Here is a 72,089-nt window from a genome sequence, read left to right as displayed (position 1 = left end):
AAACAATAAGCAGTCCATGGGTCTTGGCAGTTGAGCGTGAGCTCCCTCCACACCTTTATGTAGATGCCTCCATTCCACCATGGCATTTGAACCTTCTTCTTTGAGACAAAAATAATAAGACTTGGGGTTTTAGGACTTATATCCTCATTACCCCAATTCGAATAGAAATGTGGCTGGTTTTACTTGGAGAAAAAGAATTATCTGTAGCTGCAAAGGGATATTCTAAGATTTCACAAGATAGAGCACTAGATGCCTAATGGCACCATTTTCAATGCAAATATTTGAAGAAAATAGATGCCCCTCCCCTTATGACCTTTGTTAGAATATTAGAGTAGTAGCATGGGAAATTGTGCACAAGCGAGCAGTGTCTAATCCTTTACACAATTGCCAATAAGTGTGGAAGTAAATGAAATGATGTTTACGCTAATAGGCAGCAGGCTCAAATGTGATGTTCTACAAGATGAGATAAGAGATGATGACAATGGTCTATGTGTTTATAACTAGCACATAGCCTTACAGTGGTCAATTGGATGGTGATACGTAAGCACTTACAAAATCATGCTTAAGGTCCAAAACTTTTCAAATTTCTAAAAATAATCAGCAAAAGTAGTGATAAACAAATCTATTATTAGTGCTAAGAAGCACTCATTGCCAAGCATATGTGAAGCACTTGACATTAACCTGATTGTAACCGGCTTGAGGAGTCACCTTTGGTTGAAGACACTCTGAGTTTAGAGCTTTCAAGTTTGTAATAAAATCCAGAGAATATTAATCGGTGATTAGAATCACTGTTGATGAATTCAATGTGAGTAGAAAAACTCAAAAAACCAAGCTTTGAAGCTTTGGCTATGGCTGCCATAAAAAAGTATAGTTAGGGTTTTGCTTGGTATGACCAATAGAGAAGAAATTTTTGGGAGCCCTCTTGGGTGAGGATAGCCCACTTGGGGGGCTACAAATATCCTATGGTGGCCACCTTGATTATGTTGTCTACTGGTCATGCCAATTATCCAAACTCCATGCTATAAAATCTATGCCAGATTCACGAATTTCAGCAATACTAACCTCCTACTGCGAGCATAATGTCAAGCTTGGTCATGCCATGCTACTACACCCTGAGCAAATGAAGAGATCTCCAAAAGAAACCAAGGCCTGATATGCTCTCTTTTGCTCTCCCCACGTCCTCTAATAGAGGTAGATATGGCTAGTAGCTATGGAGGTGAAGAGGTATGATGATGAAGAAATGACACACTCATGTACACTTAGTGTGAGATGGAGTCAAAGAAAGCTTGTTGGATCAAAGATGGCTTTGATACCATGTTAGAATATCAAAGTAGTAGCATGGGAAAGTGTGCACAAGAGGGAGAGGAGAGCTCAAAGTACAAGAACAAAATCTTGCTTAGTAAGTTGCTCACAAGTACAATTGAAATACTCTCTCACACATTGAGAGTGAACCTTAGGGCTATTTAAATAGCCTCTGGATGGCTAGAGTTAGGGTAGCTGTTGAAGTAGATGGCTGACTAGTGTTGCCTTCTTTCTGATTTCTTTTCTCCTCATCCAAACAAGATTGGATGTGCTTTCCAAGGTTGGATTAGGGATATTTGTAAGAGTAGTTACAATGGTTGGAAAGACCTTTTTGACAACTTTCAAAAGAATGGCAACAGCATCTTCTCCTCATGAATTGGAGCTTGAACTGAGGATAGATAAGACAACAAATATGGAAATCCTAAAATGGTTCTCACATTATTTTCATCTCCTCATCAATGTCCTAAACCCTTTGATCTTCTCAATACCACGATTAATGACAAGGAGTCCATATTTTATATCTACCCAAAAGACTTCATAAATCTTGATTATTTAGATAATCGATGTCCTATGTCGGGTTACAACAACTACATCTCTAGCTATACAATGTTTCTCAATATGGGAATCATAGTCTCCAAAGCTAGGCATCTACTATGACAAAGATTTAGCCAAAAAAAAGGCTCCCCTTTGAACCAATAATGTTCATTCATAGGGGTAGTAATAGACCTTCAAATTGGGCACACAAGATCATTATTTTGCAAATTGACTCTTTTTTGTACACCAACAATGACTTAATATGGGAAGCAACATCTTCCATTAAATTGACAATCAAATAATAATGGTTTTGAAAAAGCTAAAACTTGGAGATTAGTTACATTGGTTATAAAGAAATACTTCCCAAGACTGAGATTTGAAATCTTTGATTTGGGAACACTCCTTCATGGTGTGCATGAGAGGAACCCTACCAATGGTATGCATAAGAGGGACCTTGGAAATGGGGGTTCTATGTGATACCTATCCATTCCTAGGCCTCCCTTTACATGCAGGTCAAGGTGGGTAATTTTTGCTCTCTCTCTCTCTCTCTCTCTCTCTCTCTCTCTCTCTCTCTCTCTCTCTCTCTCTCTCTCTCTCTCTCTCTCTCTCTCTCTCTCTCTCTCTCTCTCTCTCTCTCTCTCTCTCTCTCTCTCTCTCTCTCTCTCTCTCTCTCTCTCTCTCTCTCTCTCTCTCTCATAAGTAATGTAATGTATCTCACACAATTGATCATAGTATTCTCTTGAGAAATTGGATTGATTGCCATGAGAAAAACTATCATATCATCCAATTTTAAATTTCAAAGTTTGGGAAGGACATATTCCTTATCCCTAGTATATATTGTTTGCTATGGAGGAAGAAATTTGGAACCCATTTAATCATGGTACTCTCATTATTTCATGAGTCAACTAGTTATCCAAGACAAAAGGAAATACCTCACATTTTATAGCCTTGCAAAGCAAGACTAAGTGGCAAATCCCCTCACTCCCATCCTTCCTCTTATGTGAAATGGCCTATGTGTAATCTCTTGAGACATTGCGATACTCCTGAACATTATAAGTAAGTTACCTCACTTTGCATTGTTCTCTAATCAACATTTACACTCAATAGTCACATCTTTAGACTTGAATAATTGTGTATAAGAAGGTCCGAAAGTTGTCAACAAAGCTACTTTAGTAAACTAAAACTTTTTCCATTTTTTTCTATTGAAAAGCCTTTCTCACTTTTCTATTAGCAAAACACATGTTTCTAATTGTGTATAAGAAGGTATGAAACCTACTTTACTAAATTAAAACTTTCACAGTTTAACATGTTGTGACACGGTATATACTTTATTCAACTAATTCTATCCATGCAACTTTCTTAACTTGACTTATTGCAATGCCACCTTACATAGGTCATTTCACTCGAACAATATTGCATCAATTTCTCTTTTCTCTCATTTATGTTATGTAGAATATACTACACATATAGAAAATGCACATGCACTATTAAATGCAATTTTTTATATTATCTAAACTGTGGCACACTATTTTGATGCCATACCTCTCCCGCTTGTGCAACATCATGATTCCACCACACAATCAATCCCATCTGCTCGAATGAGCATTGGAAGCTTGCATATTGTAACCTCATATTATGAAACAACAAACATGCATCGCATCTTCTTGAGGAGATACACCAATATAAATTGAGGTTCATGCTCAATAATACTCCATGGGATGGTCCTTGTCTCCTTCACGCATATCTTTCCTTGCATCTACATAGGATGCACCTCCCCCAAAAGAAGAAAACCGTTGTCTATCATCACACTTCTTTGAGATTTATCCTCATACATGATAATCTTATCTTTTCATACATCCTTGTATTCGGCCTATTTTTCTCCATATACACAGGCATATGCTATCACTCCCCACAACATTTCTCCAATTATGGTGGCAATTTGATCAAGTCACATCCAATTCTAAGTCTACTACAACTATTCACAATAAACTATGTCTACCATGACTTCATTAACTCAAGTACCACCCACATGGTGCAAAGGGGATAACAACGGAGGTGGTCCCTTGACACTTGCAACTCGTCAACGCTTTCTAATTTTCAATAATAGTCTTTTTGGTTGGTTTTGTAGGTAACATGACCAGCTCTTCACCGTGTATTTGGTATTCGTTGTTTTAATGAATACTACCTTTGCAAAATCTTATATAATATGATATTTATCTTGCTACATGGCTCCGATTCATTTTTGACCATTAATGCATGATGGTTCGTACTTATCTACATACAATCTTTATCAAATTGTACTCTCCAAATTTTTTTGCTACATGATGTGGTAACAACTCGCGCATGTTGCTTAATTCAAGAAGCTAACAATCTAACTTGTGAGTAGCTCATTGATATTGCACGTGCGTGTGCACATGCACACATGCACATGCGCGCGTGCTTGCGCGCGCACACACACACACACGCGCGCGCACGTGCGCGCGCGTGCGCAGTAGTCTCTTTATCACTATGGTCTTCTAAAGACAAAAAATGGAGAGCAATGTAATTGGGTGTGCAATGGGAGACTTTCTTGTTTTCAGCTCAATCAATTTTCCCTATTAAATGAGTTACACATTCCATTCCCCCAAATAGGGCCTAGAAAATAGAGCCAAGAAAAAAAAGGGGTGGCTTTTCCCTCTTTCCTTCAGGGGTTGTCGCTATGATTCTTCATGACTCCACTTTGCTTGCCAATCTTCCTCATGATATCATAATATTGCAAGAGACTTAATAGCCCAAAAGGGAAATGATCAACACCCTCAAGCCAATCTCAACATCCAGCCGAATCCATTTACAACAAGGCCAACAAAAGGGTGAAGGTGGAGCATCAGAGGGGCGAAGGTGCTCAACATAAGACCTATTGAAAATCAATCAAGAACTAAGGCAACTAGAGGAGGAGACCAAGAAACTCCATCTCTATACAAGGGCTTGGTGGCTTGATGAAATTGTTCTCCATCATTAAAATTAAAAAGGAAAAAGACCTAGTTGCAAGTGTTATAGAAAAAGGTGTCTCCAAGGTAGCATTAGACATCCTAGATTATGAAATTGTAGTAAAGTGATACAATAGATGACTTGGACATGAGTAACTCTTTATAGAGCTCAAAGACCTCCTCATCCATTCACTTCTAATGGTTTGGAAGGAGGCCATGAGGTTTGAAGCCCTACTAGTGCAAATAAAAAGGGGGTAATTAGACTCATCCATAAGAGTGATGAGAAACCTAGCCCCTCTAATTGGGGACCTATTAATTGTCCCACATTAGTCTAGAAAATATATGCTAAGACATTGGGAAGGAGACTCTCCCCTCATTTAGATGAGTGGATAAGAAGAGAACAAAAACAATGTATCAAGTATAGATTTGTCCTAAACTCCACCACTGCATTATGGGAAGGTCTCAAATATGAAAAATCCAAACATCACTTCCATTTCTTTTAAATCGATTTTGACAAGGTTTATGATAGACTTGAGCAACTACTTATTGCTAGTAGATCTACATATTATTTCAAAGATCGCGGGGGGGGGGGGGGGGGGGGGGTGTGGGGGAGAAGAGTTGAACTAAATGGATAGTTAATTATCCACTAGCCCTCATCTTGAGGAGCCTACCCCTTTAAGAAAGCCTCACCTAGGGATGTCACATCATCCCCCTCTACTAAAATGAGGCAACCTAATGGGTTTGTTGAACAAGCAAGTAACGACAAATTTTTCCCCATTGGATTTGAGTCTGGGGGATAGTGGCTTATTACATGCTCCTAATGGAGGCTCACTCCTTGAGTTTGGCTCCTTCTTTGCTTTTATCCATGAGCCAAGATGGTGCATTCCTTGCTGCAGCACAAGATCCTATTCTACATGCAAAAAAACTACATGCGACATAGGGCTCCATTGTGAAGAATCCTCTTTACAACATGAACAACTTTACGGGCCTTCAATATCTTTTGACAATAAGCACCATGGAAAACCTTCACAATGAGAATAACCAATACCACTAGGCTCCACAAAATGGACGAGAATGGAATACTTACCAATCAGGGTCTTTTTCAGAAAGGAATAGAAGAATGAAGGAAAGCTATCTTACCAGACAAGAAAGTGCCACTCCTCTTAGCACCACTAGACAATAAATTAGGTAGTGGGGGTTCTACTATAAGAATCAATAGTAGGATCCAAAGCCTATGTTTTGGCATCTCAAAAGATATATGGGTGGCCCTTCATTTGACTAACAATGAGGAGTTTGCAATAGTATCTATGTATGCCCCTACAAATTTAAATGAAAGAAATGTTATGTGGCTCTCCTCAAATTTTTGTCTAGTTGTCTTTGTCATCTCAACAAAACTTCACCCTCCCATCATGTTGGCTTGACTCTATATGGTTCAGCTACTTCCTCCCATATGTAGAACCAAATGTAGACAGTGTTCAAGTTGTTTAAAAAAGGTATTTAGAAATGGGAAGATATATGGAACATAGAAACAAGGGATTGGATGGACACTGTACTACTCAAGAATAGATATAATCTCAACACCATGTGTAATGAGTGGGATACATATGAACTAGGGGTTAGACACCCAGTCACATTGACCAGGGTATATAAAGTGCAAGAGTCCCAGTTTAGAGAAACCAGTTATTATCAAGAACATACTCTTCACTTTCATCTCTAGCTTCCATGGCTTCCTCCTCCTTTCTTCCCACTTTTCTACATTTCTCTCTCTTCTTCTAGTCTTTCCTTCTCTTCTTCTTTCTCTCTTTCTCTCTCTTCAGCTCATTCTCCTCTCTTCTCTTAGCTTCATTCATTACAAGTGGTATCAAAGCATCAAGCTTTAGTCCTTTTCTCCTTTCCTCTTTTTCCATTTTCAAATCCCAAAAGCCTAGTTACTTAGGTTACAAGTACAAGTACAACAGGAAGGATCATAGTTAGTCTCGATTTTTTGGAGCAAGCAAGAGCTATGGCTAGAGACTCAGATATATCTGAAGGTAAAATGGCTAACTTAGCACATCACTTCTTTTCATGTAAATTTTAGGGGTTCGAGGGCAAGTTGGAGATTCAAGAGTTTAGAGGAGGGAAAATTCACAATTACTTTTTGCTATAGACTTCTCTCTCTTCCCCAACAAGCTTTTTCCTCAAGCTCCCATGGTGGACTACCCCCAAATCCCTTCCTCCTGCTTCCACCAACCTTTAGCCCCAACATCCAGTTGCTCCACAAGCTTCCTGGAGTGATTCTTCACCCCTTGTGCCGCCTAGATTACAAGCCATGTGGATAGCAAGCAGTAGCCCGCAAAATGCGACACATTTTGCGCTGAGTTGCCTACTTCCTACTCCTCAGTCTCTACTCCTTCCCTGCTAGTCCTAGTGCAAGGATCCTTGGGGCATGCAAAACTCCCCCCCTCCCCCTCTTGATAAACTTGATCTCCTCCTGCCCCTCTTGCTGGCCTTCTTCTTGGTGAAGCACCTTGTTGTACACTATTGGAGGATAGCCAACATTAAAGCTCAGCCCAAGCTCTCAACTCAGCCCACAACCTCGAGAAGCTTAGTCCTCAAGAGATCCTTCAGCCCCTTTTGCCTCTTCTACCCGAATTGAAGACATGGAGCCCAACATGCAAAGAAATTTCGTGGATAGCCATGAAAGCTCTCCTTGAAGCTCTCCATCACTGAAGGATATGCTTGGTACAAGCCCGGAGCCCCCATCATCAGTGGAAGCATTCAAATGCCTGAAGTCTTCATCCATTGGAGTGCTCCAACCAATTGGGCTTGCTTAATGGAGCAATTGGCATCATGGTCGATCATGCTCCAACTATCTTCCCCAAACACTAAAGAGGTATATCAATCTAATCTTAATCTCTCATCTTAATCCACTTGCTGAGCTTGATTCCTCTTGTTGGAGAGATTAAGGTTGCAAAGGTTTTATTAGTTCACTCCTTCCTTGTATGCATTTGCTTATTGAAATTAATATTCCGATTGCTTTTCGATGAATCATGATTAACCTTAGCTCAATTGCATTTGCTAACATTAACCCCCTCTTACTCTTGTGTGCTTGGATTAATCCCAAGTGAGTAATAAGCCTTTGTAAATGGGTAAGTAGTAGCCAGTGAGTCATTGGACTGCCAAGGTAATCCCTACCCTAGCTCTTGTTCATCCTTGCTGCATCTCATGAAAAGATCCAATGTCTCCTTATCAATGCATCTCATGCTGATTACTTAATAAAAATGTCTGGGGCTGAGGAAAAAGGTTGATGCCAAGTGAGGTGGTAAGCCAAAAGAGAGGTGACCCTCCCTTAACACTTAAGACCGTGAAGGGGTGTACAACTCGGGCCGCAGCGAAAACTTTCCCCATCTCCTGGGGTGATCTAGAGCCTGATACTTGTATGTAGGTGCAGATACTCTCCTATGGTCACCACCACTCCTGATGAAATAATCCCCTTTCGACACCCTTTCAATGCTTATAATACCCATGTATGACACTTGAGGTGTACGCAGTCAGAAGTGATATATGGCATTAAGCTCTACTTATGCAGTGGATGACAGAGCAAATGGACATGTAAATATGCTTGGTATTGTGATCAATATTTATGATCTTAGTGAGGCCCCTCAGCCTATGAACCATTCATGTAGCACATTTTCATCAAAGGGCAGACAATGTTTTTAGTCACAGTGAATCAGGACAATCATAAATATTGAATTACAAAAAAAAATTAATACAGTTGTTGGGAGTGAAACCCATAGCTTATCTCAAAGAGGACTTCATACCCTCCAACTTGAATAAAAAATCTCCCCAATAGGAGCTACGGTCTGAAAGTTATGGCCATTTTTGTGCACCGAGGTCAATGTGGACAGGGTGCATACCACTCTAGGTTAGACACAGAAATCCAATTGTATAACATTTTGATCATTTGCTATCACAAAGATTAATGGCTTATCACAAAGAAGGCTTCATCCCCTTTGATTTGAATTAAAAAATCCCATCGATCGGAGTTTCCCACCAAAAGTTACACCCCATTTACTGACAATAGGTCCTATGGACTGCATCCAGATGACTGGCCACCAAAAAGGAAAAAGTAAGGCCCATGAAGAATTACAGAGGGAGATTAGAGTCTCCAGGACCTCCATGAATGATGAACCTATCTTATCACAAGATTACCATGGTGATATACATGGTCACCAACCACTACCAAATAATGTCCAAGTTTGATGAAGAAATAAAAAAAATGGCCCTCTCGAATAGGGCTTAGCAAACCCTGGAGCAGCTCACCACTCTTGTAGCTTAGCTAGCTACAACTTCATCCCAAAAGAAGGCAAATGAATCCAAGCGCAACTCTCGATGCCCTCCACCACTAGAGTCACTGCATAGTCTACATGGCATTCTTGGATCTAAGGGTATTCTCCCTTCTACATATGAAGTTGGTGAACCCTCTAATGCTCTTGACGAGCCTCTATTGAACTCCCTCGTCAACCATGTAGCCAACCCTCCAGTGAGGCCCTCTCCCACCATTGGTCGAAGCTCCCCCACTTTTCCTCAAACTCCCAATGGAACTTATATGAATCAGCCCCATCATGGATAGTATGGTATTAATGGCCACCATAGCAATCCAGCATGGGATAAATGAACAACACGGTATGTATGGGCAGCAAGGTATGTATGGACATCATGGGATGTATGGACAATAAGGGTTTCCTGGGCAGCAAGGCCCTCGTGATCTACGTGACAAGATTCTTCTCACTAAGTACAATGGGCAATCTCTCTCACCATCAGACTTGGAGGAATGGACATCTAAGTTAGAGTCCGACTTCATTGATCTACCACGGCACTGATGATGAAAAAATTATCATTGCTTCTCTCCACTTGGAAGGATTTTCCCACACATGGTGGCACTATATCAATCGAGAGAATCATCAGTTCATTGATTTGAAGGACTTTAAAATGCATATGGTTCAAGTATTTGTATCCCCCGTGGAAAAAGAGTGGTTGGCAAGATGATGGTACACTCTTGACCAATGTAATCTCATTATGTGCAAGTACACAAATCGGTTTATGAACTTGACTATGTATGTGGAGAGCATTAGCGATGATGCTGAATTGCATAAGTATATCTATGGGTTGGGACCGAGCCTATAAGCAAATGTCATGGCTCAAAAGCCTACCACACTACTTGATGCAATTGAATTGGCTGAAGGATATGTAAGGAAGTACCGTAAGAATGAAAATTTTTTGCAAGGTTATGGACAGCCCCGTATCCCTTTAAGATTAGCCTCATGTGGAGGTGGTTTTAGAGGCAATTCCATGCTAAATGACAACCCCAAAATACCCACTTATCGCCCCTTCCATACTGAAAGAAAATAAGGCACTTTTGGAACAATATTTGGCTCTAAATAGACAATCCATTGGATCATCCTCCAAATGGCTCCAGTGGCCAACGGTTCCTCTCATTGAATGTTGTGAAGGAATGGAAGGGAAAAGACCTGTGTTTTAAATGTGGGATAAGTACACTGCCGACCATGCCTCCAAGTGCCCTTACAAGACAGCCAAGGTCAAGGTTCATAGCATGTATGTCATGGAAGATTGGCACAATGATGAGGATGACTTACCTATTGAGCATGTTGAGGATGTGGATCACGAATAGCTCTATGATCTAGAGGATGGGTTCCCTTTTGACCCAAGTGGTTGTCCATCCCAGGCACTTGATCTAACATCCCAACCTGACTACCACCTCCCTTTGCTCCATCTCCTTGGATGCTTGGATGGGTTCTCGATGCCCCAACACCCTGCACATTCAAGGAAGTATTCATGGGAGGCATGTCTTTATCCTTGTGGACAGTGGTAGTACTCACAGTTTTGTCAATAAATCAGTCATTGAGCAATTGAAATGCACCACTACATAATTACAACACCCCCTGAAGGTTCAAGTAGCAAATGGAGAGGAAGAAATCAACACACATGTATGTCCCATAGTCCCCTATGCTTGGCTGAAAATTACATGGCATTGGTTGATCTAATTGCCTTAGATATGGGCCCCATTGATGTTGCTTGTGTTGTGATTGGCTGAAACAATTAGAAAAAATTGCTATGGAATTCTCTTAGCTTTACATGGAGTTTATGAATGCATAGATAGCTCATCCTCTTAGAGGAAATTCAAGATAATGCTGATTTTTAGCTCATTCCAACAAAGAAACTCAAATGGGAATTTAAGAAATGCTTGTTAGATATGATCAATGCCCCACCCTCATTAGGTACTACCAATGATCCATGGTGCTCAAAGTTGTAAGGCCCCCATTATGAGGAGAAGCCAAGTGTGAGCCCGGACATTGGTGGAGTCCTGACTTGTATATCAGATGAGGTCTATGTGACCGGATGGCAAAAAGGTGACCATTGTGGGTCTAATCTTTGGGTTAGACGGAGTGGTTAAGCTGGTAGCAACTCGAGGCACATTGCATTGAGTTGCGTGGTAAGGGAGTTAAAAGGGGCCCCTATTGTGGGGTCCGGGGGCCGCGGAAGCGGCCCCTGGCTGGGGGGTCCCAGGGGGGCCAGCGGCCCCCCTGGCGGGGGTCCGGGGGCAGCGCCCCCGGCCCGATGGTAAAGGGAATATTCCCTGGAATATTCCCTGGCCGACTAGTGGAGGCTCATATGGTAGGTCGGTCAGCAGGCCGACCTAACGACCTTCGCGGGCTATAAAAGCTAAACCCCTTCGCAGCCATCTTACACTCATCTTTCACCCAGTCAGAGTTGTTGTTCCAGCTAGCCTTAAGCTCTTCACCTATCTTCTGTCTAGATCGCCATCTAAGCTTCACACAGTGGAAGCGCACGGGTGGACAGAGCCATCTTTGTATCAGTTGTTTGGAGTTAAAGAATTTTACTGATTCTCCTCTTATCTGTTGTGTACTCTCTATCTCTTTCTCAGATTCTGTTCGCTGCGCCGTGTAATATTTTACATGGTATCAGAGCCCAGGGGGCTCTAGAGATCGGAGAGAGTGCAAGAGGCAAAGGCTTCAACAGCAAAGAGAAACGATGTCGACTCCGGGAAGCAGTTCTGGCGCATCAGGAAGCGGTGCAGGAGGTGGTGCTGCTGTACCGGCTATTCAAACACTGAGGATTCGTCCACCAACCTTCAGCGAAGGCAAGTTAGATGGTACAAACTACACCTTGTGGAAGTTCAAAATTACTACTATCCTTGATTCTTATGAGCTTCTGGAGACTGTGCTGGGGACTGACGCAGAACCACAGCCTACCCCCGACCCATCAAATCCTAGTGTGATGATTCCTCCGAATGCAGATCTTCTACGAGCTTGGAAACGAAGGAATGCAGATGCATTGTGTGCCTTAGTTACAAGCTGTTCTGACAGTGTTTTGACTCTGATTCAGCATACAACCAAAGCGTCAGAGGCTTGGAATGTACTAAGGAGTCAGTATGAAACACGAAACCAAACAAGGATTCAAAACTTGGAGAATCAACTAGCAGCGGAGAAGTTTGCTGAAGGAGAGACGGTTGAAGCATTCATCACTCGGATTAAGAATCTGCGCGACCAGATGGCTGGCGCTGGGATACAAAAGACTAGCGAAGAGCTAGCTCGGAGGTGTCTTCGGATTTGTCCACAAAAGTTTGATGGACTAGTAACTGCCCTTAATACTCAGGTGAGACCTCAAGCTTTGACTTTTGAGGAGTTTTGTGCATTATTAATGGAGGAGGAGTTGAGGCTGAAAGCCCGAGAAGGAAGCAACAATGGAGATGCTGCATTCTCTGCCAATGCAAAAGGCAAAGGTGTTTCCTCCACCAAAAATGATGGTGACAAAAAGAAAAAGGGCGGCAAGAAGAAGTTTCAAGGAGAGTGCTTCTACTGTAAGAAGAAAGGACATGCAATTGCAGATTGTCGTGTCAAGAAGGCAGATGAAAAGAATGGTACCCTTAAAACTAAAGGGAAAGAGACAGCCAATACGGCTGAAGCAGAGTTGGAATTATTCATGGCGACCATTGAGGAAGTGTGCTCCTCGGCGCAAGAAGAATCTACCACTGACTCTTGGGTGTTGGATAGTGGGGCCTCCCGTCACATGACCAACAAGAAAGGTCTATACAGTTCTATGCAGCCTCTACAAGAATCCATCACGGTGACGGTTGGAAATGATGCTAAATGCCCTGCTGCGGGCACAGGTACTATTTCTTTTGTTGCTGCAAATGGTGAAGTCAAAAAGCTTTCAAATGTGTTGTATGTTCCCGAAATCAGAAGAAATCTCTTATCAGTTGCTGCCATAACTGATCTTGGTCATGAAGTGAGGTTCAAGAAGACAGGTGCAGAAATTATTGATAGTGCTGGCACAATTGTTGGCAAAGGAGAAAGGAGGAACAACCTGTATGAGCTAAGTGCTCTTACAGCCACCGCTGGAGTGGGCACAAGTAAGCTTTGGCATGAAAGGTTTGGACACATCGGATTTGCAGTATTGAAGGAGATGCAAAAGCAAGGTATGGTTGCTCACCTACCTACAATAACTGAATTGAAGGAACCATGTGAAGCTTGTATGATGGGCAAGCAACAGAGAAAGGCATTTCCACAAGAAAGCAAGAATAGAGCACATGCTCCTCTAGAGTTGGTGCATGCTGACTTGTGTGGTAAGATGCCTACACAGGCCTTGGGGGGATCTTCTTATTTTATGTTGATTGTCGACGACTACAGTAGGAAGATGTGGGTGTACTTCCTTCGTGATAAGGCTCAAGCTTTTGGTAAGTTTAAAGAATGGCTAATACTTGTTGAGAATGAAACAGGGAAAAGTGTGAAGAAATTTAGAACAGATGGTGGTGGTGAGTTCAACTCAAAGGAGTTTGAAGGCTTTTGCAAGAGCAAAGGGATCAAGCGTCAATTGACGACGCCTCACACACCTCAGCAGAATGGTGTTGTGGAACGCAGGAATCGTACCATTGTGGAGATGGCAAGATGCATGCTAAAGGGCAAGGGATTGCCTAACCATTTTTGGGCTGAAGCTGTTAATACTGCAGTCTACATTCTAAATCGGAGCTACACAAAGGCTCTCAAGGGAAAAACACCTCATGAGGCTTACACTGGTAAGAAACCATCTGTTTCACATTTCAGAATTTTTGGATGTGAATGTTATGCACATGTTCCAGATGAGAAGAGAAACAAGTTACAACCAAAAAGCAGAAAATGTATCTTCTTGGGTTATAGTGATGAGCAGAAGGCTTACAAGTTATATGACCAAGAGGCAAAGAAGATCATCGCGAGCCGTGATGTGGTGTTCAAGGAGGAGCCGCATACAGTGGAGGAGGAGAAGGCAAGGTCTTCCACTTTATCATCAAGCGAAGAAGTAGTCCACTATGAACCTGTCCCGAGAGCTATCCCTATCCTTAAGGAGGAGGAAGCATCATCTTCAGATGATGAGGAAAAAGTTCACCAAACTGACATCACCCCACCGGAAAAGCCATTGCCGCGCTGGGTGAAGCAGCTCTATGACCACAATAATCCTATGCCTGCATCTGTTGAGGAGAAGGCAGACGGACCAAGGAGGTCTCAGAGAATAGAGGAGCAAAGGAGGGCTTCTGCTCACATAGTCAACATGGCCTTGATGGTTGAGATTATGAGAGAAGTAAAGGAGCCAACTGACTTAGAAGAAGCACTTGCAGATCCATCATGGAAGGCTGCTATGCAGGCGGAGTATGACAGCATAATGAAGAATGACACTTGGGTGCTAGTGGATCGGCCAGCAAAGCGGAAGATTATTGGCACCAAGTGGATCTGGAAGGTAAAGTACAAGGCTGATGGTACCTTAGAAAAGTACAAAGCTAGACTGGTTGCCCAAGGATTTTCACAAGTTGAAGGGTTTGATTTTCAAGAGTCATTTGCCCCAACTGCCAGAATGACCACTATTCGCACGGTACTTGCAGTGGCTGCCCACAAGAAGTGGCCAGTGTACCAAATGGATGTTAAGTCAGCGTTCTTAAATGGTGACCTCAAGGAGGAGGTGTACGTGGCTCAGCCACCAGGGTTTGAGGCCCCCCATTCTGAGAACAAAGTGTGTAAACTGAAGAAGGCATTGTATGGGCTGAAACAAGCCCCCAGAGCATGGTACCAGCGGATAGATAGGTTCTTTTTAAACCTAAACTTCAAAAGATGTGCCTCAGATGCTAACTTGTATGTTTACAGGGATGGTAAAAAGTCTGTAGTGATTGTCCTATATGTGGACGACCTTCTTATTACAGGTGACTATGAAGATATGATCAACCAAACTCGAAAGGCTTTGAGTTTTGAGTTTGAAATGACAGACTTGGGCTTGCTGCACTATTGTTTGGGGATTGAAGTCTGGCAAGAGCCAGGAAAGATCTTCATCTCTCAGAAGAAGTATGCATGGGAGATCTTGAAGGCATTTGGTATGACCGAGTGCAAGGAGATAGCTACACCTATGGAGGTGAATGTAAAGTTATCCGTTGAGGATACATCAGCACTAGCAGACATTGGGAGGTATAGGAGGTTGGTCGGCAGTCTAATCTACTTGTGTAACACCAGACCAGATATCAGTTTTGCTGTTGGTGTTTTGAGCAGGTTCTCAAACAAACCTCATGAGAGTCATTGGAAGGCTGGGATGCGGGTGCTCAGATACTTGAAGAAAACTCTTGACTATGGTATCACATACAGTTTCGGAACTTCTCTTGTGGGGAACTGTGACTCAGATTGGGCAGGAGACATTGATTCCAGGAAGTCAGTTTCTGGTTATTGTTTCTCTTTGGGTTCAGGAATTTTCTCTTGGATTAGTAAGAAGCAACCAACAGTGGCATTGTCTTCTACCGAAGCAGAGTACAAGGCAGCTTGTTTTGCTGCATGTGAGGCCGTATGGTTGAGAAGGATTCTATGGCATATGGGAGTGCAGGATGAAGAACCAACTGTGCTGAGATGTGACAATCAGAGTTGCATCGCCATTGCCAAAAATCCAGTGTTTCATGCACGCACCAAACATATAGAGATCCAGTATCACTATGTGCGTGATTTGATGGAGGATGGGATAGTGGAATTGGTCTACTGTCCAACAGAGGAGAATGGAGCAGATATCTTCACCAAAGCACTTACGAAGGATCTGCTTCAAGTTCATCTTCAGAGACTCGGCATTGGGCCGAGGAGATAGTTCACCTATGGGTGGACATTGAGGGGGGGTGTTAGATATGATCAATGCCCCACCCTCATTAGGTACTACCAATGATCCATGGTGCTCAAAGTTGTAAGGCCCCCATTATGAGGAGAAGCCAAGTGTGAGCCCGGACATTGGTGGAGTCCTGACTTGTATATCAGATGAGGTCTATGTGACCGGATGGCAAAAAGGTGACCATTGTGGGTCTAATCTTTGGGTTAGACGGAGTGGTTAAGCTGGTAGCAACTCGAGGCACATTGCATTGAGTTGCGTGGTAAGGGAGTTAAAAGGGGCCCCTATTGTGGGGTCCGGGGGCCGCGGAAGCGGCCCCTGGCTGGGGGGTCCCAGGGGGGCCAGCGGCCCCCCTGGCGGGGGTCCGGGGGCAGCGCCCCCGGCCCGATGGTAAAGGGAATATTCCCTGGAATATTCCCTGGCCGACTAGTGGAGGCTCATATGGTAGGTCGGTCAGCAGGCCGACCTAACGACCTTCGCGGGCTATAAAAGCTAAACCCCTTCGCAGCCATCTTACACTCATCTTTCACCCAGTCAGAGTTGTTGTTCCAGCTAGCCTTAAGCTCTTCACCTATCTTCTGTCTAGATCGCCATCTAAGCTTCACACAGTGGAAGCGCACGGGTGGACAGAGCCATCTTTGTATCAGTTGTTTGGAGTTAAAGAATTTTACTGATTCTCCTCTTATCTGTTGTGTACTCTCTATCTCTTTCTCAGATTCTGTTCGCTGCGCCGTGTAATATTTTACAATGCTCACAAATCGTTGTCTTGTAATTGAATAAGGAAAATTTAGGTCAGCCCTCTAAAGTATTGAATGGTTCAGCCTTGCAAGCGCCCTACTAAAGGAGTATAGTGATTTATTCCAGATGCTTACAACCCTTCCCCCTAAGAGGCAAGTGGACCACCCACTTGATATAGAGCCCCATTCCAAGCTAGTGAACAAGCCACCTTATAGACTCTCCAAGTATAAATGTGAAGAGGTTGCAAAGTAAGTCAAGGAGTTGCTAGAGATGGGTTTCATTGAATCAAGTTCTTCCCCTTATGCATTCATTGTCATGTTAGTCAAAAAGAAAGATCGCTCTTTCAACATGTGCATCAACTACAGTGACTTGAACAAAATCACAGTGAAGAATTGCTACCCCATCCCACAGATTGATGACTTGCTGAATGAGTTAAAAGGGGCATGCTTTCACTAAGATTGATCTGTACTCTACTACCATCAGATCCGTATGAGGGAGGGTGATGAGGTCAAAACGGCTTTCAGAAGTGATCGTGGGCTTTATCATTTTCTAGTGATGTCTTTTGGGTTGACTAATGCCCCTACCACGTTTCAGAGCCTCATGAATAAAATTCGTCAACCCTTCCTGTTCAAGTTTGTGCTCATTTTCTTTGATGGCATCCTCATTTACAGCAAGTCACAAGAGGAGCACTTGGCACATGTCAAAAGGGTGTTTGATATATTTAGAGAGCATCGACTCTTTGCTAAGGAAAGTAAATGCTTCTTCATGTAAACATTTGTGGAGTACTTGGGATACATTGTTAGCAAAAATGGCATATAGGCTGACCTTAAGAAGGTGCAATGTGTTAAAGGCTAGCCCACTTCATCCAACACTACTTCATTACGTGGTTTCCTTGGTCTCTCTTCATTTTATAAATGCTTCATTAAGCATTATGCCACCATTGCAGTACCTTTGACTGATCGATAAAAAGGGAATAATTCCATTGTTAGCAAAAATGGCATATAGGCTGACCTTAAGAAGGTGCAATGTGTTAAAGGCTGGCCCACTCCATCCAACACTACTTCATTACATGGTTTCCTTGGTCTCTCTTCATTTTATGAATGCTTCATTAAGCATTATGCCACCATTGCAGTACCTTTGACTGATCAATAAAAAGGGAATAATTCTTTTGGGATGCCATTACTGATCATAGCTTCAAACAGTCGAAGGAAATGCTTACTTCTACCCCCATCCTCGTCTGCCTTGATTTCTCCAAGATGTTTACCATTCAGTGTGATACCAATGGCAGGGGTACTAGTGCGGTATTGCTACAAGATCATGGTATGATTACATTTGAGAGCCACAAGTTTGATGACAAGAAGATGCAAATAAATGTGTATGACTAGGAGATATTGGCCATCCTCCATGCTATCAAGAAATGGCACCACTATTTGTATGGCAGCCACTTTCAAGTAAAAAGTGACCATCGAGTCCTCCAGTACTTCTTGACTTAGTCTATTTTGACTCCTAAGAAAAGGCGATAGTAGCATTGCAAAACTATGATTTTGACATTTCTCACACTTGGGGCAAAGGTAATATAGTGGCCAATTCACTCTCTAAGAAATGGGCATGGAGAGCATCCTTCATTTCAAAGTTGCATAGTGACTGGATTGAAGATCTTCAAGAAGCTTATTTGTTGGATGATGGCTTCAACCACAACTTCTAGAAATTACACCATGGGGTAGTGGCTTAAAACTCCAAATATAAGCTCAAGCATGGCCTCATTTGGTCCCATGGCAAGATTGTCATCTCACACACCTCTCCTTTCACACAAAAGATCATGGAAGAGATACATTCTTGCCCCACTATTGGTCATTTGAGTGTTTTCAAAACATATGACAAGATTACCAAGAGCTTTTATTGGAAAGGCTTATGGAGGGATGTTAAGGATTTTGTGACCAAATGTATTCCATGCCAACAGAACAAGGACAACACACTTAGGCCCACTGGCCTCTTACAACCCCTTCCTATTCCTGAAGGGAAATGGACTCATATCATAATGGACTTCATCATGGGCCTCCCCGTTACCAAGAAAGGATGGAATAGTATATACGTGGTAGTTGACCATCTCACCAAAACTGCCCATTTTATCCCTACTAAGACACATTACACTGTATCTTAGGTGGCCACTCTGTTTATGGAATATGTCTTCAAGTTGCATGGCTTACCACAAGTCATAGTGCATGATCAGGATGCTAAGATTATAATCAACTTTTGGCAAAAAGTTTTTACATCTACCAAGCTTGCTCCATCCATTGTATACCACCCCCAAACAAATGGCCAGACTGAAAGAGAACACAAATGGCTTGAGACATACTTGCGGCACTTTTGCCATGATGTACAACTTAGTTGGGATACATGGCTCCACTTGGCTAAGTTTTTCTATAATAACTCCACCCACTCTAGCATTGGGCTTTGCCCTTTTGATGCATTGTACGGGTGGGTATAAGGTTCCCCTTCCTACAGTCTTATTCAATGATAAGATCAATCCTCAAAGCAAAGCCGAGTTGGATCACATGCAGGCCCTGGTTGAGCAATGTAAAGTGAATCTTCAAAAGACAAAAACTCATATGAAACTCTATGTTGATGAGAAAAGAAGACATTTGGAATTCCAAAAAGAGGACTTGGTCCTCTTGAAAGTGCCTAAGTCCTATTACTCCACTCTCAAAGAGGCTAGTAGTAATAAGCTGGCCCATTATTTCTATGGCCCCTACTAGATCCTTAAGAGAGTTGATGACTTGGCCTACCAATTAGAGCTTTCCCCTACCACAAAGATTCACAATGTGTTTCATGTTAGTGAGCTAAAGCCCTTCATTGGCACCTCAGTGGACTATGTGAAAGAACTTCCCCCCATAGACGAAGAAGGTATCATTCAGTATGTTCCTGAGGCAATCATTAGGCAATGAGATAAGCACTTAAGATCTCGATCCATCAAGGAGTATCTCATCAAATGAAAAGGCCTACCCCTAGAAGAAGCCTCCTAGTGCCTAGCCACTATTGTCAATGAATTTCTTCACCTCCAAGATGCCCAATAGTTTGAAGACTAGCCAATTATGCCCCCGTCTGACCACCCCTTGCCTACACACCGCACACTATTTTAGAAAAAAAATATACTTTCCCAAATCTCAAGAATGTGCATCCTACATGGGCTGAAAGTACTGTCATAAGCTCCGTTTTGACATGTGGCGCACCCCATTTGGAGTAGCCTATCAAAAGATATGACAATTTTACCTCAGCAGGCTTGTCATGGACAACATATTGTCTTAGTCTTTATCCATTCATTTTCATTGTAATGTGGGTCAGAGTAGTACTGTGCACCCCACTCAAGGAGAATTGGCTAAAAGGAAGGAATTGGAAGGGGAAAGACAAAATTGCCGATACAGATCCACACCTAGATAAAGCACAACTACTTATGGAAGAGTTGAAAGTGACAATTGCTACTGACACAAGGCTTCTTCCTTGTCTTGGGCCCTTCAAAGTTCGGAAGAAGGGGCTTATCTCTATTGAAGGACTCTAAAAGCTACAGGTTTGGGTGAAATATTAACGTGCTATGCTGTATATGAAAAATCCCAGGCCTGTGGTATATGAATAGGGGATTTTGAAGACTTTGTACCCCAGTGCCCATACTACTTTTCTTCTTTTCTAATATTAGTATATTTTAATGCAACCCCCCCCACTAAAACCGAACGAAAACAAAAGCACCATCAATTGACTCACATTGACACACTCTCTCTTGGTGTCGTCATCGTTTTTGAAGGGCTAGTCCATATTTTCTCTTGAAGGTCTCTCTATGATCTTGCCCTTTGACTTGAAGGTCACTTTTCAAAATATGGCCTTCAAATTATGTGTGCAATAAATATTACCTTTCAAGATCTAAACTTTGAGCAAGGAAGCTTTTTAATCAAAATCACTTATCAACAATAAAATTATAATTCATGTGTAAGAAAAATTTTCCATTTAATTTATATTATATATATTCGATTTAATCAACTATATTATGAATCATTGATATAGCCTTTACTATCTAGCCTTGATGAACTATATAATCAAACATATTTTCAAGTATCTTTGGCAAGAAACTTCAAAGTAATATATGAGACAAATCTTTGTATTCTTACATGCTTTAACAACAATGCTAATATCATTTTATTTGAATGTTATGCAAAATAACAATTTTCAAATCTCAAGTCAATAAAGAAAAGAAATTAGAATAGTCCATATAAGTGATAGCATAGTGAGAGGACAACTATCTAACTTGTGGTATGGATATCAACATCCCGATGAGCTTTTAAGCTATCCCAAGTAGAGTAGATCGCATCCCAATCTACCTCTCTTGGATCTCGTGTGTCATTGTAAGAAAGAAACATAAGCTTGTTAACATTCTCCAAGCTCAATCGATTGCAGTCATTTGACTTGACACGGTTCATCTTGAAGAATCCACTTTCACAATTGATTGTGCTTGCAAGAATGACCAAGCAAGCATGCCAAAGCTTCTTCATCTCACCAAAAGACTAATCCCATTCAATATCATGTGCACCAAACTGCCATGCCATATGAATACTCTTTCTAGGACATGAACTCTTCATATTGCAATTTGCACATATTCACATTCAGTATATCACCAAACTTTTCCAACAAAAATGGCCTAATCCATATAGCACCCATGTTGAAAATATCATGTACATCCTCTAGATAGTCTCTAGGGCTAAAGATTTTGGTAGCCTCAAAAAGCTCCAAGTCACGAAATCGAGCATGCAATGAAGTTATGACACTACAAAGAAACTATCTTCCAACATCAATACAAGCATCCCATGTGCTAAGATCCCTAGTTGTATCTTTATTTCCCAAGATATTGATATGCAATGCATGCTTATCTATCAATTGTGCACCATTTTGAAACACCATGTAACCATCTTTCACTTGCCCAAAAAACTGAGTAATATGCTCAGCACCTCTGCCAAACTCACCTGCAAGAAAACGAGCATGAAGAATATCCATCGTAGTCACAACCTCCGTGCCAATTGTGGTAATATCCACATGATCAACTTGGAACTTTTTGTTCAAAACATTCAAATGATAAAGTACATCTGTCAATAAATGAAGGAAAAATTGAACTTTAAAAGAGGTAAAGGAGGTATAGAAATCACATTTCTCTCACTTCCAAATTCGCAAGAGCATTGGCATCAACGTTACCATCCTCTTTGTTATTTGCCCACGTGATAACCAACGAATGTCATGCATTCTCAAAGTCTCATGGGTTGAAAGATGAAACTCTAAAGTAAGGTCCTTTACCTCTTCATGTCTCTTATAAGAGCTATTCACCCATTTGTAAGCCTTCTTTACTGCCATTTCCACAACATCAAAAATAGGAAACCCTCCCAATGCATCTTTTACTACCAAAGCATCTCTATGTGCAATGCAATGAATTCCAACCAAATGAGCTATATCTCTAGCAAAACGTGCAACCAATCCATTCTCCATGCCCATCATAACATTGCATCCGTCAGTGGCAAACCCCATTAAATTTGATTTTGATAAACCATACATGCATAAGAACTCTGAAAGTGCATCATATAAAGCAGCTGTAGCTCCATTACTTGTATGAAGCAACCTAATGAAACGATTGCATACATAACCAGTTTTTGTCAAATATGTTATACACACAATCATATGATGGTCATTAGAGACATCTGTACTTTCATGTACCATCAAGGAGAAGAAAGGACTCTCAATAATTTCACTTTTAACCATCTCATAAAAGTGTGTATAACATGCCTCCAAGAAAAGCAAAGAAGATGTGTATGAAAGGTAGGATGCATAACAATTCTCAATAGAAACTTTTGGCATTCCAAGGAATGCCAATTCCTCGACATTCTTTTGAAAATCACACAAAGGCTTATCCCTAATGGAAATGAAATACAAAACTTTCAAAAGCACTTTTACACGAGACACCTTTTTATCTACTGCATTAGAGTCCATCTTATCAAGATGCAAGCTCATAGGTACCATAGATTTCCTTTCTTTTCAGTCCATAGAAATGCAGCCTTCTCATGCTCCTTCGCTTTCTCACGAGTATGTAATGATGGCCTTTGAAGTACTGTACTTCCAACAGTAGCAAAAGCATTACTCATTCGAAATTGTATGCAATAGCTACAAAAAATCCTTTCTTTACCATAAGCATTGTGCAATGAATAACTCCATGGATGATATGGTTTCCAATGCTCTTTGTAAGAGCATTGACCTTTCACTTTTTGAGGTGCACTACCCTCATAATCTAGGGTAGCATCTACATGAGCAACATATTTCTCTCTTACCCCATCAAGACTTCTCATAGCATCATCAAAAGAATCCACACTTTGACTTGCATCCCCTATAGGCATGTTAAGATCCAAAATCACATTTATGTGAGTAGATGCAGTAGGTGTGTTAGATGTGGATGGAGGTACAATTGATGAGGCACTTACAAGCATGGAATCTCCTTGAGCAACCCGTTTCTTTCGAGCAAGAGCTAGAGATAGAGTCAATTGACTCAAATCCCTCTGAGGACGACCCATATCTATAATATGGATGCAAAAAGTTAAGGTATGCTAAAGTTAGACACTCCAAATGGTAGTGGCAAATACTAGCAATCTTTAAAACTTGAGCATTTAAAATGGTAGAATGTTGAACTCATACCTGCTCAAAGTTTCGATGAATAGGACTTGATTTAAAGTTAGATTGTATACTCTAATATCAATCTACCCTGCAAGGCAAAGATATATAAAAAAGTGAATCTCCATTTATGCTTGAAGACCACATGGATGATGGCACAACACTTCTTCCAAACTAATAATTACATTACTTTTGATTAGTTCTGAGTTCTCAGAGTAAAAAAGAGAAATATCCATGCCAGTGTGGCACTCTAAGCATGCTCTCTTTCCAAAGAGAGACTCCACTTGGCCACCCTAGTTGAACATTGTTATATAACTACAAGTAGTTGGCCTATGTAAGATCATACATCTTTATGTGAAGGATTAAGAAAACAATCTAGCAAATGAATGGGTTATTGACATCATACATTTGGAAGGAGTAGGATATTAAAGGATTACTTATCTATCTAAGATTAATAGTCTTAGATTTTGAAAGTCTCTAAGCTCGTATCTACTCTAAAGTCTAGTCTCTTAGCTTCAAAAAAGAATTGGACAAATGACATAAGTTATAACTTATAACATGAATAGTAGTTACTAGTAACTTATAACTCTACAAGTACTCCTAATTGAGGCTAACTTGTATGCACTACACAGCCTTGTAGGTCTACTATGTCTAAGCCTTGAGGTGAGTTGTGAGAGGACTTGGGACTCGGGAGTTAGGACTCGCGCGACTCTAGTCAAGCCTCCAGGTTCGTCCCAGAGGAGCCGTGGCTCGTGACTCGTGAGGGGCCAGCCTGCCAAGGTGCTCGAGTTGCTGCTCTCACACTGTGTGGGCAATAGCTTTGAGGGGACAGGGCGGAATGATGAATCGTGCTGAGGGACCAGGGTGGAATCGTGCTGTGGCGGCAATTGAGAGGCCACGACGGAGGGTGGCTGCTATGTGCGGGTGGCAATTGGAGCGGCAAGCTTCAGGCGGTGACTCACGCCTCCACGGGAGACGGGGAGGACCAGTGGCAGTCACTGACGGTGACTCATGAGTCACGACTCACCAGTGACCACTGAGTCACTGACTCTTGCTGGAGCCTGGAACTTGGCAGCTACTCGTCGGCGATTGCGGTGCCACACTGCCACCGTGCCAATGGCCACTTACACTGACTCTTGACTCTCCAGCGGCCAACCTTCAGCCTTCAAAGTTCAGATCCTAGGATGCCAATTCGTTGGTCAGCTACCACCTTGGGTTGGTGAGGGCTCCTGCTCATAGGCAATGGCGAGTGGAGCAGTGAGTGAGGGCCGAGGCTGCAACGGCCAGTCGCGCAGGTCACGATTCATGAGTCACGAGTGCTGTTGCTTTCAAGAAGAAGATAAGGGCTCGAGAGAGTTTTGATTTTTGAGTTTAGAGCTTTAGAGCGTACTATAGATAATAGACTATAGTCTATACTTATTACTAACTTGATAGAAGTAAACTTCTGATTATAGTAAATTAGTAATCTCACTAATAAGTTGTAACTACTAAGTTCTAACTTAGTAACTAGGCATTGGGGCTTACCGCCTGGGCAATTAGATTAATAAATTTATTTATAACATAATATATTAACCTAAAAAAATGCCTTTCGAACGCAATGCTAAAAGAATTTTGCCATTCTCCAAGAAGGGCAAAATTTTTCTTTTGCCTTTCAGGTGCATTGCTTGCAATGTTTTGGGATTCTCAAGCAGGTGAATAATGGCCTAGAAGGGCTGTGCAACCTTCAAAAATGAACACTCTTAGTTGGCGACGTTGTGAATTGGATGCACCGTCAGCTGACTCACACTGACAGTCTCTCTCTTGGCGACGTTGTGAATTGGATACATGGCCACGGTACTGGAATTAAGTGCATTTCTCAGACAGCGCCACCCTGACGAGCGGCAGAAGCATTCGAACGATCCCGCGCAGCAGCAAAGGGACAATCAGGTAAGGTAAGGACATCATTTCTTTTCACTACAGTCACGATCCCGTCTTGATGCATGCCTGTCGTTCTTCCATAACCACAGCCTAGGGTTAGAAAGGAGCTCCGTCAAGCAGGAGTGGTGACCTCAGCAGAAGTAAACAATGGAGTCAGGATCGACAAGGCGATCGTCAAGGTTGTGGCCTTGCTTAAGGCCTGTGTCAAGCACAAGGACCTCCGCAAAGGCACTAGCCTACATTCCCGCATTAAGGGAAGTGGCCTGCTGGAAAGGAGCCTCTATGTAGCGAATGCCTTACTCAGTATGTATGCAAAGTGTGGTGCACTCCACAAAGCACAGCAAGTGCTTGATGAACTTCCTGTTCGTGATGTTGTGACCTGGTCTGCCCTCATTGCTGGGTATGTCCAGCATGAATGTGCAGCAGATGCACTCGACTGCTTCAAACAGATGCAGTGCGAGGGCTTTTTACCAGATGCAGTCACATTTGTTTGCATCTTGAAAGCATGTGCCCTTGCTGGAGCAGCTACCAAAGGTAGACAAATTCATGAGCAGATTGCCAGCCAAGGGTTGCTGGGATCAAGTCTCATGCTTGCCACTGCTTTGATAGATATGTATGCAAAATGTGGTGAGCTTCCAGAAGCACAACAAGTGCTCGATGAGCTTCCAGTTCGGAATGTGGTGACTTGGTCTGCATTAATTGCTGGATATACTCAACATGGGCATGGTGAGGAAGCACTCAAATGCTTTGAACGAATGCAATGTGAAGGATGTTTTCCAAATGTAGTCACCTTTAGTTGCAGCTTGAGAGCTTGTGCTATTGTTGGAGCTGTTACCAAAGGCAAACAAATTCATGATGAGATTGTTAGACGGGGATTGATGGGTACGAATCTTTTGCTTGACACTGCTTTAGTGGATATGTATGCAAAATGTGGTGCACTTCCAAAAGCACAAGAAGTGCTTGACGAGCTTCCCATTCATGATGTAGTATCTTGGAATGTACTAATAGCTGGATATGCCCAACACAGGCATGGTGAGGGAGCTCTCAACTGCTTTGAACGAATGCAACAGGAGGGCCTTTGCCCAGATTTGGTCACCTTTATTAGCATCTTGAAAGCTTGTGCTGTCTCAGGAGCAGTTGGCAAAGGCAAAGAAATTCATGATCAGATTGTCAGACAGGGAATGCTTGGAACAGACATCATGCTTGCCACTGCTTTGGTGGACATGTATGCCAAATGTGGTGAACTTCCAGAAGCACAACGAGTGTTTGATGAGCTACCAGATCGGAATGTAGCAACTTGGAATGCATTAATGACTGGATATGCCCAACACAGGCATAGTGAGGAAACACTCAACTGCTTCAAACAAATGCAACGGGATGGCCTTTGCCCCAACGCAGTTACCATTAATTGTGTGCTTACTGCTTGCAGTCACTCAGGTCTTGTGGATCAGGCTCAGAAGTATTATGAAAGTATGAGCACAAATTATGGTATTATGCCAGACTTAGAGCACTATACTTGTATGGTTGACCTATTCGGTCGTGTAGGACAATTTGACAAGGCAATAGACATGTTGAAGAGGATGCCATATCCTGATTATCTTCCGGCCTGGGATTCTTTGTTAGGGGCTTGTCTAAAGTGGGGAAATGTAAAGCTTGGGAGGTTTGCCTTTGAACATGCAATCAGACTAGATAAAACTGATGAGTCGGCATATATCTGTATGCAAAACATTTATGCAGCTGCTGGTATGCAAGAGGAGGCAGACAAGATTGAAGCTTGGAGAGTGAAAAATGAAACATGGAAGAAGCCAGGATGATGCAAATGAAATATAAATTTGTTTGGTCTTGGGGATGCAAAGCATGCACAAAGCAAGTACATCGAATGTCTTTGCATGAACGTCACAAGAAGGATTCTCTCAATTTTGCAATGGGTTCACAAAGCATTTGCAATTATGTACATGTTGTGAAGAATGTGTGAACCTTTACTGATTGCCATGTGCCACTTGACATATTTAACATATGGAGAAGCGCAAACTTGTTGTCTTATCCCAGAAAAGGCACAAGCTCGAAAATGGCAGCCAGGAAGGTGTGGAGATGATGACAAAGTAGAGACGAGGTACTTTATTGTCTTCAGATGCTGAGAATACCAAGGATAGATACTTTTGAGAATATATGTAATGATTAACCAATATTACTTTGATGGAAGGATGCCTAGAGGACATAAACTAAGATGTTTGATTTGTAGAGCTTTCAATGCTCTTTCATGCACACTAGTTGTGATAGTCTACATAGAGCATCTGACCATTGCTCAAGAGATATGGTTGGAATAGGATCAATTGTACAAGGTATGGTATTGTTGGGTTTTCTCACTTATGCCTATGCTCACATGGGAGTGTCGGTGATCAGTAAGACATTGGGGCACTTTTTACTCTCGGTATAAGAGGTTTTCCCCCCAGACTTATTGTCTTATTTCGTATGTGTTTATGTCACACACTTACAGGCAGTTATCGTGTTCGGGTGTGAATACCCCTTACAACCCTAAGGTTTAAGGGTTGTACTTTGTACTTTCAGATTACACTCTTTCAATCTATTGCTTTGGGTGTCGTGCTTCGCTCTCACAGTGTCTATTGCACTCTAAGTTGAGCTTCGATCCTCTCTCCATCTCACATTTGATATCAGAGCATTGGCTCTGCTCAGCACAGCTCAGTTTCTGCCCAGGTTCAGCTCTGCTCCCAGCACCTGTAGAGTGCCGCCCTGTGGTGCTTGTTTTGCAGTCTCCCAGCCAACGCCAGTCAGTAAGGGAGTCCGTCAGCCAGGTTATCTTGCACCCGCCGGCCACCGCCCACTACGTCAGCCCAGATTGTTTGCTCCGCCAGCAATAGCCAGCGCCAGTAGCAGCGCTGCCCGCAGCGTCCCTGCGTCAGCCTGGGAGCTCGCCTGACAGCCTACCTGTACCTGCAATGTGTCGCCCTTGTAGCCACGGCTGCCCCTTGGCCCTGTCCCTATGCTCTGCCAGTTGTGATGCCCCTATAGCCTCTTGTCGTGTGCCATGCTGCTAGTTGCCTCCAGCGCCACTAGCGCCTAAGCAAGCTCCCTCTAGGTCTCTGACACGTAGCCCGACACCCTTCTGACCCTGCGCTTATTTGGCCGACTACTTTCAGAGGTAAAATTTTTAAATTTTTTTATCTTTTTTATCATAGTGGCATATGGATACAATGATTGTAGATACAAAAAAGAGAGACCTATGGATCTATGATGAGGTATTACTATCATCATTATTAGAACCATCTGAGTGCTCATCAAGAGAATCTGAAGATGACTTCTCGGTATCGGATGATGAGACACTCTCATACTCATCCTCACTGATGAGGTTACCATTATCATCAAATGATGGCTTCCTAGGTGCCGGCTATGTAGGCAAGGGGGGAGTGTCATTATGAGGCATGGGATGTGACTTACTAGAGCCTTGTCTTACGTATGTCTGCAAGCCGCTCAAACCGCCCCTCCTCGATGTCGGAGTGTGTCAAATGACCATGCCCTTACTACCACCTACTTGAACTCCTCTCTTACGAGTATGCCGATTGCAAGTGTCGTGAGTATCTGCTGCTATAAGCTCTCTATAGAGCTTCACAAAAATATCTCCTCCTCCTTGTCTACTTCTTGTAATTTGTAAAGTATAAACTTTAAAGTTTAAAATAACAATTTTAAATTTTATGGTTAAGTGTTTATCTGCTTTGGACTACCCATGCTTATCATAGCCCTCATCATGCGTAAGCTAGTGCAGCAATAGAATAGATGGGCTTATGCATCCATGTCCATCTCTTCTTTGCTATCTCTAGAACATGTGCATGTTGTGTCTCTGTGATCAACATGCAATCACGTGCCTTCACCAATGCCGCTCTAAAGAAGTGAATGAGAAGGTCCATGGTGGTGGACCCCTCGCAATCACTCATATGTAACACTCAAAAAAAGGGAGTCATGACAACGACAATGGCATGGACTTTTTGCCAAAATTGCTCATTAAGACATAAGAGCTTCATGGCTTTGGTCTCCTTTCTCTCATACTCATCCCACTCATTCCATAGAGTGGACACCACTATCAGTTGGTGCAAGGTAGACTGCATCTCATAAAGGCGCTTGAGCAACAACCACATGTAAGCAAACTGAGTTGAAGAAGGCTTCTTCAACTCGAGTGTGCTATACTCACGATACATCGCGAGCACCTTTACCTTTACCGTAAAGAAGGTGACAACTGATGTAGCTTTGTAGACTACCCTCTTTATCCACTTGAGCTTCCCAATGTCCTCCGTGAGTAGTAAGTCCAAACAATGACTTGCACATGGAGTCTACGCAATTGTGGGAAACTCGGTCTCAAGCAAATGGCCCATGCACCAACAATTCGATGCATTGTCGGTAACAACTTGTACCATATTCGAGAGACCCACCTACGACCACAAATTACAAGTAACAATACTTGGAGGTTAGAGAGAGAAAGAGAGAGTTGAGCCTTTCAAGTTTCAACTTTCAAGATTTAAAAATGAACAGAGATGGGGGTTGGGAGAAATAGAGAATTGAGATAGATATTAGAGAGAATAGTGAGATAGATAGTTATACATAAATTATAATGGAAGAAAGTGAAACAAATTTAAAAGGCAATGTATATCCGAATGATAGCTTGCCGAATGTGGTGGTAGATGAATGCCCCTATCGTTTTCCTCCTCCTCTTGCCAGTATCTACGGCTTGTAAAAAGTAAGTGTTGAGTGGACATGAGACGAGTATGTTGATGATGTCCCGTTTCTTATGATCATTCCATCCGTCAATGAGAATGGAGCAACCATATTTTATCCATGCGGCTTGACTAGGATTAAGGGCTCTATCAATCCTTTCATTCTCTTCATCAATCTTTTTCATCCTCGTATCATTGTATGTGACATTGGTCTATCCTTCACATGGACCCACATTAGCAATGGCTTTTACGGTCTTCTTCCATTGCTCTTGCTTTAGGACATTGAATGCAAGATTGCACTCAATCATCATGTGTGCAATTTCAATGTCCGCAAGTTATTGCCTTTCTCTAAGAAAGGCAACTAATCCACGCACATGATTGGGAGCTTGAGAGAGAGAGAATTGTCTCTTCAGTGCCACATAAGCCTCCACTCTTTGTCTTTTGCCAAAGTTGGATACGGATGTGGAGCCCCCACCACCAATGGTAGAGGCCTCTCCCACATCGGTTAAAGATACGCCCACATTTGATGCTTCTTCATTAGTAGGCATAGGAGTTGGTGCCGATATGCCACTTTCTCCTCTTGTGGATCCCCCTCTCATCTTAGCAAGAATCTCATTTGTGATGTTTTGAGGGATTTCCTTGCATGCAGCAACTTGCCCCCCGTCTTGGAAAGATGTTGGAGAAACTAGATTGCATTACTTGTATAGTGCTTCCCACAATACTTGCATGTCCCATGGTGGGAGTTGGATTTCTTTGTGTCCCTCTCCACATGGATTGCGTGCAAAGTGAAGGCCTCATGGCTCTCATGAGTATGGTGCCAATGACGGATGTAGAGGCCCAAGGGAGAGTGAGATGCTTGAGTCTTGACTCTTGAAACTTGAAAGAGAGGGAGAGGATTGGGTAAAGTTGGAAGAGCAAGAAGAGAGGGCATGGGAGAGGCTTGAGCCTCGAGCCTTGATAGGGTGCGGGAAAGAGGAGAGAGTCAGAGGCTAGAGCTTCACGAATCACAAATCAATTCAAGATCCAAGAGAGGTAGATGAGAATGGCAAATGCTTGCTAAATTGGTGTGGAAGCATAGAGGAGAGGAGCACCTTTTTGTAGATGAGAGAAGGGTGAAATGGTCAAAGAGGGGTCAACAATCAAACAGGGCTGCTAGTTGGATGGAATCCAAGGGGGGCTGGGGGAGGAGTGCATAGCTGGAAAAGGGGGTGGGCTGAAGTATCCAAGGGTCCCACCCCCCAAAAGTGTCACGTAGGAAGGCACGTGCAAGTGGAATGCACAGGCTGAACGTGTAGAATGCAAGGAGACATGGCACACACGGTGGCCAAGAAAGGCCCGTTCTTTCGTATGAAACTGTACGGATATGTACAGTACGGACAGTACTGTACAGCCCATGAGTGCAACTATGGTTGAACTCAATAAGGAATCTTCCTGAGTTCTTGATGGAGATTTGAGATAGGTTCTTTGTGCATGTCATGAGGAGAATGGAATCTACAATATGAGCACTTCACCGGCCTTTTTCTCACTTCTCTTCTTTCGTCACAGACATAGATTGAGCTATGGCATGTTCAATCTGGCCACCTCAACCATGAATATTTTAGGAAGGTGGCTCATGGTTAGCTTGTTCATGGATTGCTAAAGATCGGGGTGAGCCACCTGCTTTGCATGTCTTGCATTCGTGGCAAGCAGCATAGATATGCAATTCCTAGCACAGCTTCATGAATGGCAAAGGAGCCCTTGGAGCTTGTTTCGATGGACTTATGTGGCCTAATGAAGAGGGAGTCCCTTTTTATGCTCATTGTTAATGATTTCAGTGGAATGACATGGGCATATTTCTTGGAGTTGAAGTCTAAAGCATTCTCAAATTTCAAGGATTGGTTGATCTTTCAGGAGAAGTGGTCTAGTTGGAAGCTAAAGACCTTGTGAGCCGATAAAGGAGGAGAGTTTGTCTCCAATGAGCTTGCTAAGTTTTGTGCAGATTGTGGCATTCACATAAGTTTGCCAACATGAACACATCTTAGAATGGTCTATTCGAGCAGAAGAATCGGAGTGTGATCAAGATGGCATGGGCTACGAAGGAGCATCAAAGATACCATAGTGTCTATGGGCTTAGGTAGTGGCATTGTTGTCCATATCCTTAATGGGTCACCTGCCGTGGTTGGTATGACACCTTTGGAGGCTTACTTTGCAGTACCTTGGATGCATGCAGAATACATTCGAGATCCCACAACTTGCGGAGTGGAAGTGCTACCTTCCCCTTGAGCATCAGGCAATGCTCCAGACCCCTGCTTTGTTGAACTTGAATGAGCCTGAATTGAAGTTGACTGTAACGGAAAGATTTCTAGGTAAAGTTGCAACAACAGAGGATGGTTTGCCAAGTTATCCTCTTCCATCCACTTTGCATCTATTGGTGAAACAATGTTGAAGCTTCACCAAGAAGCATATGGAAACTTTATCTCTAACTTTACTTGCCTCGAAACCTCCACTAGGTTGTAGGCCTTTCTTCCCCTTAAGCATTGAGATGCTTTATGCTTTCACATTGTTGCAATTCCAACTTTACTAGTATGCAACATTGCATCCAGTTGACTAGCCCCTCATGTGTACCTGAGAAGCTAAGAGCATGAGTGCATTAAGAAATATTCTTGTTTGCATGCTTTGGACCATTGCAATGTGATTGTGCATGGGAATTTGCATACTACCAGCCATACCAAGATACATTTTCCCATACATTGCATGCATCACTAGCAGCATTTTTTCTCATGATCAACGCTATATGTAGCATTTGCATTAATACCATGAGTCCCAAACACAGTGGGCTGTATATATGTATTGCCAAACTTGCCACTTTGTGCCCCAACATCATGCCAATATTGCTATACATGGGGTTATGCATATTATCAACCATACTCGAATACACTAGGCCTTGCACACTACACATTGGTTGCTGCATACCATAAGGAGTTGTGCCATACATCCTTGTATGCAGTCCCAAGCCCACCATAGCATGGAAACTAGTGCCACTACCAAAATACCTTGGTTATCCCATCATAGTGTGCATGCCTTGCTATCCAAAAAGCATTGGATTGGTACTTCCAAGTTGATCTTGCATATGCATCAATTGCTCCACTAGCATCATTTGCTTATGCTCACTACCCTCATTTAGAATATCATATTGCAGTATTGGCTCTTCCTTCGGTGCATCTTGCTGTCTTAAAGCTCTTGAAGACGATTTTCTCTTCTTGCCTTTACTACCCTCCTTTAAGGGATTCAAACAGTGCATGAACTAAGGATAATTTGCCAATCATATAAATATTTTAGCTGCTGTCATCAGCTGATCTTTAAAATGGTCATCAAATTCCTATTGCTTTTGCTAGTCATCTTTCAGATTGAGAGGCATCATCCTTGCTTGATTCTATCTCACTATTTGAAGACATTCTTGGTGTAATGCTTAGCTGAATACAATTTCAGCACTAGAGCAAAGCTTCCGACCTTCAATCAAGTACCTTGGGCCCACCAAATTGAGGGAATTGATGGTATCTGGAGATGAAACCTTGAAACTAGTCTTCCTTATCGGATAGAGTGGTAAACAACCTGATTAAGCACTTTTACAGCAATTAACAAATTCATAAAATTGAAATGTACACTTTACCATACAATCTTGGAAAACCTTTGTAATGCAGTGCGGTAGTCTCCAAGAGTACTTATCGCCTTGTAAGGGTTTAGAGTCTCCGTATGCTTATGAGGACTTAGTACGTGTCAGATGCAGCTTATTGCCTTGAGTATAGAAATCTGAGAGCTAATGCAAAATGATCTCTGTGACCCAGAAAGGTGAGGTGCCACAAGGAGTGCGTGGTGGAAGATGCATGTGCTTTGGTGGGGTAGGCAGTGAAGGTCGAAGGCGATATCCTTTCAGTGGTATGATTGTTCTTGCCGTAGTAAGGGCACCCGGTGGATTGGCCATTAGGAGAAGCCATTGCACCACAGTGACAACTTGGAAAAAGGAGGGTGGGAGGGAGAATAAGGATATCTCCCAATGATGTAGCCATAGTTGTCAGGTACGAAAAGTACGGTACAGTACGGTACGATAAAATACGGTACTAAATGGTATCTTAAGATTTTATAAGGTACAGTACGATATTAGTTCGAAAAAAAAATTAACTTCATTATTTTGAACTATAGATGATAGAACAGATGTTTAAAGTCTAAATAGCAATGCTTTTGGAGTATATAAGATGAATACTTGAGGGTAACACGCCAAAACCTCTATGGCATACGCCACATGCGCAACATGCGCTACAACTTACAAGTACATACATAGGAGTGGATACATCATATATGAATGATTATACAAATAAGAGGCATGTATGCTTGAGAGAGAGAGAGAGAGAGAGAGAGAGAGAGAGAGAGAGAGAGAGAGAGAGAGAGAGAGAGAGAGAGAGAGAGAGAGAGAGAGAGAGAGAGAGAGAGAACCCATTGCACCTTTCAAGCAATTTCTGGAGCGACTCCCTTTGCGTTTCAACTCGTCTTACTTGAAGCATGCAATCTTTCAGGGCTATATGCAGCAATTGATTGACAGATTCTTCTTGGACTTCTCTTCTCAGGGCACTGCATCATTTGAAAGATTGCTCTCTAATGTGCAGCGGGTCGCTCGGCAGTATGGGATCTATCATGCCTCTCTTTGTCGGCAGCGTCGCAAGGCAGCAGAGGACCTGCTGGCTTTGGTTCGTTCTCTGCTGGTGGACACTCCGGATGATGCATTTCTGCTCGCACTGGCCATGCGGGTGGCTGATCTTATTAAAGAATTCTAGTTGAAATCATATCAGCAGGCCAAACTGCAACATCTGACGGAGACTTTGCAAGATAGTGCATGTCAGACCCATAAGTTCTTTCGAGCTCTCCATGCCTCTCCTGCTCGAGAGAATATGACCAGACTCGAGGATGCAGAAGGCCACCTTATCCTGGATCCGCAGACTATTGTGCATATGTGCAGGAATTATTTCCGTGACCTTCTCGGTTCCACTTCTCCACCTTCGGCCCAAATTACTCAGGCCCGTTCGGTTTTTTATGACCTGGTCCGCAATCAGCTTCCGCAGGACATGCAAGCTACTATGGAGTCCGATATTTGTGAGGCAGAGGTTATGGACGTCTTGTTACACTTGCCCAAGGATAAAAGTCCGGGTTGGGATGGTCTCACCAATGAGTTCTTTGAAGCTTTTGCTACCCAACTGGCGACACCTTTGCAGGCTTTGTTTCAGCAGGTGTGGGAAACGGGGATCATGTCTTCCTCATGGAAAGAAGGCCTTATTAAACTGCTTCCAAAAGTCCCTTCGCCATCTAAGTTGACACAGTGGCGCCCAATTTCTTTGATGGGTTCAATGTACAAAATCTTTTCCAAAGTAATGGCGAATCGGCTCCATAAGCATCTCCCGGCCATTGTGCACCCTCTACAGTATGGTTTCATTAAGGGCCGAAATATTCTGCACAATGTATTGAATGTGCAACTGGCAATTGATTATGCAAGGCATTCTAATCAGGAGGTAGTACTGATTCAACTGGACCTGGAAAAGGCTTTTGATTATCTGGACTGATCTTTCGTTTGCTGAACTTATGTCTGCTATGGGCTTTGGTCCTCGGATGTCTCGTCTAATATACACCATTAGTGCTGCAGCGTCTTCGCGAGTCATGCTGAACGGAGGTGTTACTGAGCCATTTGTCCTTGCCCGCTCTATCAGACAAGGGTGCCCTTTGAGCCCTCTATTCTTTGCCCTTGCGACACATCCAGTTCTTTCGATGTTATCTCATATGGCAGCCTCTTCTCAGTTGGCCGGACGGTCGCTTCCTACAGGACAACACTTCATTAGCCAATCCCTGGCGGATGATACTTTTACGATTTTGCGTGCGGACAAGGATAACCTTCGAAGAGCATTGGATGTTTGGGGCCTCTTTGGTCAGGCGTCCGGCCTTCGTATCAATGCGCTCAAATCAGCTATTCTCAGCTGCACGGAGTCGGATTTGCAGTCCTTGGACTGGCAGGGTCTGGTTGTACCTCGTGGCTCCATTATCAGGCACCTTGGGTACCCTTTGGGTGTTGATGTTCCCCCAAAGCAGCTTCTGCAGTGGATTTCTCAGAAAATGGTGGCTAAGTTTATGTATTGGAAATCTCAAGCCTGGCCTTTCCATGTTCGCCTCAAAGTGGCCCAGACAATTATGTTGCCAATGCTCACATATTTCTTGCCATTGTTGCCCTGGACTACTACGACTCTGAATGCTCTTACTCAGTCTATTCGTTTCATGCTATGGAAGAAGGACTCATTGCATGCAGGTATTTCCTGGATCTCTTGGTCGCATGCGTGCACCCCCAAACGCATGGGTGGCGGAGCTATTTTAGATGCCCAAACTCACATGCAGGCACTCCGTTGGTCTCTTTTCCGCGCCATGTGCTCGGATCATCATCCATGGGTCGATATAGCCCGTTATTTCCTTGAGGGCCATGGGCTTCTGCATGGCAATACCCAAATCCGGAGTTCTTGGTGGCATGTTCTTAATGCTGATTCGCGGTTCTCCAGTTCTTCTTCGTCGCTGCTTACTCATTTGGTATGTTCCTGGAAACAGGTCCTCCAGAAGGCTCAGTGGCATCCAGCGGAGGATCGCTTAGCTACTAACTCTTTTCAATTGGAGTTGCTGGCAGTCTCACGTTTACTTGCATGGGAAGGTAAACATGAGCTTAGACCACAATTCAACCGGATGGCCCGTTTGGGCTTGTCTTCAGTTGCGGATGCCACCCTTGCCAGTCGCAATGTGCTTATATCTTTTCGTACAGCTAGGAGGCTTTTCAGGATCCCTCGTGGATATAGGCCTTTATGGGAACAGCTTTTGAGGGTGCTCCAGAGTAGACAACCCTTTCCTGCCCTTGCTTCGGATCATCCCTGGCAGGATTGGGACCTACAAGGCCGACTGACTTTAAGCAAAGCTTCTGCTAACCAAGTGTATCATATTCTGATTAAAGATCATCAATGGCTAGTTACCAAAGCGAATGCTTTATGGGGATTACGTAAATCCCAGTCATGGTGGAGGGCAACTGTGATGGAGGGCTGGTTGAACAAGACACCCTTCAAATGTAAAGTCTTTCTTTGGAGAGTGATGATTGGTGGTCTTCCGCTTGCTTCGGCTCTTTCCAAGCGACGAATCTCCAATGGCAACTGTTTCTTTTGCACCATTGCTGTGGAATCCGCCCGCCACCGATTTATTTCTTGCCCCATCGCAAAGAAAGTCTGGTTATTTTTGTCGGCTGTTTGGCAAGGAGTGGTTGGTTTCACCCTGCGCCCCTTTGATTGGGTTTTCGGGCAGCCCAAATACCCCACTCCTGCACAGCCACATATGAAGCTCGTATATCATTTTCTTCGATATTGGGGCTGTTGGCATAACTGGACCATTCGGAATGAGAGAGATGAAATGACATGAGATGCTTTATTAACGCCTATAAGAGGCCAAAATGACGTGTGAGACCAACAGTTACCAAACAAACCATCAAATGTTTTGGTAAAAGATTTATGAATTTTGTTATGGTTTTCTTTGGCATTGCTAAGGCTAAAGTAGCTACCGATGGCATATTCACTAATTCCTGTACTCTCAGAAGGTACATTAGGCCAAGCTATCCTCTGGCCTAGTTTTATTAGCAATGTGTATTAATGTTTTGGGTTGGGTGGTACAAAATGAGCTATGAACAAAGGTAAAATCAATAGGATTAAGCTACTTGATGATTCTCAAATGGTGCTGAATTTATTTATTGATGACACTAACATATTGTGAAAAATGATGGGACATCAATTAGAAACGTTTGGAACTGCTTGAATACCTTATGTATGGCTTTTGGCTCTAGGATAAATCATAACAAAACATAAACGAGGAGTCTAATCAAGCTTCCACCCCCTTTCTTGGTTGATCGATCAAGGCTACAAAATCACCACCACCACCAAAACAACAACAGTCAACAGCCCAAACCACCACCAACAACAACAACCACACAAAAAAAAAGAAAAAAGAAAAAGAAAAAAGTGCTTGTTTTTTGGTACGAATTCGTACGGTACGGTACGGTACGAATCGTATAGTACAAACCAGTTCGTACTACTTACGAGTGCAACTATGGATGTAGTAGAAGTAGAAGGATAATTCAGAAGTTGATGTTGATCTCGCAAGCTATCTCTAGCTCTGATACCATATCAAGAAATTGTGGAAGCAAACCAGAGAGATAGTAGGTTTTGCAAGGGGGGGACATAGAGTGTGTACGGCAAACATTGAGAAGAGAAACTTAAGAAACACAAATAATGAAGCAATGAATCATATTAAGTGAAGTGAATCTGATACAATGGAACTGTAGCTCGAAAGATGCCTAGAGCAGGGAGAGTGTCGGAGAAGCCTATGAGTCTACAAACGTAGATTTGGGATTAACGCCAACTACTAGAGAGGGATGGTAGCTGATGTAGATGACGTCAGGTTTCCAAACACAAGGTTCAATGGCCACTAATGCTGATGCCAATTGGAGGTGGTCTCCAAATGCTAAAGAAGCCACCAAGATGCCAAATGCAAGATGTAGGGCTTGATGATGATGTCGGTGGATAAAGATGATCGCCTTGACATCCAAACACAAGAAGTTGGATGACGCTGGAGTAGGTGCACTGTCACTTGATGATAGAAGGGGCAGAAGCTGGCAACTGCAAGCTCCACCAGCCTCTGGAGATGATGATGCCAATTGAGGATGTGATGCCAAGTGGAGAAGCCACTGCCTAGACAGTCAAACACAAGAAAGTGATGCTGCTTGGGGGTAGAGGAGTTGATGATAGGATGTGGATATTGATGTAAGGAGGTGGAGTGCTGTTGCTAAGTTGATGATGCCAGCTGGGAAGGAGGAGCTTGCTACCATAAACACAACTTTGTGGATGAAGGAGACTAGTGCAAGGTAGTAGGAGGGAAAGTAGATGATGGAAGGAGAGAAAAGAGACGAGCATCTCATGAATGAGTGAAAGAAGTGTATTGTGGTGTGGTGAATGAATGGGTGATGCCGTATATATAGGCACAAACAGTCTCGAGTCTGGCCCACTGAAGTCTCTTGAGTGGTGCTTTGACTCTCTTAGGAGATGCCTAGAAAGCCCTTTTGGGGTTGGAAATGGAAACCAAAAATGGGAATGAAGAAGGGAACTAATTTGAATGATGTGGTTTCTCAACAAAGGCTCACCTGTGTGAAGGAGGCTTTGTAGTCAGAGCAATGGCAAAAGGCTATGAAGTAGGAGTTGGAGATTGTAGAGCAGAATGGCACTTGGGATCTTGTACTATGGCCTATTTATAAGAAGGCGATTAGAGTCAAGTGGGTCTTTAAGATTAAATACCACAGTGATGGCACTTTGGATAATCACAAGGCACAACTGGTTGCTAAGGATTCACGTAGCATCGAGGAGTGAATTTCCATGATACCTTTGTATCTGCAGCGCGAATGGCCACCATTAAAGCCGTTCTTACCTCAGCTAGCCATAGGAGATGTCGAGTTTGTTAGCTAGATGTAAAGTGTGCATTCCTTAATGGTAACTTGAAGGAGAAGATCAGTGTTCGGCAGCCTCTTGATTTTTCTTATCAAATTGCAAAGTTTATAGGTTGAAGAAGGTTTTCTACAGCCTTAAACATGCTCCAAATGCTTGGAGCGAGAAAATAGACTTGTTCCTCCAAGGGAAGCTAGGGTATCGGCATTCCACTGTTGATCCCTAGTTAATAGGGCGCGCTTTGTTTGTGCTTTACATGGATGATCTCATTCTGATAGGCTACCATGTTGAGAAGGTCAAGCTAACAAAGGAGGCATTGCATGAGATGTTCGAGATGATGGACATGGGACTTCTCTAGTTATTTCTAGGTCATGAGATTTGGTAGACACGGAGGGGGACTTTCATCTCTCAGTAGTGGTATCTGCAAGAGCCTTTGACCATGTTTGAGATGGCGGGGCATCGGTCTATTTCTACTCCCATGGATTTGAATTGGAAGGCTATGGCCCATACAGATTCATCGGCGGCAAATGCTACCCGCTAGAGACAATTGATTGGATTGTTGATATGGCTCCTAAATACTTGGATTGATTTGTGCTTCGTTGTTGGTTTGCTTGTGTTGGATCTAACTAGCTAGGGAGGAGAGAGAAACATGAGACTGAGAGTAGATAGTGTGAGATGAAAGCGATAGATTGTACTTGCTGAATGAAAAGTAATACCCCTAACTTAACTCAAGTTAACTAACTCTAGAAGTGGTGACACTGCTTATTAACATGGTTGTGCTCATAGTGCAAATCAAGTAACTAAAACATTGGGCACTTCCCATAGAATTGGTAAATTCTAACACCCACGTGCAGTGCTAATGCGGTAGAAGTATAGGAAGATCAATCACTAAAGGGTAGCAAGTTCAAGGGCTTTCAGAAAGCCTCCAACTTCTCATGAGGAAGTGTTTTGGTGAAAATGTTTGCAACATTCTCCTATGTAGGGGCATACATTAAATTGATCTCTCCTACATAGCATCTCTCTTTGATATAATGGTAATGTACCTCAATATGTTTCATGCGAGCATAAAACATAGGATTTTGTGCCATTGCAATAGCACTTTGACTGTGAGAAAGAATGGGTGTAGAACCCTCCAAAGAAATCTATATATCAGCCAATAATCTACACAGCCATACACATTCCATTGTTATAGTGAAGGTTGCCTTGTACGTAGTCTCAAAAGACAAGGTAGTCACTGTAGGTTTTTTCTTACTAAGCCATGAAATGCATAAATGGCCTAGAAAGAAACAATGTCTACTAATAGACTGTCTAATGTCTGAATCACCAGCCTAATTTGAGATGATGTAAGTCTGTAAGTGCAAAGTTTCCCCCCTAGGAGATAATAAAGCATATGACTAAGTACCTTGCAAATAATTGAAGATTTGCTTGACAACTTGCCAGTGTACTGTCCATGGGCTGTGTATAAATCTACTCGCCTAAGATATGCATACTGTATGTCAAGAGGTGTGTTGCAAAGTTAAATAAGACAGCCAACAGCCTATAAATTGCAACATCAAACATTTGTTTACTATCATGTATGGACATGTTGAGTGTTGGCTCCATAGGAGTGCACATAGGCTTGCAATCTTGCATATTGAATCTATGTAAAAGCTTATCCATATATTGCGATTGAGATATGAGGATGCCATTTTGATTTTGAGTGAATCGAATCCCCAAATAGTAGTGTAAATAGCCCATATCTGACATAGCAAAAGTATGTTTTAGTTCAGCTTTGAAATCTGAAATTTTATGCTCTTTTGGTCTAGTGAGCAACGTAGCATCTACATATAGAATGACAATCAGTAGGTTCCCCCCTCCATTCTTAGTGTAGAGAGTAGGTGTAGTTCGATTATTTGTGAACCCAATGTTGGCCAAATAAACATCAATCTTAGCATACCATGCACGGGGAGCTTGTTCTAAGCCACAAAGAACCTTACGCATCTTACAAACCATGTGCTCTTTGCCTTTTACCAGAAACCTTGGAGGTTGTGACACAAATATATCCTCATGTAGGTCACCATTTAAGAATGTTGTCTTGATGTCCAATTGATGTACATTCCAACCATAATTTGTTGCCGTTGCAATAACACATTGAACCATACTCATATGGGATATTGGAGCAAATGTCTCCGCATAATCAATGGCCTTTTTTTGTGCATATCCCTTGGCTATCAAACATGTTTTGTACCTCTCTCTTCAGTTTGTAGACCCATTTGGTGCCAATGGCTTTCTTGCCATGGGACAACTCAACAAGATTCCATGTATGATTTCTAGCAGTAGAATCCAATTCTTCTTGCATGACCTACATCCAATGTATCTTACTGGGCTTCTTAAGCTCACAAGTGCATATTCATCACAAGAAGCATCTACCTCTGAAACATTAGCCAAATGAGCCTGGGGCTGCATGATGTGCTGCATGTCTAGCAGCCTTTTAGTGTGTTGAGGTAAGGGAGCATCCATTTTACTTTCCTTGGGAGTCTGTAATAACCAACTTGGGACTGTTTTGGCTGCATTCACATCAGCCCTTTCTTCCTGTATTGCATGTTCCACTTTGAGAGGCAAACCATCATCAAAACCCTACTGTTCAGGAGCATATGGTGTAGCACTAGCTCGCTGTAATAAATCTGTCCAGCCATTTTCAGCATGCTCAATTGTATAAGCTTAATAACCATGGAAAATGTGTGGAAGGCATGCCATGTGTTTTTGGAGATTCGTAAACTATTTCAGATGCAAAACTTTGGCATATGTATTTTGGTGATTTGAATTTTACTAATTTGTTACGTTTGTGGAAATATAATATGGTGTTTTCATTCAGTATCTACTCTTGAGGCACTTGGAAAACACATTTGTGAAGGTTGCATGTTGGGTAAAATGCAACGTGCTTCATTTCCAAAAGATGGTTCATTGAGAGTTGTTTGCAAATTGTAGCTTGGATATAGTGATGTTTATGGTCCAATGCAAACATCTTTTGGCAACTACTTGTACTTTGTGACTTGCATTAATAACTACTCTAGGCATCTATGGATATATGGTTTAAAAGCAAAGTCGTGTTTTGTTGCTTTAAGTAGTTTGTTAGAATGACTGAAAATTTGTTAGGACTGGATTGGTTTGAGCCTATGATTGAGAAGCAAATGCTATGGTGATATTTGTATTGAACCACAAGTTTATGCGTGTTGAGTTTCACAAGAGATCCAAACGTTCTCTTGAAGTACTCAGAAACAAGTTTTGCTTATAATTTTTTGATGCTTGGTCACTTAAGCACATGCGCATTAGCCTTGAGACAGATCTTCATTAGTGATGAGTATCGTGCAAATGCATTGTCCTCCACTGTTGCAGGAATAAAATGTGTTGAATGTGTAGAAGATGCCTCATTTTGAGGTAATGCATGTCAGATTGATGCCATGGTGTAGCCAGTGATGCATTTGCTGAGACTTGTGGACAACATGCAACCATGTATTGAAAAAGTCTATGAGGCTATGGACAGAATGATTGAGAAGTTGCATACTTTCTTTCCTTTTGATAATTATGATGAGGATTGTGAGATGACACAAATGTACGAGGAGTTACGTACATATGTGTCACACGGTGGAACAACTACTATTCTCCTCTACATGTAGCTGCATTTGTGTTGGATCGTGAGTTTCAAGAGAGTCATCAAAATAGGGATAATGGTATTGTAGTTGGTTGGATGACAGTCTTAAGGAAGATGGTCCCCAACTCTAATGACAGATGTAAAATTAGAGACAGTCTTGTAAGGTATAGATCTCGTTGTGGCATATATAGTAGCAAGGATGCACAGGATGACATGCGTAGAGTTGGGCTTGCCTTATGGTGGGAGGACTATGGAGCCGAGGGGCCTAAGTTTGCAGGCATTGGCTATCCGTACTTTGAGTTTTGTTGTGAGCTCCTCTTGTTTGGAGTAGCTATGGAGCTCTTATTCACATATTGCTTCAAAGAAGCGGAATAGTTTAGGTGTGCAAAAGAAAAATGACTTGGTATTTGTGAGTGTCAATTTGCATGTGTTGGGAAAGAGTGTGATTGCACCTATAGACCCATTTGTGGTATGGGAGAAAGAACAGGAAGACAAGCAGGTGCAGCAAGTTGAGCATGCCTAACAAGGAGATCCCCATGAGGATGATTATGTTATACATGAGATGGAGCATTCTTCTTCTAATTGATGATTAGGATATAGATTTGTAGTTCTTAGTTCCTAATCATTTGAGTCTTGGCATTACTTAGTTTGTGTTGTTTCCACTTCCTTATAGTCTTTAGTGACTACTTTGAGCAGCGAGTACTCATAGCTGAGTGTCACTTCTAGTCATTATTGTTTCTTGTATTTGTTCAGAGTTTCAACTTCTCATGCTAAAGTCACCATTTGGCATTGGCACTTTCACACTTCAATTTGATTGTGATTATTTGAGTATTCATTGTTTATTTAATAATTGTTAAGTTTCAGCTTTCAAATCCTTGGAATTTTTTATTTTGTGTTTTATGTGATATGTATGATTTTAAGAAGGTTCTTAGTTAAGGTATCATATTTGTTTAGTTTCATGATAAAGTGTCTCAATTATATCTAGAAAATATATAACTATTAGGTCTTTGTGCTAGTCTCTCATCCCTCATCCCCCGTCTCCTAGTTCCCTCATCCCCTTGTCCCGCCCCTCCTCATCCCTGTCCCGGTCCCCGGTCCCCGGTCCTTGGTGGCTATGGTATTTGATCATCGTGGTTTATGTTGATGACATGTTGCTTACTAGTCTTAATGAGACACATATTGCAAAATTTAAGGTTGAGTTAGAATTCAACTCTTAACATGTCGGATTTGGGCATATTGTATCATTATTTGGGCATTTGGTTTAAGTAGTGTGATAGAGGTATTGCTTTGTGTCAAACAAAGCATGTTGAGATATTATTGCAGAGATTTGGTCTTAAAGATTGCAAGCCTATTGCTACTCCTATGGAGACAGGTTTGAAGTTGAGCCTTAATGATGCTAGAGATAGTTTTGATATCTTTCTCTATCAATAGATTGTTGGATGCTTACTTTATGTATGCATTATAAGGCTTGACATTCAGTTTTTAGTATTATATATGAGCAAGTTTATGCATAGCCCAAGCACTAAGCATTGGCAGGCAGGGCACAACTCTATGATTGGCTCCTTTTAACTGTGCATATTGGTATTGCGTAGATTGCAGAGGCGATATTGATGGGTCAAGGTATTTTCATATTATATCTCACTATGGCGAAGGTACCTTTGGAGCTTGTTGGTAGCTTCCCTCATACCTTCCACGAAGGGAGTAATCTACATGGTCCCATGGTACAATAACTTCATTGTTGATATCTTTGAGCTTCACAACAGAATCCCTCGGTATTTGGTCACCTTGCTTTTTCTTAGACTTGTAGTAGTCAAGTACCGACAGTTAGTAGAGGATTTTGGGTGCCTCTTTGACACGGTTAACCTCCTTTCTTTTGCTAATGCCATGATGGCCACAAGGGTATTGAAAGTATAAGTGGCAGTGGAAGATACCAAGAAAATATTGAAGTTTCTAGAGATTGAGGCTCGCACAGGCACACCTTTAGACAATAGGTCATTGTGACAAGGTAGCCTGGTGAGTGCTTGCAATGTCATGGCTTTGGATGCCAAGATGTGAAGTGTACTAGCTTTGATGTGAGGGCGACTCAACAAGTGGCTATGTAGGTGGACGATGAGGGTTTCCAGACAAGGGTTCAACGATGCTAGAGGGCAAGGCGACAATATGAACTGTGAGACAGGTCCTTGCCAGAGGGCCACCCATTTGCCTTCCCACAAACCAAAACCCTTCCCCCTATAGAGAAACCAAGTCATTCAACAGATTTTCCCTCCATTCCTAGTTTTGATTTTCAGAGACTTTAGTAAGCAACACTCTAGACAGTCTATGCCTATATATATAACACAGACTTCATTATATCCGTCCCACATTCATTCCTTTCAACATTCTGTCACTCTCTTCCTCTCCACTGTTGCTCATACCCCACTCGGAGGACATTGCACTTTGTGGTCTTCATCTCTCCCTAGACAAGGCGCTTTGTCTTCCACACCTTCTAGCCTGCAATTTGGGTTGCAGATTCTCAATCTCCACCTGGTGACTATCTATACTATTTGGCATCAGAATGCATCTCCGTTTTGGGCTGTAGATTCTCTTCCTCTACCTAACAACCATCTCCACCATCTGGCATCAGATTGTACTTGCGTTTTGGGCTGTAGATTCTCTTCCTCCACTTGGCAACCATCTCCACCATTCGGCATTAGATTGTACCTGCGCTTCTCATTGTAGATTCTCTTCCTCCATGTGGTGACCATCATCTCTATTTGGCATCAGTAGGCACTTGCATTTTTATTGCCATATTGTCTCTCTACCTAGTGATAATACTCTCCACTTGGTGTCAGCCTCCCAAGCTATGTTTCATAGTTTGACACATCCTTGGCATTGGCGATGGCTTTGGCAGGCACCTGCTACCTCAGATACTTGTGTTTTTGCAGCTCTTGGTTCATCAAGGGCTGGATTGCCTCATCTAGCAGACCATCCTATTGATCCTCATGTTTTGGAGTACGCATTCGTAGTTGGTGATCTTCCTCGACTCGGATGGTATCTGAGGATTGCGTTCCTCTGCTCCCTTGGCAGCTGTCCTTCACCTTGAGCATACATCTTTGACATCCTACTACTGGAGGTCTGCGTTTCACTTCCTTTATTATGCTGATTCCCTACAAATGCTGCTGTTTGATTTAGACAGGACAATGCAGTTATCTTTAGAGATTTAGCTCCATTGTATTAGCTTTGTTCACTTAGCATGATTCAATGCTTTATCGTCATCATCTTTTGTGTTTTGTGAGTTTCTCTTCTCTCTTAGTGTTTGCCATAGATACTGTGTTTCCCCGCAACAACCCTACCGTCTCTCTAGTTTGCTTTCACAGTAGTCATTTCTTGACATGGTACCAGAGTGTATCTCATTTCTTGACGTGGTATAAGATCTAGAGGATTCTTAGAGTGTCACAAAGATTCTCTACATTAGGGAAGGCAAAGACAAGTTGCGGGAACAGCAACATCTTTTGATCACCCCCCCATTTCTGTTGCATCATTGGGAGTTATCTTCTTCTCCCTCCTACTGTCCCTTTTACAAGCTGACACTTAGGTGCTATGGCTTCTCTTGATAGATAGTCCACTGGGTGCTCCTATTGCAGCAAGGATGGTCATACCATAGAAGATTGTCGATTTCAATCTTTGCTCTCCACACCACCGAAGCGTGTGCATCTACCATTGGGCACTCTTTGTGCCATATCCCCCTTTTGGGCCACAGAGATTGTCTTGCATTGGCTATCAAAGTATTACGCTCCCCATGCAATAAGATGCATCTGATGTACAATAGTCCTTATGAACAAAAGGAGGACCATCAGGTGCCATGACCTCTTGGAGACCGCCGCAATGTGCTACGAAGGTTTTCCTTGCCTATTTTTATGTCCAATGGCTTCTACGACCATGGCTTATGGTTCTTTCTTGACATAGTATAAGATCAAGGGGTTCTCAGAGAGACTTAAAGATTCTCTGCATTCGAGAAGGCAAAGACATGTTGCGGGAGTGGCAACATCTTGTAATTACCCCCTCAGTTCGGCTGCATCATCGGGAGTTATGTTCTTTTGCCTCCCACCTTCCCTTTTATAGGTTGACACGCTGGTGCTATGGTTTCTCTTGACGGACAGTCCATTCAGTGCTTCTATTGTGGCATGAATGTCATACAACGAAAGATTGTCAATTTTAACCTATGCTCCCTACACCGACGCCAAGTGATGGAGGAGGAGCCAGGCTGCAAAAACGCAAGTCCCAATAGTCCCTGTGATAGAGGAGTGATGAAATCATTGATGCTCGATGATGTAGACTATCGCCAGAGGCTAGGATGCTGATGCCAAGCTGGAGATGATGATGCTAGGCAAGGAGAAGATCTCCACACTGAAAAATGCAAGTGAAGGTGGAGCTTGATAGAAAAGGATGCTAACACAATGCAGATGATGGTGATGTTGCCAGGTGGAAGATGCTCCAAATGCAAAACTTGATGATGGAATAGGGCACTTGAAGCAGAAGAGGAAGGGTGAAGGCGGCCACCACGAGCCACAAACCGCAATGTCCTCTTGAAGGGGTGTGAGGGTGTAAAGAAAAATACCCTAACACAGAAACATAAACAGAAACCGTACGACAAAGCACAGATTGATAAAAAGAACACAGTTAGGGTTAGGGTTAGAGTAACTCAGGACAATGAACACAGTAAATAAATAAAATGATATGACTACTAATAATACGATGCTCATGCAGCAAACGCACTATGCAGTGAATGAATACTGAACCTTGAACTCCTGTATCTCTAGGATTAGGGCAGGGGTAATGAGCTGGAGAGAGTGTCGTACTCCGAACGGATCCCGAATTGCAGCAAGGTAGCCTCCGGATGTCGAACACTAGCAAACGCAACAGTGAGAAGCTGGATTTGATGAGATAGCAGTGAGGAGAGAGAAATACTAAAAACGGAGCCTGCAGGAGAGAGAAAGACTGAAAACGGAGGTAGGACAGCTTGTAGGAGAGAGAAATACTAAAAACACAGGCAGGACAGTCTGCAGGAGAGAGAAAGACTGCAGGGACTGCAGACAGGAGAGAGAAAACTATCAGGGCGGCAGCTGGAGTCTGCAAACGCAGCAGTTTGCTGGCGTGGCAGGCTACACGACAGCAGTGCAGATGAACAGTAGTCAATCGCTAGGCAGAAACAGCAGCAATCAGCATGTGGAGGGCTGAAAACAGGCGCTAGACTGTAGGGAACAGTGATGGACAGCAAGGGCTGAGATGTCCTCGGTGACCAGGGTGTGGGCAGCAAGCTGGTAACACCTGAAACCTGCAAAAAAGAGATTGTAAAAGAGTGCAGGGCTGGCTGCCTTAGAAAATTAGGGTTCTAGATCCTCTCCCACTTAACTTTCTCGATCCGCTCCCCGTTTTAGGGTTTTGGCTAAAATAAGCCTAAAATAAGCAAGTTTTGGGGCTGTTTAAGTGGCTAAGTGCATTTCTTAGCACAACACCCCCTCTCAGGCCCAAAATAGGGTGAGAAAAGTAGGCCAGCCTAAATTTTGATTTACCCCAAGGCATCCCACCCCAAAGCAGCCAAGGCATCGGACAAAAGGTGCACGTCGGCTGCCGAGTAGCCTACCAAGACTGCAGAGGCAATGGATATCTTACCAAGGGAGCCCAAGTGATCACTCCAGAGAGGTCAGGGCATCGGACCAAGGGTGCTCATCGGCTGCCCAAGGGCCTACCGAGGCCTACAAAGGCGGATGGAATCAACAATGGACTTGTTTGTTTTTTTTTTGTTTTTTTTTTGAAAAGTGTTTTGAAAATACATAAGTAATATAGGGGCAGCGGCCGATTAAGTGACAGATAGGAAAAGATAAAGAGAGTTTTAAACCCAAGTTATTCACAAAACTAGTAAGCCAATCCCAGATGACCAGATAGGTAAGCTTACCACTTCGGATCAAACACGGCCAATAGCCACGCCTCTTGATCCTACTGTCCACTTGTCGAAGGATACCCTAGGACAGCCCTTCGATGCACACACCTATCGTTCTGTTGTAGGAAAACTTCTTTGGTTAATTCACACTAGGCCAGATTTAGCTTACTTAATTAGCATACTCAGTCAGTATTTCACAGCACCTAGGATGTCACATTGGATTGCATATCTTCGTGTGTTGCGTTATTTGGAGTGTACTTTTTCTTATGGCTTGACATATGGTTCCGGTTTATGTTTGCAGGGGTACACTAATTCTGATTGGGCAGGAGAACTTTTATTTTCGCTCCTACCTTCCTTACTTTCTTCTTTTCCAGTGAGACGCCACCCCTAGGAAGACAAGGCATCGGCCCCGAGTCTGACTCATCCCCAGGAACCTACCAGGCCTTCGCAAGGCGATGATCAACTACTTAAACATTTTTCTTTCTAACAGGCCGAGAGCTAAAAAATGCCTCATACGGGATCTTCTGAGGAAGAGCCGCAGTCGGGCACCAGTTGAGAATATACATCGAAGTGTTAACAACCTTGACCTAAAGGCTCTCAGGAAGCTCTGCTGCGAACAGTATAGAGTGTGCCATTTCCATGACTGTGCGGTTCCTACGCTCTACGACTCCATTTTGAGAGGGGGAGTTGGTAGAGGTGAGCTGGCGAGAAATGCCATGCTTCTGTAGAAACTTGAAAAACTCGTGGGAGATAAACTCACCACCGCTATCACTCCTTATGCACCCGACACGACGACCAGTCTGGTTATGAACCAGCAGCACCCAAGCAGAAAAATATGTGAAAGCATCTGACTAATGCTTGAGAAAGTACTCGACTGTGACGAGTGGGCCTCTGCAATAACCTCGTCGGGAGGCAACTCATAGATGTGGACGAGACTCGCATCTGATGTCTCTATGGAGACGATACGGGCCTCTGCAGACTAGTCAAACAAGCCCTCTGGAGTTGAGAACGTTGTCGACTGAGATGACTGTGTGGTGGCAGTGTGAGTCTGACCTTTAAACTGCCCCTTGCCATCACCCTGCCTCCCGTGCTAGGGGTTGCTCGACTGAGGGGCGGGGGTCTGAGACTTAGGTTTCGGTGTTGTGCCTCGTACCTTTGATCGACACTCGTCGTCAAAATGGCCAGCCTTTTGACAATGTTGACAATACCTATTCTTTTTAGGTACATTCTGCCACTGAGGTTTGAGTTGTGACGGGGAGTTTCCTTGAGAATCCCCAGATTGATTTAGCTTTTGAGTTTGATTTTGATTTTGAGTGGAGGTTTGGTTTGGTTTGCCCTTTTTCTTGTTGCCCTTTCTGAGAATGAGCAAGAAGAGCCCCCTCTGAAGAGGAATTCATATGAAATTGATCGAACAACCATGCGTAACGCAACAACTGACACTCAAATTCATAGAATGTAGGCATGGTAGGCTTTGAAACTATTCCTTCCACAAAATTGAAGTATTTCTTGGGGAGTTTATTTAGGAACAATGTGATCGTCAGAGGACTTGGGAGCCCCCGTAGTGGAGAATTCAGCGAGGAGACGCCGATACTCAGCCAACTTGACTTTCAAGTCATCCCGGTCAGTGATTTTGAAAAGCCGAAGATCATGGTTAAGATTAATACGACGGGTCCTATCTCGAGCCCCATAGCGGTTAGTTAAGCGTGCCCATCGCTCTGACGCTAAGTCAAAATGTTGAAGCTGTGAATGAAACTCTGGCAATAAGCCCTGCATCAGCTCGACAATAGCGGAGGCATTCCTAGCCTTCCATGAGCGGACGACCTCGTATGGAACAAATGCGGGATCGGGTTGGGGTTCCAACCCCTGCACTAGATCCCATAGGTTTTGTGAATCAATGACATGTCTCATCAAATTCGACTAAGTAGTAAAGTTTGACCCGTTAAAACGAGTCTTGTCATTAAATGCATTCTTGGCAGAAGATGAGCTAGAACCATGAGGTGTCGGGTGGGTGGAGTAAGATGATGGTGGGAAAGATGGTGGAGGTGAGAGTGTTTGACAAGAGTAAGAAGGAGGAGGAAGAGGTGGGTAGGCAGAAGTAGGCAGTGAGTGTCCAATGAGTGCCAATTGATGTGGAGGCACTGGAACATGAATGTTTCCATAAGGTGCCGGTGTAGGTGGAGGCACTGGGACATAGTAGCCTTGTTCAAAGTAAGGCTGGGACACAGTATTATGACTAGAAGGTCCACTAGGCAATGCCATGGAGGCAAACTGTGGAGGCAATTGATCCATACTCGGGAGAGACTGAGTGGGATACCCAGGCTGCAATGATCCCGAAAGTGTGTATGAGGTAGGTGGAACACTACCCGGCTGAGGGAAGGATAAGGTCCTAAAGGATGTGTCTATGTTTCCATAACCCCCCAGTGTGATGTGCGGTGCGACATGAGGTGTTTGAAATGGAAATGTAAATGGTGTAAATGAAAGTGGTGAAGCAGCGGAAGAATGTGGTGGGATGGGTGGGTTTTGAAAGTGAGGTGTATGAGGTGCAGATTCTTTTTGTTCATTTTTATCATTTAAAGACTGAAAATGAAACTGTAAAGATGATGATACACCATGTAATGAAGTGAAAGGAACACCAAATTCATTCTGATTATGTGAAGTAGACGGAAAAGAAGGAAGGACAGAAGAAGAGTTACCTGGCTTTTTCTTACAATCCCCGCGACGTGTGTTAACATACAAGAGTTGGTCCTCTAGAGGACATTTTCTGTAGTCAACAGACTGGACTCTTTCTTCCACATGATCTCTACCAGTATATTGCAAAACAGAAGAGGTAAAAGAAGAAGGCACAAAAGACGAATCAAAAGTACCTTGCACCGGAGAGGACGAAAGAGTCTGAAAAACTGGAACATACTCCGGATCTTGCTCTCCAAGAGGGGGGCCCATCCCTGATGGAGGTCTCGACGGCCCTGCAACATCATCAGACTTACGCGCAACATCTGAAGAGTGAAATCCATGCATACCTTCATTTAGAAGCTTTTCTTGAAGGGCAATCCTTCGGTCGAGCTCCTCAATTTTCTTTTGTCGATAGGCTATGATCAATTTATATTCCTCAGAGGTCAGCTTGCCTATCTTTTCTTCCATGTACTCAGATGTTTCTCCCACCATGTTGGAACTTTGTGGAGCAAGCTGATTGTCCCACTCTCGCTCGGTTCTCGGCATAGGCTGATCTGGAGACTGAATCGGTGTTGATATGTTCGAAGTCATTTGAACCTATTGTTGTTCTTGCTTCTTGCGAAGAGCTTTCAGATCAAAGGCCTAGGTTTCTCAAAGAGTACCAGGCTCTGATACCATGTAAAGAAAAATACCCTAACACAGAAACATAAACAGAAACCATACGACAAAGCACAGACTGATAAAAAGAACACAATTAGGGTTAGGGTTAGAGTAACTCAGAGACAATGAACACAATGAATAAATGAAATGATATGATTACTAATAATATAATGCTCATGCAGCAAACACACTATGTAGTGAATGAATACTGAACCTCGAACTCCTGTATCTCTAGGATTAGGGCAAGGGTAATGAGCTGGAGAGTGTGTCGTACTCCGAACGGATCCCGAATCATAGCAAGGCAGCCTCCAGATGTCGAACACCAGCAAACGCAGTAGTGAGAAGCTGGATCTGATGTAGACAGCAATGAGGAGAGAGAAAGACTAAAAACGGAGCCTGCAGGAGAGAAAAACTAAAAACGTAGGTAGGACAGCTTGCAGGAGAGAGAAAGACTAAAAACGGAGCCTACAGGAGAGAGGAAGACTGAAAACGCAGGCAGGACAGCCTGTAGGAGAGAGAAAGACTAAAAACGCAGGCAGGACAGCCTGCAGGAGAGAGAAAGACTGCAGCGACTGCAGACATGAGAGAGAAAACTGTCAGGGCTGCAGCTGGAGCCTGCAAATGCAGCAGTTTGCTGGCGTGGCAGGCTGTACGACAGCAGTGCAGATGAACAGCAGTCAGTCGCCAGGCAGAAACAGCAGCAATCAGCATGTGGAAGGCTGGAAACAGGCCCCAGACTGTAGGAAACAATAATGGACATCAAGGGCTGAGATGTCCTCGGTGACCGGGGTGTGGGCAGCAAGCTGGTAACATCTGAAACTTGCAAAAACGAGATTGTAAAAGAGTGGAGGGCTGGCTGCCAATTTATAGAAATTTAGGGTTCTAGATCCTCTCCCACTTAACTTTCTCGATCCGCTCCCGTTTTAGGGTTTTGGCTAAAATAAGCCTAAAATAAGCAAGTTTTGGGGCTGTTTAAGTGGCTAAGTGCATTTCTTAGCACAACAGAGGGCAATGGAAGGGACTGGTAAGAGAAGGGAAGTGGTGCTGGTGACGGAAGAAGGGCAAGAATGACTGAAGAGAGAGAGGTAGTAATGAATGAAGTGATTGTCTATTTATAGCTCAAGCTATTATCAAGCTCGAACTTGATGACAGCAACATTCATCATGTTGATGATTGTGAAACCTCTCAAGCAGTAGGCGCCCGCTGAAAAAATGATCAAAATGGGGACACGGCCCTTTTTGGGGTTGTTAGTGCGAAACCCTAAATGAAGTGTATAAAATGAAAAAGTGGTTTCTCAACACCACTCCCTCCTCTACTTAGATTCAAGAGGCCGCATCTGGGACTTGTTTAACCTCTATTCCATTGGAGCCCTAGACGCCAGTAGTGTTTCCTTCATCTCTCGATGTTTCGTAGGCCATGATCCATGAGCTTGTTCATTTTCTCTCTCTCTTTGAGGGGGGTTTCATGGGGGATTTGAAGGGCGCTCATAGTTCTCCTTTAGAGGGGGATTCCATTCTTTTAGCTTTAGAGGGGTCCCTATTCAACTTGTGGTTCTTCACACATCCTTTACGCTCTTGGAGTGGTTGACATCTCCATCCATCTCTATTATGGGCATGGCAAGTGCTCTTCGAGAGTGAGGAAATTGCTCTCATAACTTACAAGAGAAGAACATGAAAGACAATTAAACTAAAACTTGATTGTGAGATAACTCAATTACAAGAGAGAACTCGATTACAAGAGAATGCTCACAAGAGCATGGCTTGATTATGAGACAAGACTCCATACAAGAAAAGACTAGAACAAGACAAGAATTGGAAGAGGACTTGTCTTGCAAGGGTCTCACAATTGGTATTAGCTAGATTGAAGGGCTTATAGCCTATGACCCCTATTTACACTATAGCCTAGGGAGGTTAAGGGAAACGCATGTCGCTACAAGAGGATGCTAAATGGCACGTCGACACATGTCATGACATATATACTGGCATGGTATGTTGACATTAGTGATGACATAATCGATGATGTAGATATCTTTTGGAATGTTCTAGATTCTCTAGAAACTTCATGGAACTAGGGGTTCTCCCAGCTTGCATACGAAAGAAGGGTTGTCCTTGCTTGAGCGCTTGTTACATTACCCTCCTAGCATAGAGTTCCACAAGGGATGGTGGTGTACTTTTAAATAGACCTTGGTTTGGTTGGGTGCTGAAAATGAACTTCACGAACCTTAATAGGAGCTCTTTGAATATGTGAAGTTGGTTCCCATGTTCATTCACTTGCATCATAGCCCTTCCAATGAATAAGATATTGTAATCTGTCTCTTGAAATTGTCGAATCTAAGATTTTGTCTACTTCATATTCTTGGTACCTTCAATTACGATTGGAGGCAATGGCTTTTGTATTCTTCCAAGGATATTGGATGTATAACATTACTCAAAAACCGAAGTATGGAATATAGGATGGATTTTCATGGATGGGGGAATCTGGAGACAATCGGTGATTGGATTTATCTTAAAGGGCCCAAGTCATTGATAATCTAGTTTTTGGGAGGGGTGAGGAGTGTTAGCAGTCAGCTCCCCTGCCACGTCAGCAATGCTATGTGGCAGTTTTGCCACGTGGCAGCAGTTGGACTGCCCACCGACTGCAGTCGGCTGTTGACCTGCCTATTTTGGCATTTTTACGAGGCATTCTTTTCAGCCTTTTAAAGGCTGAGTTTGCAGCATTTTTGATTACTTGTATCTTACAGATTACAGCTTGGTGGTGACAGAGACAGCACTCGGGCTGAGAGAGATCGAGGTCCTCAAGGTAGAGACATATGCAGATATCCTCTTTGCACCGTGTATAATTCTGCATTCTTATACAACATTCTTCACTACAGATTTTTTGCGTTTCATTGTCTCTCTCTCTCTCTCTCTCTCTCTCTCTCCGTTCACTCTTTGTCACGGTCATTCAGTTCCGCATTGCTTCACTCTGACATGGTATCAGAGCATTGAAGGATTTTGGACCTATCTGAAGATGAGTTTTCAGCGCGACACAAGGCTGCGTTTTCAACGTTCAAGTGTGAGCAGGTGGGCTGTGCATTAGAACAAGGCTGAGGCGAGCGTGGGCATGTGAGAAAAGAGAAGATTTGCTGAAGTTGCTACTGTTTTTCTGCTGTTAGAGAAGAAAGAAGGCTGTGTTTTTTGCCTTCAAGTGCAGATTTTACATTTTCATCGCCTCTGGTGGTTGAAGAAGGTTCATGCATCGGAGACAAGAGCCCTAGCAGGCTGCATTTTCACAGTTAGAGGGGGTTTCTTTTGCATTTGTGCAAGCATTGCAGGTGAAGATGTCTACAAAGATTGACTTGGAGCTCCATGCGATCATGGACCGGAAGGTGCCTGTTCTACTGGCTCTTCCATCAGATCAGAAGCTTGATGGCGACAATTACCGTATTTGGCATGTGATGATGTTGGCCATATTGGAGTTTTATGATTTGGCGGAGCTTGTGATGGAGGAGATCAACCGGCCCTGGATGAGAGATGAGTCCAAACTCTCTTCTAGTGCTTATGCCGAGTTAACCAAAGCCTAGTCTCATTGGGACAAACCGAATGCCAGGATTCATTCTTTTCTTTTTTTGTCTTGTACAACAGCCGTGATAGCCCATATAGAGCACTTGATGGTGACTCGGCAAATATGACTGGAGCTTGACCAGATGTATAACCAGATGACGCTTATGAAGAGGATTTCTTTGGAGGTGCAGATGCGGACCTTGTCCGTAAATAAGTCTTCTTTGCTTTGGGAACACATCAAAAAGCTTCGGCAACTTTGGATGAAGGTTCAAAATGCGGGGAAGCCCATTTCCTCTAAAGACATGGCGATCATCTTATTGTCCTAGTTGTTGCTACGATTCAGTGCTTTCTATTCCGCTCTTATTGCTTAAGGGCAGAAGTCGACTCTTCGCTGGGAAGAGTTGGTTCTTATGGTCTTGGACCAAGAGGAACAACTGAAGGGACATAATGCTTCCAAATTGGAGGCATTGGTTGGTGAAGCCCCTCAAAAGAAGGGGAAGGACCAAAAGAAGAAGAAGGAGGACAACAAATCCAAGAATGACAAAGAGAAAGAATCGACATGCCATATTTGTGGTAAGACCGGCCATTGGAAGAAGGATTGCCTCGACAAGGACACCAAGAAGAAGGACACGAAGGATTCTGGAGCGGTGGTTGTACCCTCATCAGCTGCTTTTGCTGTGAGAAGAAGGTAGGATCGAAGCTCAGTATAGAAACTCAATAGACAGTGTAAGAGTGAAGCATGACACCCAATGCAATAGACTGAAGAGTGTCAATTGAAAGTACAAGGTACAAACCTTAAATCTTAGGGTTGTAGGGGGTGTTCACACCTGAACACGATAAGTGCCTGTAAATGTGTGTCATATGCATATACAAAATAATACCATAAGTCTGGGGGAAAAAACCTCTCCTACTGAGAGTAAAAAGTGCCCCAATGTCCTACTGATCATTGGCACTCCTATGTGAGCGTAGGCGTAAGTGAGGCGTGACTGAAATACCCAACAAACCCCCCTGGAGTGAAGAGTGATGAAGAGTACAAGGATCATTTGCCACTAAAGGAGATCAAATTTAAAGAATTGCGAAATGCTTCAAATTTTTCATGAGGAAGAGCTTTGGTGAAGATGTCTGCCACATTACTGGTGATAGGACAATAGACAAGGCCGATATCATCTACATGTAGCCTCTCTCTGACAAAGTGATAACGTATCTCAATGTGTTTCGTGTGTGCATGAAACATTGGGTTCCGTGCCATTGCAATGGCACTCTGACTGTCAATGAACAAAAGAGTAGGCCCCGTAACAGATACATCCAGATCAGCTAGTAAGTGTCTAATCCATACGCATTCAAATATGGTAGTGAAAGCTGCCTTGTATTCAGCTTCACATGACGATGTGGCAACAGTGGACCATTTCTTGCTAAGCCAAGATATGCAAGACGAGCCAAGAAAGAAACAATTGCCACTAGTGGAGTGACGTGAATCATAATCACTAGCCCAATGAGAATCACTATAAGCATGTAACTGTAGTGGTCCCCCCTTGGCATAAAGCAATCCAAGAGATCTAGTACCCTGCAAATAACGGAAGACACGCTTAACAGCTTGCCAATGTGACATGCGTGGCTGATGCATATATCTGCTAAGGGCTGAAACTCCAAACTAAATGTCCGGCCTAGTGTTGCATAAGTAAATAAGACAACCAATTGTTGGAGCATATGTGTGTATATCAAACAAATCACTATCATCATATAATGTCAGCTTTAGTCCAGGTTCCATTTGTGTACAGATTGGCTTGCAATCTTGTAAGCCAAACTTCTCAAGAAGTTTACCAATGTATCTTGATTGTGATAACCCAATACCTCTAGCATCATGTATGAACTAAATGCCCAAGTAATAATGCAAAGACCCGAAGTTTGACATGTCAAAAGTTTGCTGCAAATTTTGTTTAAATGCTGAAATTTGATCAGTATGTGTCCCTGTAAGCAAGAGATCATCAACATAAACACAAATGATCAGCATGGATCCCCCCTCTTTACATACGTAAAGGGTAGACTCAGATGAGCTGTTTATGAACCCTTGGTTAAGCAAGAAAGCATCTATCTTTGCATACCAAGCTCTAGGAGCTTGTGTCAAACCATATAAGGCTTTTTTCAGCTTGCAAACCAAATGTTCCAAGCCCTCAACTGCAAAACCAATGGGCTGCTGTACATATACTTCCTCATGAAGTTCCCCATGTAAAAATGTAGTTTTAATATCCAACTGATGCACAGTCCATCCATAATGAGCAGCCAAAGCAACCAAAGACGTGATGGTCGTCATGCGGGAAGTAGGAGCAAATGTCTCCTCGTAGTCAATGCCTTTCTTCTGTGCATAGCCTTTAGATACAAGCCTTGCCTTGTATTTGTCAATGGATCCATCTGCATTCCGTTTCAGCTTGTAGACCCATTTTGTTTCAATGGCTTTCTTCCCAAATGGCAGAGACACCAAATCCCATGTTTGATTCTTAGTGATAGAATCCAATTCAGCTTGCATTGCTGCCATCCAATGCACACTTTGTTGTGCATCCTCAAAACATTCAGGCTCATCATCAAGGGTGCTTGTTGCCATAACAAACTCCATGGTATGTGCAGTATCATGCATACGAGCTTGCCTTCTAGTACGACCAGCCATGAGTGCATCTAGATGACTATCTTTCATAGTCTGTAAATACCATCTAGGCATTTGTTTTGCCTCTTGACTGTACATAAGCTCTTGCTGAATTTCAATTTCAGCACTTTGCTGAGTATTCAGATCAGCCAATTGCTGATTTTCTACATTTTCCAAAGGAGCAGCTGACTGAACATTGAGTTCACTTGCTGAAACTCCAGCTGAATCACCAAATGTAATGGACAGTAGCCCTTCACATACATCAGGGGCAGCTTAATGTGTCTAAACCAACCAGGGACAATTTTGATTTTTCATCAAATAGTACATCCCTACTGACAAACACCTTTTTAGAAACAGGATCATAGAGTCTGTAGCCTTTGCCCTGTTAGACTTCAAGCTCATCTATCTATCTTTAGTTATGACAGTACCCGACACTTGTGATGTCCAGCTGTACCACACTATGCGGACATTGAATAAATCGGTGTTTTAGGACTTAGCAGTCTTTGGTGTGAATGGTCCTTGAGACCTTAGGTTGTACTATTCACTTTAGTTATGTGTGAGAATGGATAATGGAAGTGAGTAAGAGCACACTGCTCTACACTGTTACTCCAACTCTCTGTCTTTGGCTCTGTCTCTGACTTTGAACATGCTATTAGAGCACCCATGATTGGGCTTTGTGAAGTGAAGCATTGGGGAGTGAAGACACAGGTTCTTGAAGTGAAGAGGGCTTACTGCCATTGACTATCATTGTCTGTGCAACAAGGTATGCATTTTGATCAGACGGAGTCTATGCTTCATGTTAGTGTTTGAGGCTTCTGTGGGAGCTTTGGGGAGCACCCTTGAGCACATCCAAGTGCTCATCTTTATCATCATCATCAACATATGCTGCTGCCATCAGATCACTAACTGCAACCTGGCTGTTGCTCTAAAAGCAACATCATGGGGAAACAAAAAACGATGCATTTTCCCCAAAATACATCCTTCGCACAAGTGCTCAGGAGGTCTCTCCAGTAGAGGTAATCCATCTAGCATCTGCGTACGCTGCAAGAGCATCAAGCTACCAAATTTTACATGCCCCATCCTAGCATGCCATAACTCTGCCTGTATCATAGCAGGAGTAAGAGTGGATGCCAAGTACGCTGAGTGATCAACTAAAAGAGCATCCAACTTGTATAATCCATGACATAAAGTGCCTGTCAAGACTAAAGTCATGTATTCTTTGTCTCTCAGCATGCATCTGTCATCATCAAATATGACCTGCAATCCACAACATGCCAAAGAAGAAATAGAGAGCAGATTCTTCTTTATGCTTGATACGAACAAAGCATCCTGTAGGCGGAGAATAGAGCCTTCAATGGCTGTGAGCACACAATCTCCCCAATACCTCTAACAGGGTATGATGCATTGTTGGCACATTGTACAGATTTAGCAACTGGAGGTACACCAACAAAAGCAAATAAATCTCTGCGAGATGTAATATGCCTCGAAGCACCACTGTCAAAAACCCAAGTGCCTGCATCCTCAGTAGAGCTAAATGCTCGATTAGCCCAAGAAGTGCCATAACTGCATGTGTAAAAGCAATAGTCCTTGTCTGCAACAAAGGACACGGACTCGGTATAAGTGGAAGGAGCATCAAAAACAGACATTCGTGACTCCTCCTTGGCAATGTGCTTTCTGCGCTCAATAATGTAGTGTCCTGATTTCTTGCAATAATGGCATTTGCTCTTTTTGACTTGTGTGCTCCCTTGTTTTTTACTTGCTTGTGATATACCAGAAGTCCCAGAACTTTGCGGAGCATTCTTCACTTGGTTGCTTTTGCCCTTCTGTCTAGCCATAAAAGCCTGCTTAGAGGCTATAGCATCCACACCACTATTTCTTCTTGTTTGCTCCTCCTCTAGAAGCAAATTGATTAACTGAAGAAAAGTAATTGGCTATACGGCAATCCTCATGGTGAGGTTTAAGGCCGTATGAAAAGCCAAGTACAAAGGAGGTAACGAGTTCAAAGTGGTAGATATCATCTATGCATCCGAATAGTACTCATTAACATTCATGAGTTGCTCACGCAAGTCCTGAATTTTATTCAAATGATCGTGAATAGAATCACCCTCATCCATTTTCAATGTCTCTAGCTCGTTCTTTAAGAAAGAGATGCGAGTCTCATTCTTGCTTGCAAACATCTGCTCCAAAGTTAGCAAGCTTCTCATGAAGAAGCTACTGAACGAATGTGGGGGACAATTGATCGTTGAATTGCCAATGCAATCAGTGACAAAGCCTGTGCATCCCGTGTATCCCATGCTTTTTGAGCTGCTGTTCTTTGGGAAAGTGGCTGAAGTGGAGCAGGCTGAGGTGCCCGTTGTGTACGTCCTCCTGGAGGAGTAGCTGGAGCCACAACTCCAAGTCTAGCTTCTTCTCCACTGACATAATCCCAAAGATTTTGGGCCACAAGTACATTCTTCATCATGAAGGACCAAAGTGAATAGTTATTTCCATCCAATCTGTCCTCCTTGGATACATAGGTGAAGACATCTCCTCCCTGATTTGCCATGATTATCAATTACCAAAAAAGACAAAAGAGCAATGTCGAGGATGGACCAAACTAGAAATTCGAAAATTCCTAGAAATTGCAGGAAGTAACTTTCTGCAATTAGTGTACAAAGGTGCACTCTATCAAAACTGTCTATAATGCATGCAATCCAAGATGTAACCAGTGTTCAGCAACATTGTACCAGCAAAATCCCCAAAATTTCTTGCTTCAGATTTGTTCAAAACAGTGTTTCAGTGACTGTAACTGCAGTACGTATGCCAATGTCCTCAAAAAACATAAAAGCCCCAAAATTTTTGATGAATGTGTCCAAGAAGTTGCATCCAATTGTTACCAGACATGTTTCTTGAATTCTGTGCCTGCTGTGTAGGAACCCCTCCTTCCAGAAATTTATTCTAGAATAAAAGGATAATTTTTTAAAAAAAGAATACATTTGTGATGACGGGCTGTCGCTGACGACAGGCGGGTACAGGCGGTGCTTCAGACGGGCTGAGCTGGTGACTGTTGACGCGTGTAGCGACTGCCGTGTGGCACAAAGGACGTGATTGATGGGATGTCTGGCAGGGCACGGTAGGCATAGGGACGTAAGGCTGCACTCAGCAGGCGCAGGCAGCGCTGCTGGCGGGTGTGGGACAAGGCGGCAGAGCCCAGGTAGAAGGATGTAGGCAAGGGCTGCGTAGACAGGCTGGGTTGTTGCAGGTGGAGCTGGCGCTGGTGAACTTGGCGCAGCTGTGGCAGACCTGTTGGACAGGGGGCACTATTGATGAGCTGTTGCAGGATATGGGCAGCACTGGCCATCTTCCACTAAATAGAGCTGCATTGAGCAGGGAGCTCCCACCAGCTGAGCGGAGCTGAGCTGAACGAAACGTGGGCTTCAGCTGAACAGAGCCAGTGCTGCTTTGATACTGAATGTGAGAAGACGGCAGGATCGAAGCTCAACACAGAACCTCAGTAGACAATGTGAGAGTGAAGCATGACACCCAATGCAATAGACTGAAGAGTGTCAATTAAAAGTACAAGGTACAACCCTTAAACCTTAGGGTTGTAGCCGGGACACCCGAACACGATAAGTGCCCGTAAATGTGTGTCATAAGCACATACAAAATAATACCATAAGTCTGGGGGAAAAAACCTCTCTTACCGAGAGTAAAAAGTGCCCCAATGTCCTATTGATCACTGACATTCTAATGTGAGCGTAGGCGTAAGTGAGGCGTGAGTGAAATACCCAACATTTTCTACACTTAGCGGTCATTGAGGACCCCACACCAAAGATTTCTGATGCTACGATGATAGCTCCACCAGGCTCGAGAGTGGATCGTGGACAGTGGTGCCTCACGGCAATGACTCCTTCTACTTATGATAGGGTCGACTAGGGCTTCTTGGAAGGTACCATGGCACGATTGGGTTTTCCCTAGGAGTGGACTAGTGGGATATTTGCCCTGTACAGTTTAGCCACTAGTCGGTACTCGTAGGAGGCAAGAGGTTAGCCCTATACTCATAGGAGTGGACCAGTGGGATATTTGCCCTGTAGAGGTTAGCCACTAGTCGGATACTCATAGGAGGCAAGAGGGGGGAGGAGTTTCACTTGTAGAGGTTAGTCTGGCAGGGCTGCCCTCTAGTCCCCTACCTCTTTCTACTCTTTGCTAAGGCAATGTCCTACTTTCTCTGCTTGAGGGTGAGCGGCGAGCATGGCCTCAGGCTTCCAATGAGAGAGAAGGCTGAGCTGGTGGATTTTGAGTATGCAAATGACACGATCCTTTATGTGGAGAATGATGAGGTGATGCTGGAAAGGGTGACTAGCACTGGAGGTATTCTGCATAGCTGTGGGGTTGAGAATAAACTGGTGAAAGTCCATTGGGTTTCTTATAGATCCAGAGTCTAGCAGTGAGTGGAGCATCCACTTGGGTTTCAAATAGATGAGTAGGGGATAGATGGTTCGTTACCTTGGTTTCGAGGTGGGTCTCATTGACATTACCCAAGCCTAGTAGTTTCTCCTAGTACTTGACTCCATCAAAAGGAAGTTGACCTATTGGAGCATGATCGACCTCTTCCTAGCCGGCATGGAATGCTTTTTGTTGGTGTTTGGAGGATTTGGGTAGGGTAATTTGTGTTGATGTGAGCATTTGTGAAGATCCATCTCAAGGTTGGCCTTGACTCCTTGTCGAGTGGCTTGCACTCTTGAAGGCCTCTTGTAGAAGGATCTTCCATGTCTGCCTGCTTGGCATGAGCCCACGAGCCACTAGCTTGCCCAAGAGGGCTAGACTTTGGTACTCTAGGTCAATGATCCCCAACCCCTCTCAGAGCGATGCCCGAAAATAGTTCCCTATGCCACTTGGGTATGGGAGTCGTTAGACCCATCCAAACCATCCCAAAGAAAATTCGGCATGAGGCGGCGAAGCTAAGCCACACAATGCGTAGGGCTTGCATAAGGCCTTGATTTAGAGGCCTCTAACTTGTCAGGAGGAGATAGATTGGCAGTCGGTGGTTTGGAAGGCCTAGGTTCAAGATCGTGATAGGATCTAGATTTGTGAGCGCCCTCATGTCTAGTGGGCTTGTATTGTTATAGTGCGGAGGGAGGTTTACAGGTTGGTTGATCGGACGATCTTACAATAGGCATGTGGTTGCCAATGCAGTGATCCCTCAAGCTTGGTTGGACCCTCCCATTCGGGAGTTGATGCTGCTTGGTGAGCTGTGGGCAGCTTGGTTCTTAGTAGCAGACATCCCCTTACGAGTTGCAAGTTGAGCGGGTGGTGCCCCCCATGAGGTATTGTTGATGGTCTAGACCACCGGAAGCCTTCGACAAAGGTCACTAAGAGGAGGAGCTACTAGCTTTACCTTGGAGGAGGATCCGAGTCATCAGACTCTAGGGGAAGACTTGGTTGTTGGACCCCTATGTGCCTTGGAGTGAGTTCCAGGAATGGTGCCTATGGATTTGTGAGAGCTAGCCCCTTGATGAGGTGGAGTGCAACCCCAAAGGCTGGCCACTGTGGTTTCCAAGGGTAGGGAAGAGCGCATGGATTGGGCACCCTCGCATTGCAGGCATTTGGTAGAACACAACATTATTGAGGCAATTGAGGCTTTTCGTCGGACCTTTTGGCGATGCTTGTAGGACAGCTGGAGGCTGCAGAGGCTGCCTTATTTCCTATGGCTACTGGCAGATGGAGGCTTGGTAGTTGGGAGTTGGTTGGCTCAGACGCAGTAGGAGATGGAGTCTGCAACCAAGCGCTGTCCACACTGCAGTGCTTCGAAACCCCAAAGCATTGCCTCTGGTCTTGTGAGGCAGCACAGTTGGAGTGGAGCATGTGGCATTCTTCATTGTGTGGCGCCTAGCCTGGGTTTTATATCATGGTGGGCCATTTATTGGCAGGTAGTTAGCTAGGGTCGAGACCTATTGTATGAGGTGGAGATTCATGATAACATTCTTTTTATTAAGGCAATTTCCTATGCTGTGGTCGGTTTGGAGACATTGCCCATCCGGCAAGTAGTAGAACTGATAGCTGAGTGGCTGGAGGTATGGGAGATTGTTGGGAGCGTCACAGTTTGGCACATCTAGAAGGCACCTTGTTAGTTGGTTTTGGCCGGTGAGTGTTTGTCCACATATGAGACTTTGGTAGAGCTCTAGACTTGGATCATCCACTCCCTCTGTGGCCAGTGGGATCAGGTGCAGGGTGACTCTTGAGCTCGTGAGTAGCTCTGACACCACTTCTCACATACCTGGGGTGGCCATGATCTGTTCTTCATGATGCAGGCAGGCAACCCCAGGTGGGGCTACTCTCCTCCTCCTTGGCTTCTATCTCGCATTCCCCCGAGTCCACCTTGAGAGGCTTGTATATGTAATCCCAGCTTGACTTTGTATCAGCTCCAGCCAGGCTGTTGAGCACATGTACTTTGTTGTAAAGTCTTCTGAGTAATATAATTAGCCACTTTTTGCTTGGGAATTTTTTTTAATCTGATGATCATGTTAATCTTTTGCTTCTGTTGTGTGCTATTCTGACTGGGTATCAGATGTTCAAGTCTCTGTGCTTGTGTTTGATGCTACAATGGTTGCACTCTAAGGCTCAAGGCCGCTACTGTGTGTGGCTGCTTACATTTCTACATGTGACAGGGTGCTTTGCTGTGTGTTGACTGACCCTAGACAAAGTGCATCATTGCATTTGTGCTTGATGTTGCAGTGGTTGTGCTCTAATGCTCAAGGCTGCTACTTATGTGGCTGCTTGCGTTTCTTGGTGTGATGGGGTGCATACTGTGTGTTTGACTGACCCTGGACAGAGTGCTTTGCTGCGTTCTGATAATTTTGCATCTGTTTGTTGGTACAGCTGTCAGTGTGTTTATGTTTATTGCTGCGTTTTTTGACCCTCCCTTTGTATGCTGCCTTGGATGTTGTCTTTGCATTGATTGATTCATGCTAAATTTCCCATGATTGCTGCCATAGTTGTTTGTAGGTCAAATGTGGGCTGATATGGCTACTGGTATGTGTTTCTTTGCAGGTGTGCTCCCTGGTGGTTGGCTGCCACTTCTCACAGGTATGGTTACAGCTTCCGATTCTATCTGTTCTGAGTGTGAGGCCATAACAGATTTCAGAAAAGTGAATTGAGGGTGTGCAGGTGCAGTGAAGAATAGGATGAGCCAAGAAGAAGACAAGTAAAGGCAGGCAGGAAACTATGTATTTTTCTTGAGGAAAGCATTAAGAACTATGTTAAAAGGAATGAAAAATATCTACTGATTGAGAGTGTATGGGATTAAGAGGGGAACATGCCCTCACAGTTTGACTTCTTTGCTTCAAAAAACAAGCAGAAGAAAGATAGTGTCTCATGCATTTCAAGATTATGATGGCTCTTTAATCCTTGACGATGCTGGTACTCAATACCCATCACCTTTTGCAGATTCATCTCCTAGCAAGTATGCTGGCTACAAGGAGAGCCTGTGGTCATTCCTGGGAACTATCGACAGCACTCTTCCTAAGGAGGCAGCTCTTTGCTTGATAAGTCCTTGGCTGGAGGAGGTCAAATTTGTGATATTGAGGATGGCCAGGGGTTCCAAAACCTTAATGGCTCTCCTATTGAGTCTTATTAGTCACAATGGGATGCCATTGGCAGTGTTCTTTTGTCTTTCGAAATGATTAGGTGGGATGGTCCAACATCCCACCAATGGTCAATAGGGGTCTTATGAAGGTTATTCCTAAGAGTCCAGAAAGGAGAAAGGCCAGCCAATGGCATTTACTATGCACAATCCATGTTACAAAGTTTTAGTCAAGCTCTTGCTTTGAGAAGCAAGCATATCCTCCCTCAAATAGTGCAGAGGCAGTCATACGGGTTCATTGCTGGTCCAAAAGTACATGATGCTATTTTCAATCTTGTGCTGGCTCTTGATTGTGCCCTCTCAATTGGCTAAAAGTTTATGGCAGCCAAATTATGGACAAGGCATATGATAATGCGAGTTGGGATTTTATCAAGGAAGTTTTTGTATGGTTTGGCTTTGGACCCATCTTCTAAAGGCAGTTGATGCATGTCCACTACTGCTACGGTGAAGGTTCGATGAATGGTACTCTCTCTTCTGGACTTCACCTTAGCAGAAGGGCTGCACACTTTCCCCTCTCTTGTTTGTCCTGATCACAGACCCTCTACTGGGGCACTAGAAAGAGGTGTTTGAAGTTGTACTCCCAATTTAAAGATCTCTCTCTCCTTGACGGTGATGCCTTTGTGGGACAAACATTTGCTGACAACAGTGCTAATATCCTGAGGAGGAAGCTTCTCCTGATGTGTTGACAAAGGGATATGATGGGTGTGCCCAACTCTTTGGCTCTGTGGTGAGCCAACACAAAATTGAGGTATTGCTAGGCAATGAGAAATAGAGGAGATTTCCCGGTTTGAAAGGTTTGTTTCAATCTTATCCAGGAGGGCTAGGTATTTACCTAAGGTGCCTACTTGGAGTCAATCTCTTGAGGTCTCAGAGATTTCAATGGCTCAATTACAAGAGAGAACTCGATTACAAGAGAATGCTCACAAGAGCATGGCTTGATTATGAGACAAGACTCCATACAAGAAAAGACTAGAACAAGACAAGAATTGGAAGAGGACTTGTCTTGCAAGGGTCTCACAATTGGTATTAGCTAGATTGAAGGGCTTATAGCCTATGACCCCTATTTACACTATAGCCTAGGGAGGTTAAGGGAAACGCATGTCGCTACAAGAGGATGCTAAATGGCACGTCGACACATGTCATGACATATATACTGGCATGGTATGTTGACATTAGTGATGACATAATCGATGATGTAGATATCTTTTGGAATGTTCTAGATTCTCTAGAAACTTCATGGAACTAGGGGTTCTCCCAGCTTGCATACGAAAGAAGGGTTGTCCTTGCTTGAGCGCTTGTTACATTACCCTCCTAGCATAGAGTTCCACAAGGGATGGTGGTGTACTTTTAAATAGACCTTGGTTTGGTTGGGTGCTGAAAATGAACTTCACGAACCTTAAGAGGAGCTCTTTGAATATGTGAAGTTGGTTCCCATGTTCATTCACTTGCATCATAGCCCTTCCAATGAATAAGATATTGTAATCTGTCTCTTGAAATTGTCGAATCTAAGATTTTGTCTACTTCATATTCTTGGTACCTTCAATTACGATTGGAGGCAATGGCTTTTGTATTCTTCCAAGGATATTGGATTTATGACATTGCTCCAAGATTGAAGTATGGAATATAGGATGGATTTTCATGGATGGGGAAATCTGGAGACGATTGGTGATTGGATTTACTTGGCTGAGAATCGTAAAGGGCCCAAGTCATTGATAATCTAGTTTTTGGGAGGGGTGAGGAGTGTTAGCAGTTAGCTCCCCTGCCACGTCAGCAATGCTATCGGGTTTGGTCTACCTTAGACCTAAGGTTCCTTTCAATTTAGCAAGTACAATCTATCGTTTTTAGCTCATACTATCTACTCATTGTTTACTTTCACTCTCTCGTTTCTCTCTTCTTCATTGTTGGTTAAATCCCACATTTGTATAATAGGGATTAGGGACATGTTGCAAGCATTGCAAAGGAGGATGGCACAGACAATTGGCAAGGCTAGGAGTCATCAAAAGGTAGTCTTGAGGTGAGAAGAGAAGAGAAGTAGATTGAGATTATGAGAATTTATGGTAAGACAAGCTGTCAATGGTAAGTGAGAAATAATTGAATGATTAAGAATCTATGAATAGTTTCACAATACAAGTTCTTATCATATGTGAGCAAATCCCCAATCAATATCTTTATACAAAAGTTCTCCTTAATTTCATCTACCAAGCTTCTCAAAAGTGAGGTGTGTATGTCTTTAGCAAGAGTCACATTTGTGCTTGGTTTTTCAAAGTTTTCATTTGTGACATAACTTTTTGTACATACCATTGATTATTGCTTTGCCCTTCACACAAGCACATGAGTTTCCAGTAGCATAGCATTTTTGCTTCCATTCATACTTCCATTTATCATGTCATTGTGATTTATTGCTCTTGTTATGTATTTGTTATGTTGTGTATATTGTCAACCAAGCTTTCTTGCAAGCTAATAGCGAATTTATGATGTGATACTTTTGGATGCCAATGCTTATAAATGATGTATAAATTGCATTTAAAAACTCCATAATGATATTGTCATTATTTTCAACAAACCATATGCTTTCTTCAATTGAGTATAGTGCAATAAGATACATGTGATCAAAGGTTTCACAACCTATCTTATTGGCAATGTATTCTTTGGTCTCTCTTTAGAGCAATGAACTATATATAGGTTGCATGCTTCCAACTTGTTATGTACAAGCCCCATTACTTGCAACAAACACTAGTTAGACGTCTTGCCAACAAGCAAACAACCTAGTTTTTTTGCAAATTTAATGCATCGCATGCTAAATCATAGACTTGTTTAGACATACATGATCTTAAGGCTGCACTTTTGAGTTCTTTGCAACAACTATGGTTCTCATCTCTCCAAATTGATTATTTGTCAAATTTAATTATACAAGCTTAAATTATGTAAATTCTTCATCAAACCATACACGATGTCCCTTAGTTGGCAAGATTTTTACAAATTGAGCGACCATTGTGAAGTTAAGATCTTTACTATGATGGAGCTTGTAATAGACATGAAAATGCTAATTATATGCATTTTTTGCAACATACAAATTGCACATGTCAACTTCAAATGTATGTTAAGTACATCTTGATTAGATTGTGTTTATAAGATTAGATGTTGAAGTCTTTCTTTAAATAAAATGTTGTTATATTCAAGTCTTCTTATCAATTGGCCTTTGTGCATTGTGCCTCAGATGCCACAATCTCTTGATTTGTTAAAACGTTGTGCAACTCAATTTTGTTCCAAAGTCAAGAAATTGAAGTGCACCCTTGGTTCTTTTCAATGAGTCTTAATGTTTACATACTTTTGAAGTGGCAAGAACTAAACCTAGAAATCTAGCGAGGATGTGTGCATCAATATCCTCCCATATCCTCATTGTAGATTCTTTTGTCTATGTTGTGGCTCATGCTTCATGAGCATATCAACTAACTCAATACTTGTTTGAGATTGTAACAAAGGTTTTGGTTCTACCTCACAAAAAGGAGAGGGATAAATGCATTTTTTAGCTTAGACACTTATCTCTTGACGTTCCCATTCTATTGTCTCAAAAGATTTCTCCTCAAAATCTCTTTCATTTGTAAGTATTCTTGGTTCTATAGCCTCATCATTAATTTGTTCAAGCTCCATACATGGGTCTCCTTTTATCCTACTCATACAAGGGCATTTCTTCAAAAGCATGATTACGATTATTTAAACACTAGTTTCATTGCAATATATGAGAGGTTGCACTAAATTTGTATGGCTTCAACATTTCGCATAGGAGTCCCATCTACATTCTCAATTGTATCTATGGACAAGGTGGTTTGATGAGTGAGTGTATTTAAGGCTTTGTCCACTTATGCATCTTGAGGAGTTACAATTTTTGCTTGTTTTTCTCTTTCACCCCTAATACTTTGCATTTAGTTCAATAAAGCAAATATTTTCTCATTTTGTAGCATTCTTTTCTTAAACTTGACAATACCATGTGATCATTATCATTAATCAATGCACTGTTCTCATTCGGCATGGTTTCATTTATTAAAAACTCTATTAGAGCTTTCAAAGAAAGTGAAAATGAATTGGATCGTTTTCAAAAGTCGCTTGCCAAAAGCTTTTGAATGCATCATACTCAATTATATTTCCAATGTAAAACTTGTAATGTCACTTTTTCCAAATTGTTGATATGCCTAAGCCTTCTCTTATCAAGATGGTCAGACCATTCGTGCTCTAGTAGCACAAGGATATGAGGCTCATAAAGTAGCAATATTAGTTATCTACATAACCATTATTTTGTGATGTCAATTTTAAGAGCAATTGGAGGGTTGAATTATCTTTTCTTTCTTTCTTGTAATATATTTCATTTCCTTTCATCTCTTCTAATGCTTGTATTGTCATGTATACTTCATTAGGTAAAAAATGCTAGTGAATTCTTTCATAATTGTAACCCATTTTGATATAGCACATGGCTTTTGATGATGAATAACTACAATTTAGTTATCACAGGGATAATTCGAGACATTTTTTCACCATCTATTAAAAGAATAGTAAGTAGCTCCAACATGATGCTCATACCATGTAGTATACTCTATGCTTGCTACAACTGTAGTTATTTTGTCAAGTAGAGAACGGTATGAAAAGACTTTGTAGGACAAAGATAAAAGATCCATAAGTAATACCAAAATATTATTTAGTGTTGGATTATGTGAATCATTTTCTTTGTGCTTGCAAATGAACACACTATAAAATGAACATTTAAGTATTCTTACATGTGATATGGCATGCATTTATCAATACCAAAGGTGCATATATGATACGTATACATCTTTAGTGTAAAATATGGGAGTCATTAATCACATGAAGAATCGATTGGCCTAAAATAATACAAAGGCATTAGACTTGCTAGAGCATATTTATCTTTTCCACTTTGCTTGTATAGCTCAAGTCCATATTGTACCTACAATGCAACTATCCCAAAATGTATAAGCATATACTTCTAGAGTGATTGATCATGCAAAGTGCTATGCCCAATGTCGTATGGCATAGACCTCACACACCGTATCCATGCTTACATTGCCAAGTAGTCAAGCTTCACACACACACACAGAGTTCATAATGAATTTGATCATCTATTTCTTGTGAAATGCACTTTTTTGGAAAAGGTTATCAAAGTGAATAAGTAGGTTACACATGGAACATCAATGTCTCCTAAAATGCAAAAGGTTTTTAACCAATACACAGTAGACTAGTCTAGTTGTGAGTTTAGCTTACATTTTTGAAATAGATTGAGAAAGTTCTTTATAGTGAGTCATGACATATTGATGTCTTCCAAGTCCATGTGGGACGTGTGTTCCAAGAAGGTAAGTGATGGTGTAGCTGTAGAAAGTGCTCAATTATCAATGCATAAAAATTTAAGCCAAGGTGATCATTAGTGCTCCAACCAAGCTTCAATATATTCATTGCTACAACATCAACAAACATGAGTCATGACATATTGATGTCTTCCAAGTCCATGTGGGACGTGCGTTCCAAGAAGGTAAGTGATGGTGTAGTTGTAGAAAGTGCTCAATTATCAATGCATAAAAATTTAAGCCAAGGTGATCATTAGTGCTCCAACCAAGCTTCAATATATTCATTGCTACAACATCAACAAACATATTTGCCATAACCAAATAGACTCATTGTATGAAAATATGAGACGGTAATACTCCCATATCATGGCATTGCAATGTGGTCAAATTGACTACAAGGTTATACAACAAGTCCATTATATACATGATATGATGGCATAATCAAGAATGATCTATCATATATCATATGCATTA

At 42.8% G+C, this 72,089-nt stretch overlaps 1 protein-coding gene across 3 annotated transcripts; it reads left to right on the top strand.

Moving 5' to 3' along the window:
- Positions 1-25,186: 25,186 nt before the first annotated feature.
- LOC148034880 (pentatricopeptide repeat-containing protein At2g13600-like) lies at positions 25,187-66,152 on the top strand. 3 transcript variants are annotated; one of them, XR_015691124.1, is made up of 4 exons: positions 25,187-25,337; positions 25,418-27,441; positions 65,673-65,708; positions 66,069-66,152. XR_015691124.1 is itself a non-coding variant. In XM_087679815.1 (2 exons), exons 1-2 carry the CDS (start codon positions 25,236-25,238, stop codon positions 27,140-27,142), a joined length of 1,827 nt encoding a protein of 608 aa, XP_087535941.1. In that variant the 5' UTR covers positions 25,187-25,235; the 3' UTR covers positions 27,143-27,847. The 3 variants fall into 3 exon arrangements, 2 of the variants coding, with proteins under 2 accessions (XP_087535941.1, XP_087535942.1); XM_087679815.1 differs by lacking the exons at positions 65,673-65,708; positions 66,069-66,152 and having other exon boundaries at positions 25,418-27,847; XM_087679816.1 differs by lacking the exons at positions 65,673-65,708; positions 66,069-66,152 and having other exon boundaries at positions 25,250-25,342; positions 25,418-27,846.
- The last annotated feature ends 5,937 nt before the right edge of the window (positions 66,153-72,089 follow it).

This window comes from Lygodium microphyllum, chromosome 6, assembly GCF_053477565.2.
Source record: "Lygodium microphyllum isolate KBCC chromosome 6, Lygodium_microphyllum_v1.1.10, whole genome shotgun sequence".
NCBI classification, from domain to species: domain Eukaryota; kingdom Viridiplantae; phylum Streptophyta; class Polypodiopsida; order Schizaeales; family Lygodiaceae; genus Lygodium; species Lygodium microphyllum.
This window is presented reverse-complemented; position numbering and strand designations above follow the sequence as displayed.

Coding starts and splice junctions, on each gene's coding strand:
- LOC148034880 (XM_087679815.1), top strand. CDS start 25,236: ATGGCCACGGTACTGGAATTAAGTGCATTTCTCAGACAGCGCCACCCT. Junction 25,338..25,417: donor AGCAGCAAAGGGACAATCAG/GTAAGGTAAGGA, acceptor CCATAACCACAG/CCTAGGGTTAGAAAGGAGCT.